The sequence below is a fragment of the Coffea arabica genome, chromosome 5e, assembly GCF_036785885.1.
Source record: "Coffea arabica cultivar ET-39 chromosome 5e, Coffea Arabica ET-39 HiFi, whole genome shotgun sequence".
In the NCBI taxonomy this organism is placed as follows: Eukaryota; Viridiplantae; Streptophyta; class Magnoliopsida; order Gentianales; family Rubiaceae; genus Coffea; species Coffea arabica.
Window position 1 is genome coordinate 1,723,033 of NC_092318.1, and position 72,089 is coordinate 1,795,121.

Sequence of the window (72,089 nt, forward strand, 5' to 3'; positions counted from 1 at the left end):
GGCTTGCTGCAATAGGTGATGAAATGGAGTCGTTGCACAAGAACAGCACTTGGGAATTGGTCAAACGGCCACCAGAGAGAAAGATTGTGACTTGTAAATGGGTCTTTAAAAGGAAGGAAGGAATTTCTCCAGTTGCGGGCATAAAGTATAAAGCACGTGTTGTTGCAAGAGGGTTCACTCAAAGAGAAGGAGTAGACTACACTGAGATTTTCTCACCAGTGGTCAGACACACTTCTATCAGGGTGCTACTAGCAATGGTTGCACATCAGGACTTAGAACTTGAGCAGCTAAACTTGAAGATAGCTTTCCTACATGGAGAGTTAGAGGAAGAGATTTATATGACTCAGCCAGATGGATTCCATGTTCCGGGAAAAGAAGATCATGTATGCAAGTTGAAGAAATCCTTGTATGGATTAAAGTAGTCTCCAAGGCAGTGATACCAAAGGCTTGACGGTTACATGATTGAGCTCGGCTACAACAGAAGTCAGTATAATTGTTGTATATATCACAACAAACTTGAAGATGGTTCGATGATCTACTTGATTCTGTATGTAGATGATATGTTCATAGCTGCGAGGAACAAAGCTGATATACAAAAGTTGAAAGGTCTTCTCAGTGCAGAGTTTGAGATGAAAGACTTAGGTGCAGCACAGAAAATTCTGGGAATGGAGATTTTCAGGGATAGAGCTCAGAAGAAGCTTTTCTTATCACAGAAGAGCTATATTGAGAAGGTACTGTCCAGATTTGACATGTCTACAGCAAAGCCCTTGAATACTCCGAATGCAACGAATACTCAACTATCTGTTACACTTGCACCACAATCAGAAGCAGAGATAGAGTATATGGCTAAGGTTCTTTATTCTAGTGCAGTGGGCAGTTTGATGTATGCCATGGTCTGCACTAGACCTGATCTGGCACATGCAGTTAGTGTTGTTAACAGATTTATGGCTAATCCTAGGAAGGAGCACTGGCTGGTCGTGAAGCGAATCTTCCGTTACCTGAGAGGTACGTTTGATGTTGGTCTCATCTATGGAGGTGATACAGAGTGTTTGGTTACAGACTATTCAGATTCTGATTATGCTGGAGATGTTGATGGTAGGAGGTCGATGACTGGTTATGTTTTCACTCTTGGGCATTCTGTAGTTAGTTGGAAAGCAACTCTACAACCTATAGTGACTCTGTCCACTACTGAAACAGAGTATATGGCACTAACGGAGGCTACTAAAGAGGGAATTTGGTTAAAGGGACTAGTTGGAGATCTTGGCCTACATCAGGATCAAACTAATATATATTGTGATAGTCTCAGTGCAATATGTCTAGCCAAGGATCAAATCCATCATGAGAGGACCAAACACATTGATGTCCGATTCCACTTCTTGAGATCTGAGACAAGGATTAAGATGAAGAAAATTGGCACTGCTGACAATCCTGCTGATATGTTCACCAAGCCGGTTCCTTACAGTAAGTTTAAACATTATTTGGACTTGCTAAATGTCCTGAGTTTCTGATGGCCCTTATGGGCATTTTGATGGTACTTAGAGATAGTTCGAATGGTAAAAGAAGACTCTGAGTACGCCTGGCACTTCATTAGTGCATCTGGTACATCTGTTTCCGAGAAGATTCAAGTCAAGGTGGAGATTTGTTGGGATACCTTGAATCAGGTCTTCGACCTTCGTTTTATTTTGGGTCTTGGTTTTGGACCTATTGTTGGGTCCAGTCCATTTGGTTGTATATATATATCTTATATTTAGTCTGTAAACTATTCTGATTTGAAACCTAATAAAATCTGATTTCCCCCAAAACTATTCTAGTGTCCTTGTTTGTTCTCTTGTTTTGTTGCATCTGTTATAACAGTGGTATTGGCGAAAGGTTTCTTATGAAGAGCTACTAGAAGCAACAGATTCCTTCAGCAGCAACAATCTGCTTGGAACTGGAAGTTTTGGTTCTGTATTTAAAGGGACACTTCGTGATGGATCCAAAGTCGCGGTCAAAGTTTTCCATTTGCAATTCATGTATGTAACCAAGAGCTTTGATGCAGAATGTGAGTATTAGCCAGCATACGTCACCGAAACTTAATAAAAATCCTCAGTTGCTGTGTAAATCGTGATTTTAGAGCTTTGGTGCTAGAGTATCTGCCAAATGGGAGCCTTGAGAAATGGTTGCATTCTGAAAATTGTTTCTTGGACGTGGTACAAAGGTTTAAGATTATTGTTGATGTGGCGTTGGCTTTAGAATATCTTCACCATGATCACGCACCAGATGTTGTTCATTGTGATTTGAAGCCAAGCAACATCCTGCTAGATGAAGATATGGTTGCACATGTCTGTGATTTCAGTATTTCCAAATCTTCGGCAATGGGGAAACTATGATTCAAACCAACACTTTGGCCACAATTGGTTATATGGCACCAGGTAATTTTTCTTCTCTTTTTCTAAACTACGATATTCTGAACTATTAATTGTTTCTAAAAGCTGCGCTAAATATTATGAAACACTTAATGCCAATTGTTGTTACAGAATATGGAGAGAAAGGAATAGTGTCTACAAGTGGTGATGCCTACAGTTTCGGCATAATTTTGCTTGAAACATTCACAGGGAAAAAACCAACTGATGATATCTTTGGGGAAGAATTGAACTTGAAGCAGTGGGTTAGCAAATCTATAGAGGCGAACTCAGTTATGACAGTTGTTGACAGAAACTTAATTAAGAAAGATCAGAACTTCTATCTGATGGAGCAGTGTTTGCTGTCAATTCTTCGTGTTGGGCTACTTTGTCTTAGCGATTTACAGCACGAGAGAATCAACATGAGGAACATTGTGGCCAGACTAGAAAATATTGAAATCCCACCAGTTAAATAAGTATGTAGTTTGATAAAATGGATGGCACTCGATGTTTTTTTTAATCCAAATGCTAATAAATTTTTGTATTATGATGTCTTCTATTAGAAGTGTAGTTATTAAACCCAGTCTCGACATCTTTTCAATTAGGCCACTCTACAACAATTTAATGATTCAACTGCAGGTTCTTCGGTTGAATTGAATGTGATGTCATGTTATACAATGAAATAATATTTTAAATTACTGAAATAATATGATTATTGAATTACTAGTTAAACCGGTGGTTAAACTTAGGGATGTAATCGAGCCAAGTCAAGCTCGAGTATACTCGAGCTCGACTCGACTCATATATACCTAGGCTCGAGCTTGACTCGAGCTCGACCGATTACAAAAAATCGGTACTCGAAACTTGACTCGAGAAACTCGCTTTAAACTCGAGACTCGACTCGATAAGGCTCGACCTTTAGTCAAGCCTTATCAAGTCGAACCTAATCAAGATTTTTGACTCGACTCGACCAATCTTCCCTTTTTTAGACATTTTTTTCTTTTTAGGTCTTTTTACAATTATGTTATTACTTTTTTGCCATTATGAAATTTTATTATAAAGAAGAATTTATTGTAAATTTCGTAAAACTTATACCCATAATGGTAATTTTATAATTATAATACATATATATTATTTAAATTATAAATATATTATTTAAATACCCCTGACTCGACGAGTAGCTCGACAAGTTTTGAGCCTCAAAATATTGGCTCGAAATTCGACTCGAATGACAATCGAGTAGCTCGAGACTTGGCTCGAACTCGGTCAACCCGAGTTCAAGCCAAGCCGTTAACCGAGCTACTCATGAGCTACTCGATTATGACTCGACTCGCTTACATCCCTAGTTAAACTCGTCAATTTTTGAGCATTTTATCAGCTGAACCATTGTGTTGTTGACTAGTCAACAGGCTTCTTTCTTAATTGTTCCAACTACAAACAAAACCCATATGGGTGGCCCATGCGTGTAGCCAATTATTGTTATCCGAAACCCGAAATCCAACCAACAAAGACTAAAGCAGGAGTGAGTTTATAGTTTAAGAATCCAAACTGAAATTTATCCAAAAATTTAAGAAATACCTAATCATTCAACAAAAAAAAAAGCAATTAACAATGAATGGTAACCCAATATTTATTTCAATAGTTACCTTGCTATAAAGCATTTAGAGAACACGTGTGGAATTTTGTACTTGATACTCACTTTTTCAAAAAATAAATAAATGGAAAAATATAGCTTCAATAAAAGCTTTTTGCACCATCAGTAGCCACTAGATCAAGTAAAATTCCAAAATTCATCTAGATTGTGGCTTTTTCCATGCGTTCCACTCAAAACTATTATTTACAAAATATGTGTGTAGTGTCGAAACATCTCGATCTTGGACCAATCAGTCAATGGCAAATCTACCTCCTTTGATTTAATGGCTATCTACCTCCAATCAGTCAACTGTTATTTTTAATTTGCCACTTGAGATTTGATTTAATGGCTATCTACCCCCTTTAGGATTAGAAATAAGGTATGTTAGCCATCTTTTAAGAATTTATCATTCAAAAAATTTAAATAAACTAAAAAAAGATAATTATCCTTTGATAATAACAATCTTATTCCAAATTTTGGTAATTTTAATTATTGCTAATTACTATGTAATCATCATTAGTCTAATAAGCCTAAAGTTATATGTGTGTGTGTGTGTGTGTGTATAACTTGAACATTATCCAATATAAATAAGACAAGAATTTAAGAAAAATTAATAAAAAGCAATTTTTTTTTGCTTTTTTCAATTTAATATTGTTGTATAGGTGATACCACTACAAGAAAATTGCGTTTCTGTGACAGGCAAAAGTCGTCACTAAAAATTCAGAAGTCGTCACAAAAAAAGTCAGTGACGACTTTTACTGCTGTCATAGAGCTGTCACTAGTTCTATGTCACAAAAGGGGGTCCATGTGACGACTGTTGAAAGTCGTCACAAACGATTTCGCTTTTGTGATGACTCTTGTCGTCACTCATTGTTGTACATTGTGTGACGACTTTTATTGTCACTAAGCTGGCTAAATTCTTGTCATAGTCAACCCTTGGAGTTGTCACATTATGCTTCCGTTCAGTGACGACTTTTGTTGTCATTGTTTTCCATCCATAAAAAGTGACGACTTTCTGGTGTCACTAGTGAAACTTGTTGGCAGTGACAACTTTTTTATTGTCATTTATTTTTTTGTAAAAAGCAATAATCTAATGTTAATTACGCAACATATCTGCCAACAATCACAAAACGTTCATTGAGTAGCAAGGAGAAAAAAAAAGCCAACATACGAAAAGAAAGCCAACATTCATTTCCAATAGAAGATCAACCCAAATACATATATATATAAATGTTGCCTCAAATGAGTCATAAACCATGCACCATCCAAAATAAGCCATTCAGTTACAATACTAGTGATTTCCCATCCACAATAGAGAGTAGTAAAGTTCTATACAAAAATATGAGCACGATTCTCATCTAGAACAAAACATGAGCACGATAGGCCTTGTAGTCTTCAATTCAAAAACCATCTTCACAGCAATGACTGGCTTCTTCTTCTTGGAAATCGTGTTAGAACCTACACGTTACCAAAATTGAAGCAATGAGCACTGGTGTTAAAACTGGAACTACACTTCTAGATAGGCACCATATTATAAAAACTAATGTCACTCTAATTTGAAATTATAGCAATCTAAGTAAATTGCTTAACACAAAAATAAAGTGAAATTATAGCAAATAAGACATTGAATGTATATTCTGTGAAATATAGAATAACAATACAAACACAATAAATATCTGCATGTTCACAAATATATATGCAATAACAATAACAATAACAGCAATAAAATCCTAAAATCATTGAGAGCCTAGATGACCGTGAACCACACAGTATATCAAGAAAAAAAATACACACACACACACACACAATCACAGGTGCCTCTTTTTCCTTAGCACAAAAAAGAAATTCTGATACAGAAAAATTTAGATGAGTTCGACAAAGAAAAAAGTGGAATACATCCCAACGTTCAAACACATTTGCTTTAAAAACACTAAAGTTTTGGTTGCAACATCCAGCACCTCAATGGCTGTAATTAAACATGAACAAGATTTCAAGCACCTAAATCAGCCCCAAGCAACTCAATTGCATTAAACAGGAATCAGATTTGGTGGAACCAGATTTCAAGTGCCATCAAGCAACTAAATTGACATCAAGCAACCCAATTGTATTAAAAATGAATCTCTATTTTGTAGAACCAGAATTCAAGTGCCTCAATTGTAATAACTATGAAGAGTAAACAATTTATTTATACCACAAAAGAAATTAGACATCCAGGCAAATGATGAAATACATTCCTAAGCACAATATGCCAAAGTAAAGACCATATTCATACCTCTTGAACCAGCAATAAACAAAGCAGACTGAACAAAGAAAATCATGTACCCAGGATACAATCCCTGCGACATAACAGATACATTTAATTATGTAATGAGGTGATATTCAGATTATTTATTATCTAAAAAAAGGGGGAAAATGAAAGGTCATATGGCTAGTGGACATGTTGCGTCTCAAGGGAAGGGAGAAGTATTATCACCAAAATTGGGGTAACAAAGATGCATTTGCTTTCAGATGGCAATAATACAAAGGATAATGCAATTAGGAAGAAAATGACCTGGGGACTATTATCAAAGAATATAAGCATCAAACGCAGGTCATCATAACAGCCCGACATCAGAGCATCAAAGATATAAAGGAATGTGGAAACACATAGTAAATACAAATATAAATTGAAAACATGCCTTCTTCTCTTTATTGCATTTGACAAAGTTTCCATGATGTTAAACATGGTGATAATCAGGAAGCCAAGAACACAACCAAGACTTTATCCTATTCAATCTCACCCTTGTACATCAGCCCTTTACTTCTATTCTACCCTTTTTTGGTCATGCTCTTCCATAAGCAGCAAGACCACATATTAATTAAATTACTAACATTCCACTGTGGTTTTAGTCCATCTTTTCCTCCAGCCTGCAATTGTCGTCCTATAACTCTTTCCAACATTGCAACTTTTGATTATATGGAAACATCCGGATTTCCATATCAATTTGTTAAGTTATCTTCCAAAGATAACAACTATATTCTTTTCTTATATCACAATAAAATCAGTAAATAGGACCAAATGGATGGCACCAAAATGTGCTCCATGCAGCTCAAGAAACAACAACATATTGCATCGACCAATATTCCTGATTCAGGAAAGCCAAGTATATAGCCAAATCATAGAAGATGGCCAACACAAGCAATCAAGTTTTATTTGCCAGTACCCTACAGAATCATGTTGTTGAAATTGTTAGCATGCACAGGTTATCAAAACTAATTAGACCATGCAAGAAAAATAAGCTGCCCTTGTTCGATTCAGCTTTTCTGAAGCTGATTAGAAAAGGTGATCATCCAAAAGGTGAACTCCAAAAATTTGGAATTACGTTTCACTTTTAAAATTTCTCCAACCTAAAAAGCTGTTTTCAAAACTAACTAGAAGACTGCTCCTCATAAATAGCCTTTCTGCATAAAATCGATTTTGTTACTCAGATGCTTTTAGCTTAAAAGAAACTATAATTAGCTGATTTTAAGAAACCAAGAAGAGAGAACCTGTATTTAGCTAATTAATATATATTTTACAATAAGGACCCATGCACCTGTTAGGAACATAAATGTTTAACTTCCATGAATACAACTACTACCAATTCCGATAGTGATATATGATCAGAAATATAATACTAAACTAATGAAACCATGTCTTCTCAAAAGAAAGGAAATGAAAGAAAAAAACTATAGCTCCCATTTTGTAGGGCAGAGCATGTCATACCCTTCGGGGAAAAAAAAAAGAAAAGAAAAGAATCAAGATGACGGGATAAGCTCAGGTTCCTATTACCATGTAGTATACGCTTTGTTTTACTGTAAAAAAAGAAGAAGATGGAAGGATCCTATTCCCTTACGCATTGTCACGGATATAAAAGGTAGCAGCCTCATGATTTTCCAGGTGTTCAGTATCAACCTGCTGGAATATTTCCGGCATTAAAAAAAAAAAGAAATTCGTCAAAACCATGTCCTTTTTCTACTGTTTTGTAACTAAATAAAGTCCAGTTGCCTACTTTGAATCTTTGCTTTATTCAAAGTGTTTTTTCGTATGATAAAATCGTGAGTTGAGTAAACTTGACCTATCATTTTCTGGAACAAAATAGCTTTTTTGGTTGCTGGAGTCTTTTTGAGTCAATAATATGGATAGGGAAATGCAGCAATGAGCATTGAACGAATGCCCTGTTACGGCCTGCTGTTAGACCACTTGGGCATTTCAACAAACAGTAAACGAACATGAAAAATTCCAGCAATTCTTTGCTCAAATGAAGCCACGGTTGGCCCCAAAATCATCAGAAGTACAAGGGATTTCAAATTCAATCATGATATAAACATGCGCATGCTAAAATTTGAACAATCAACGGGGCAATTGCAATAAACGAAGCCATGGCAGACATGCTTAGAGGACTTGGGAAGGAACTGAAATTCAAAGAAAAAGGGGCGACTTATAGTGCTCTTACTTGAGCGGTGGCGACGGCGATTATGACGAAGGTGAAGACGGTGAGTTGGAATTGGAAGATGACTAGGTCTGACTTCCTCCGAGAGCCTTCATCTAGTGATACAGAGAACGGCAGCAGCCCGGGAGGTTGTGCGCGGTGTTGGCGATGGCAGACAGCAGCAGAGCGGACGCGGACTGGTGGTGACCTGGTTCTTCCTCCTCTGTCCGTTGCCGCGTCTTTCTCTCCTGATCTTCCTATCAGCCGCCACTCTTCCTTCACTCTGTTTTTTTTCTTTTCACGCTCAAGGCCTCCCTTCCAAGAACCCTAGCTGCTTCTCTGCTCTTCTATTTCTCTTTTTCTCCTCTAAAACCTAGCCGCCCTTTCTCAGGCTTCCCCCTCAGCTTTTCTTGCTCACGGGAAGGAGGGTTAGTTCACCATAGGAAGGAAAGACTGAGAATGAAATTTGTCTAAGTGTTGGAAGAGAGAAGCGGCGAGACTTTTGTTTGTGTGTGAACAACCAAAACGACGTCGTTTTGTAGAGATTTCAGCCACCCACCTCGCGCCTCTTTCAGATTTCAGACTGGCGCTCTTTTTTTTTGGCATCTAAGCACGTCTTTGAGATTCCAGGATTCACGCCTTTAGCTTCATACATCTTTTTTCTTTTTTTTTTTAGCCAATTTTTTTTTTCAGGTTTCTTTTTTCATACTTAATCTCTTTTTTTTTCCTTAATCTCATCTATAAATATCAAATAAATTATTTGATATTGGTTTCTTTTTTGTGCATGTATATATATGTGTGCTTGTTTGTGTCTATATACATCTTTTTGGGTTTGGACAACTCAATATACAAATTATTTAAGAAATTACCTTACAATAAAACTTACACAATAAAACATGTTTCAAAAATTTAACATGCATAGAATCGCTTATATACAATATCACACTTCTTACTCATGCTTATCCTACTCTTTGTCTATTACCTAGTTTTTATAATAAATTAAAAGAAACATGTAATCAAATATTCTGTTAAATGTGTTACAACTCTCAATCTTATTGCACGACAGATATTTTACTGAATAATTTTAATTTCGTATATACCCATTCCATATGAAAATAATTATTACTTATGATGTATTACACGTTATACTAATCTTTCACAGTGCTAACATTAGACTACAAATTATATTCAATTACACTTTTTCAAATTATTTCAGTTATTGATTTTTGGGGGTTGTTATAAGGAATAATAAACAATTCGTGAAAACATTTTTATGCTCAGACATGTCTATTATGTCATCTTAGCAAAAATTACAAATATCTAAAAATAGTTTGTTATTATATCATTTGCATTTTGCTAATACATAATGAATAGGGGCTAAATTATAAAATTAGGGTGTCATATCTTCGGTGCTTTTGCTCATATAAAAGAATTGGGGGCTAAATAATAAAATTAGGGTGTCATAGTAGAATTAGTGAAATTTGATGAAAATACTATAGAATTGCTTATATACAGTATAGCACTTCTTACTCATGCTTATCCTACTCTTTGTCTATTACTTAATTTTTATAATAAATTAAAAGAAACATGTAATCAAATATTCTGTTAAATGTGTTAAAACTCTCAATCTTATTGCACGACAGATATTTTACTGAATAATTTTAATTTCGTATATACCCATTCCATATGAAAATAATTATTACTTATGATGTATTACATATTATACTAATCTTTCACAGTGCTAACATTAGACTACAAATTATATTCAATTACACTTTTTCAAATTATTTCAGTTATTGATTTTTGGAGGTTGTTATAAGGAATAATAAACAATTCGTGAAAACATTTTTATGCTCAGACATGTCTATTATGTCAACTTAGCAAAAATTACAAATATCTAAAAATAGTTTGTTATTATATCATTTGCATTTTGCTAATACGTAATGAATAGGGGCTAAATTATAAAATTAGGGTGTCATATCTTCGGTGCTTTTGCTCATATAAAAGAATTGGGGGCTAAATAATAAAATTAGGGTGCCATAGTAGAATTAGTGAAATTTGATGAAAATACTATAGAATTGCTTATATACAGTATAGCACTTCTTACTCATGCTTATCCTACTCTTTGTCTATTACTTAGTTTTTATAATAAATTAAAAGAAACATGTAATCAAATATTCTGTTAAATGTGTTACAACTCTCAATCTTATTACACGACAGATATTTTACTGAATAATTTTAATTTCGTATATACCCATTCCATATGAAAATAATTATTACTTATGATGTATTACACGTTATACTAATCTTTCACAGTGCTAACATTAGACTACAAATTATATTCAATTACACTTTTTCAAATTATTTCAGTTATTGATTTTTGGGGGTTGTTATAAGGAATAATAAACAATTCGTGAAAAAATTTTTATGCTCAGACATGTCTATTATGTCAACTTAGCAAAAATTACAAATATCTAAAAATAGTTTGTTATTATATCATTTGCATTTTGCTAATACGTAATGAATAGGGGCTAAATTATAAAATTAGGGTGTCATATCTTCGGTGCTTTTGCTAATATAAAAGAATTGGGGGCTAAAAAATAAAATTAGGGTGTCATAGTAGAATTAGTGAAAGTTGATGAAAATACTGTAGTATACAGTGATGCAAAAAGTTGTCACAAAATTGGAATCGGGTAGACTTTCAATGACAACAAGTTATGTTGTCACTGTAGAGAGAGCGTTTGTGACGACTTTACTTGAGTTGTCATAAATTCATTTCCCACGGCATCAAATGAGATGCGCGCCAACTATTTCGTGACGAGTTGAGAATGACAACTTCCAATGTTGTCACTGATTATGCTTGTGCTGTACTCATCTGTGATGACACCTAATGTCGTCACTGAATTAGGTTATCTGTGACAAGATTTTTGTTGTCACATAAATTTTTGTCACTGAAAAACATATTTCTTGTAGTGTACTATAGAGAGGATAAAAGAATTTGATAATAAAGGTTTGATAAAAAGTTAAAATACATAGATATTCCCATTTACTGTTTTGTATGCCTTTATTTTTACGTATATAGAGTATACATAGTTTAACCCTTTTCATTAAACTTGTCATTAGAACTTGAATAATTTGATTAGTCCCATAACATTAAGGATAATACACATTAAGGATAATGCACATGACAATAATTTAGAACACAATATACTTAAGGATTAATTTTTTCTATGTCAGCGTTATATGAATGACAACTATATAAAATTTAGATTTGAAATTCAATTTTTACACACATGTCATGAATCAAACGGTGATAATGTATATACCGTCGATGTATATAAGATTTACTCTATACTTAAATAAAACTTGTTGAAAGAGTTGCTTTATCATTTTTTGTTATTTGAACTAGGGAACGATTCGGTATCTACTCAGACCGCTAAAATGGGAAAATTGAGTAGTTCGTACAGTCAGGAAGTGCCAGATGAACATTAAACTAATTCTTGTGACGAAAATGAACATTGTCTTGATAGACATTTTTAAATAGTTAAATTAGTCAACTATTAAATACTTAACCAAACCTATTAAAAAAGAACTAATATGCCTCATTCTAAAACTTAGCGGAGAGAAAATGACTTTAGATCAAACCTTAGCAGGCAAAATAAAACTATTGGGTGAAGATTAAAAATAATAGTTAATCTTATATATACTGATAGTATATACATAATCACAGTTAGATACACAGTTAGATACATGACATATATACTGAGATCGTACTCTCTCACTCCTCTTCTCCAGTTTATTGCTTGTCATATTTCTTTCTTGATAGAAATATCATTGATGTGTCACTAAAAATTGTAGCTATTAATAAATGTAGATATTAAAACAATAAATGTAGACATTAATATAATAATATATACAAATAAAACAAATTTTAAGGGGAGAAAAAATTTGATATGCTTTTTACTTATTGTTTTAGTGTCTACAATTATTTTTTTTAGTATATACATTTATTCTCATGTTGTCTATACTGCACTATTAATTGTAGAGTTGGTATAAATTACTTTATCTTATAAGTTAGAACTCAGACATGACATAGGCTTAAGGACATCCTGTCATTGTTATGTCTAGACGGTGTGTTTTTAAGTCACAAACTCAATAACAAAGGGCTGCATGACATGGACGTGGAATTCCACTGCAAATTTATGTTAAGTTATATTTATTAATAACTATAAGTTGAACCAACAATCAGAGTGGCGCGACGGAAGCGTGGTGGGCCCATAACCCACAGGTCCCAGGATCGGAACCTGGCTCTGATATATTAGAATTGCTTCTGCCCATCATTTTCTAATTTTTAAGAACTTAAACATACTACTCTCTGATGCTAAGTCATCCTTTTCTTCATCTGTCTGAACTATACATAATGTGGAGGATGCGACACTTGGCTTACCAAGCAAGGCAGCAAATTTTTAAGAACTTAAACATACTACTCTCTGATGCTAAGTCATCCTTTTCTTCATCTGTCTGAACTATACATAATGTGGATGATGCGACACTTGGCTTACCAAGCAATGCATGCTGCCTTGCAGGATCTTGTAGGCTTTACAAGTATGTATTTTTTAGCAACTACAACGCACCCATTATCATTTACCAAAACAAATTTAACTTACAAAAAAATTGTACAAATAAAAGTGGAAAACATGAAATTGTGAAACTTGTACTCGAATAACTTGTTATACATGCTTGACAAAAGATTGCATATCAAAACATACTCAATGAAGTCATTTACCAATACAACGGATTATGTCCTAGATTGTTTTAGCTTTTTGGGGGAGGGAGGGCGGGGGATTATTGAACATATTATGGTAAAAAAAAATAGAGCAATTGATGAAATTTGGAGGGGGTCAATTCTTTAAATTGCAGTGACATAGTTTGGCAGATAGTTACTGAGTAAAAGCACATTAATAGAGTTTAGAAAAACTTTCATTTTTTTTGGGGGTTTTGCTTTTTACTAGTGCTACTCTGTGTTTTTAATTGAAGTAGAGGCATAAACAAGTTTAATTGAGTCGATGGATGTGATCGCGTGATCATGTTTTGTTAATTGATGAAACCCGGGTTTTGTTTGGGAGATAGTTGCCAAGGAAAAGCACATTAATGGAGCAGTGTTTGCTGTCTACTCTTCGTGTTGGGCTACTCTGTCTCAGCGATTTACCCCAGGAGAGAATCAACATGAGGAACATGTAAGACTTGCCTCTCTTTGAGGCAATTATGACCCACATGATTGATTCTAAAGTGATTGATATCATAATTAATTGATTGATATTTTGTCAATAATTAATTAGCATCTCCCATTATATAATGATTGGTGATTGACATCCTGATTAATTGATTGACATTTTGTCAATAATTAATTAGTATCTTCCATTTGTTAATGATTGGTTGATATCTACTGTTAATTGATGTCTTATTCAATCAATTAATCAATCAAATCAATCAATTAGTCAGAAAATATTATTTCAATTATGAATTTTGGCAAGATTTCCTTGATGGAAGGATACCCTAGGGATTTTTGTATTTGCCAATAAGGGTCCCTAACTTAGCCTATAAATAGCCTGTGGTATTCTATCAATTGAACACTTTTTTGGGTTAGGCATAGGCTAGAAGATCCTTACTCTAAATTTTTCTTCTACTTTTTCCTTCTTCTACATATTTTGTTTTTGTTAGAATAAACAAGAAGGAATAAAAGACACAAGAAGAGATCAACTTGTGCTTGACAACAATGGTTAGAGGTAAGTATATTTAAATTTCCGCTGCGTAGTACATTCACATGTACATAGTTAGTTTAACATGTGGTATCAGAGCCAACCTCTAACCATGTTGTTCAGCTTATAATTTCATGGTTTATTGGCAATCTGATAAAAGTTTTAGAGATTCGTATCAAGTTTGAACGAATCAAATTTAATTTGCCATGGGATCTATGGTCCATTTTCTCAATAATTGAGATTTATTGACTAATCCTATGTATATGTATCATTCATATGATATCTTATTTGGTTATGCAATTCACCCAGATTTTCTCCAATAATTTGGTATGATTGCAAATAATTTGAATGTTTCTTGGACTTACATATTTGTGATTGTAAGGGTTATATGTATTGATTGTTATTATCAATACAATATAACAATTCGAGAAACATACAAAGAGTTGTTATATTCAACAATCAAAAGATTAATATCATATTAATCTATGCAAGATAATTGGTTGACTTTATATGAATGGATCTGCAGGTTTATTGAATCTCTGCTACCTTATTATGAGATAAATATCTAAAGGCATGATTTCAATATGAATTTACCTCCACGTTCCTGTTGTTATTTGGAATTTTTTAGTATTTTGTGCACTACACTTATGTTCATTTATCTCATATTATAATGTCAACATTAGTATGGTTGATTATATTTAAATTTCAGAAAATTTCCTTTATAAAGTGTGTCTAGCATCTTAATTATTTGATGCATGAAGTATTTTAATCACATAAAGGCTGGTGGTTAAAAAAAATGAATATAAAAAAAAGGAAATTATGAAATTCTTTTGTCAAAATACAGATTTTTGACTATTTTGATATCCTTATAAAATCTAGCACACTTTATGTTTGAGAGTAGCCATAGCATCTCAAACATTAGTGTACTACAATTTTGATCACATATAGTTTAGTGATCAAAATCAAGGATTTTTAGTCAAGAAATTCACTACTTATTTTCTATGAATTTTCATTAGAAGTTTTCTTACATCGTATATTTGGGAGTAGCCACAGCATCTCAAATATACGGTGTAAATAATTTTAATCACATAAGATTAAGTGACTATAAAAGGAAAGGAAAATTCAATGAAATTCAGTCAATATAAAGTTTTTTGACTATTGACAAATAACAAGATGCCATGCTAAGAATTTCACTTTTACATTACTATTTGGGAGTAGCCACAGCAGCCCAAATATTTGATAAGAAAAGTTTTTCATCACATATAGTTTGGTGATTGAAATTATGAATTTTTAGTCAACATATTGACTAGTTGACAATTTTTCTTATAATGCCGTATACTTAGGAGTAGCCACAACATCTTAAGTATATTGGTGTTTGGAGAAATTTTGTATTTCTTTTTCACATATTGCTGAGTGATTAAAGAAATTTAAAAAAATGGCATCTATTTCAAGTTGCAATTAATTCATTAAGATAGTTATCCGGCCCCACAGGGAGGTAATTATTTTGGTGAGATTAATTGACATAAGATGGTTAGTTAGGCAGTGAATTAAGAGATATTTCTATGCCCACAGGTACGAATTATTTCTTTAATTCATTGTTCTAGATAACTAGTCTTATGATTAAGTAAAGTAAATTCTATGCATGTTTACAACCTTTTTCTATATAAAGGTTTGAATTTACTATTTGAATTGACATAAGGTTGATTCAAAATCAAGGTACAAATTTCATAGTTTTTTTTATGATATAGTTCTTGATTGTTAATTCAGTGTTTCATTCCAATGATTTTATGGTTCTTATTAGCTTGATTTTTAAATTCATTCTCTTTTGTTTTTGGTACAAGTTTTAAATTAGCACTTTCATGAGAATAAACAAACCATTCTCATAATGTGGATATATTTGCTAATATAGAGGTTGAGTACGAGAATTGAGAGCAATTTAATAGTTTGCTCATTTTGTCTCATATTCATATAAAATAGGGTTCAAACCCTAATTATTTATAGTTAAATCTTGCATGAAAGCCATAAAAGAAATTGTTGCGAGTTTTAACTAGCACCATTAGAAGGCTTTCTTTTGTGACACTTAAATATTGAAGTGTATTTTAGCTCATTTCTTAGAGTTGAGAATTTTGCTATATCATCAATTAAAGTCCCATCAAATTGAAATTGAGTTATTTCTATAGCATTTCATTTTTTCTTTCATGCAAAATTTCTTAACCATTCAAACCCTTATAATACACATAAAGATATATGGTTAATTACTTGTTTTAACCATGTGTATTAAGAAAGAATAAAGAGGTTAAGAAATAAGAGAAACTTAACCTTCATGAAAGAAAAAATGGAAAGAAAGGTAATTTTGTTCTCATTAAGTCAAACAGCAATAAAGACCAACATTGTTTGTAAGAGAATGATACTTAATACTTTACCTTGAGAGAAAGTAACTCAAAAGAAAATTTCAATTGTTGAGTGTTATAAATTGTGATATATTTGGTGAATTGGCTAGAAATGTCAATTTACGCCGCCAGTATAATAAGTTTCTGATTATATGAAAAGTGAACAAAAGTTTCTTTATAGAAACTAAAAAGTAAATGTTCACATAAAGATAAGTGATGTATTATTACTCATTTTAAGAAAATTTGTTATTTTTTCTAAAACATTATTTTCTTGCTACTTTAGAATTTCTATTTTCAAATTAATTACTATTGGGTATGATTATGAATCTCAATATCCAGTAGTAGATTTTGAAAATAGTAAAGTTATTACTACCCTTTGAATTGAGCAATATACTGCACTTGATCATAATAATTATATTGGCATCAAGTATGTTTATCACTGGGGAAACTCCTTAAATTTTAGCATAAGAGATTGAGATATATCTCTATAAGGAAATAAAGAGTTGATAAATCATAAATCTTTAAAGATTTTAGATTTATTGACTATAATATTTCAGGTAGACTGCATAAGTAAAACAGACTATTCAACCATTATAGATGCCATAAGAGTTTCATTATAACACTAAAATTTTGTGAATTATTTTCTATCCTTTTTGATTGGTGAGAGATATTTATCTCATTATTAGGTAACCATTCATCAAAAATAAAGTTCCTTTCTTATTTGATAAAGGATCAATATTTGATACCTTTATAAGTGTTCAAACGAGAAAGGAAATTTGAAATTTGAGGGATAGAAAATAAAATGAAAGCACATAAAATTAGGGGACTATCCTATATGTGCTCATTTTATAAATTCCTTAATTATGAAGCATTGCTAATGAGTAAAAGCAATGCTTGATTAGTTACATCCAAATGATGTACCTTAAGGAAATAATGAGATAGTTATGGATATGGCATTTTGACAATCTTTATATCTTGTGAGTAATGCCTTGAAATTGAAGTATATACTTAAACAATTTCCTCCAATGATGTTTAAACACCACTTTGATTATGGTATGGATGGAAATCAAGTTTAAAATATTATATTCAGTTTTGTGAGGGTAATCAACCTGCACATAAAGAAGCTGTACAAAGGAAACAAGACTATTTTACTTCAAGAAATTTAGATTCCTTTACATTTTAAGAATTATTAGAACTGGAGATTTAAATTTCTTAAGAACATGAAGTAAGTGGGAGTGTTTTTTACTCTAGAATGGAGTTTTGAAATGGTAAGGATTCATATTTGACTCCTTTGCATATGGAAAATTGATAGCTTTTCTCAAAATAATTATTTAATTATTTTAGATAAGCAATCATTGAAAAAACTCCTTGTCAAATAAACAAATAAAGATAAATCCACTTTGAACCTACTATTTGACTTATCTTTGAGACAGTGGGAGGCAAAATGTTCTCTATAGAGAATTGAAGTTCTCTGGTTACTATGTTGTATATCTACAACAGTTTAAGGATGAAATGGATAATGTTTTCATAAGGTGCAAATGGAGAAATCTCCATATTCAGGAATAATGTCACAAATTACCACAAAATCTCTACCAAATTTGAGAGATTTTATTTAGGGTAATTATGACACTAGTAACTCACTATTAGAGTTACATTAAATATGAAAACAAATATCCTTAACGTGACTCTTGATAATTAGGTGTACACATGTGTCACCATAATACATTTGTAGAGAATGTGGTGGGTGTCAAACCTCCAAAAATAAAATTAAAAATAACAGCCTAATTGCCAACCAGCACAATCTCCAATTTAATTTGTAATAGGGCAAGTAGGGCCGTCTCCTCAGGGAACAGGTAGGCAAATCACACAGGAAAATTGGGGGGATTTTTAGCAATAGTTCCAACTAATTAAAAAGGAATAAGAACCGAAATTCAAAGTTGAGTAAGATAGCAGGAACCAAATTACACAAATAACAATTAATTAAAACAACCTAGTCAAGGAATTAATTTTGGCACCGAAGCACACAACTGATCACGGATACAAGGGACAATTCATATACTCACGAATGAACTGGTTATAGTGGTCAAGCGACGCGCCCAACCACCAATCTTTTCTTAATTTTATGGTAGTCAAGAGACGCTCATAAACTACCCTCTTGTGACTAGACAACCCCAGAAACGCTCACAGGATTTAATGTAGCCACAGCATTAGGAATTAGAAAGACCCAATTCTAGATGACAAACACACATGCGGGTTTATTTAGGCTAGATTAATTATCCCCACGATCTAAATTAGACCGCTTGCGAGGCGGTGAAATTGTCTCGTTTGCCACTAATCAAAATGCTTAAAGGCGACGCACCAACATCCTAATTGGCTAACAATTATTTAGACAATCGAATAACAGGCCTAATTATCCAATAAATCTAAACAATAATAACTCAGGGAAAAATAGAGAATAATCAAATATCCATGAACATATAAATTAAAAATAAACAATTAAAACGATCTCACAGTTATGGTGCCCCGATCCTTGATTTATTCCTCAACTAGATAAAAGAAATTAGCCTTGCCACATAACGATGAAGCAATTTGGAGTTTTCATGGAGTTTTTGCTGAATGAAAAACGCAGTGAAAAGTTATGCGGCCGCTAGGCCACAGGAATGATAAAGCAAAAGCGGAGAAAAGAAAAAGTCCCAGACGAAGATCAATCCCTAGTCTATTGCTGTCTTCTTATTATTGTTTGCGCCACCGTTTCCTTTTTGCTAGCCGAAATAATAGGTGGGTTTCTTCGAACAATTTGCTTCCTTTTCCCCCTATTGGATTGTTACCAAAAGTCATCTTCGAATTCTATTTCCTAATCCCACGTAAGTTTAAAGTATGGCTCCAAGGAAAGGCGGTGGCTCCAGGAATAGGACCCGCAATCCGGCTTTTTCACGTAATTCTGCGTTGTCTGGCGTGAGCACGCCAGAGAAGGCGCAGTCTTCTGGAATTTGCCCTTTTTATCACTTTTAACACCAATTGCCTATAAGTAACACAAATACCCATTATGAGCAGAAATCCAATACTTTGCATAATAAACTGCCACAATTAAGACCAAATAACCACAAATAAAATGCATAATTATATCCCTATCAAATTCCCCCACACCAAGACAATGCTTGTCCTCAAGCATTTCAAACTTTAAATACACAACCCAGCGAGCAAACATTTTTGCAGCAGTTGAATTCAAAACAATGGCTATTAATCAAAGCAACTATTGCCAATGTATGATTTAGATAACTGTCAAGTACTGATGACAAATTTTACGAGATAACTCTCCAACTAGCTTTTAAAACCAATGACTCTTTCAAATCCAGACTAACTAATCTAAGAATAGAAAATATCCAACCAACATTCTTTAATAACTGGTCCAACTATTAAGCAAAATCTCAACATAAAGACTCATGGATCCGCAGGCAATACAATTATTCACATACTTTCATGCTCGTATACTTTTTTTTTTTTTCATCATTTTCATTTTTTTTTCTGTTTCTTTTTCCTTTTTTTTTTCTTGAAGGAAGTGCTTAGTCTTGAGCCATTCAAGTCTTTTGACGCGAACTCCGACATCTCTCCAATGAAGGAGTCCGGTTACTCAACTTTAACCGCTTAAAGACCACATAGTCATAGTTATCGCTGCTTTTTGACGCGAAAATCGACACTTTAGGTGAAGACCCCCAGTTACTAGTCAATGATAACCAGCGGAGTATAGCCGAATATTATTCACAAAAAAACACCCAAGTAAAATTAAAACCATGCAAGCCTGCTTCATTTCCTTAACATGGAGAACTAAGATTAATAGTTGAACCAATTCACACAAAAAATGTCAGAAAAATATTTACAATGCCTAGAAAAGTTAACCAAAAGAAATTGCAAGAGTCACAAAATCTCAAATATTTACCAGAGAGTCATCTTAAAATTTTACCATATCATACTTAACATATTATCATCTAAAACCGTAACAATAGTTAAATTTGAAAATTTAGCCATTGCTTATCAGGGCTAACCACAAAAATCCAAAAGGCATGGTAAAGGTTTCTTCTTTTTTTTTTTTTTTTGGCAGAAGGAAAAGCAGTAAGAAGGAAAAGCTAGACTACTCCCCCCACACCTAAAGTCTACATTGTCCTCAATGTAAGAACGAAAAGTTGAAGTCAAGTGAAGGGGGCAAAAAACTTCCCTGAATGAATAAAAACTGCAGCAAAACACCATGGTAGAGGAGGTGTCAGGGACTGGCAGCGTGGAACCTCCGACGGTAGTGTGGTGTAGCGTTGTTTCAGATGGAAGCGGAAGTCTTCAATCCAAGCCCGTGTCCCCAGAGTTGACTAGAGTTGCTGTAAGGAGTGACCACGCCTTATAAGGCAGAGTCTTCTGCCCAAACATTTCTACGGTGTTCAAGAGCATCACTTATAGGGCGTGGGCATGCCTTGTAAATCCAAGTCTCCTGCCCAACACCAAAAAAAACACTTGCAATGAAACAAAACAACCCAAAATCAACGAAAAATGAAAGAGAACTATAACAAAAAAATGGAGGCCTTGGGTTGCCTCCCAAGAAGCGCCTTTCTTTAACGTCTTTGGCTAGACGACTCCACAGTGAGCAATTAGGCATAGATAGGATCTATCAAGTGTACCTCTTCCAAAGTGCCAATGTCTGAAACATCAACAAACGGTTTTAAACGATGACCATTAACCGTAAAACTCTTATTAGTCTCTAAACTCTGGATTTCAACCACACCATTGGGAAAAACATTGACTACCACATATGGTCCAATCCAACGAGATTTTAACTTACTTGGCATGAATTTCAACTGTGAATTGAACAAGAGTACCTTTGGTCCTGGAGAAAAGTGTTTCGCACGCAATAGGCGGTCATGAAACTGCTTGGTACGCTCTTTGTACAAACGTGCATTATCATATGCTTCAAGACGAATTTCCTCCAACTCCTGGAGTTGGAGTTTTCTCTCTTTACCATATCTATCCGCATGCAAATTGCATTGCTTGACTGCCCAGAATGCACGATGCTCAATAGCCACAGGTAAATGACACATCTTACCAAACACCAACTTATATGGGGACATTCCAATGGGCGTTTTATACTCCGTTCGATATGCCCACAAAGCATCATCCAATCGCAAGCTCCAATCCTTACGGTTGGGGTTAACCGTTTTCTCCAATATGCTCTTGATCTCTCGATTGGAGATTTCAGCTTGCCCATTGGTCTGAGAATGATATGTTGTACTCACACGATGGTGCACTCCATATTTTCTCATGAGAGCTGCAATGGTGCGATTGCAGAAATGGGTACCTTGATCACTGATGATGGCTCTCGGCACCCCGAACCTACTAAAAATGTGGGATTTGAGAAATTCTACAACAATTTGAGAATCATTAGTCCGGGTAGCCTTTGCTTCTACCCATTTCGAGACATAGTCAACTGCTAACAGAATATACAAAAATCCAAAAGAGTTAGGAAAAGGTCCCATAAAGTCCATACCCCAAACGTCAAATACTTCACAAAATAACATAGATACTTGAGACATTTCATCCCTATGAGACAAACTTCCAAAATTTTGACATTTTTCACAGCTTTTACAAAATGCATAAGCATCACGAAACAATGTTTCCCAATAAAAGCCACAATCAAGGATTTTTCTAGCAGTTCTCTTAGGTCCAAAATGGCCACCACATGCAAAATTATGACAATGAGCAAGGATAGAAGGAATTTCACTTTCAGGTACACATCTACGAATAATTTGATCAGAGCCTATTTTCCATAGATATGGCTCGTCCCAAATGTAGTATCGAGTATCATGGACTATCTTATCCCTCTTACTCTTACTCATGCCAATAGGAAATTTATGACTGACCAAAAAGTTCACAATATCTGCATACCAAGGTTCCTTACATTTGAGATAGAAAAGATGTTCATCAGGAAATACCTCAGATATGGGAACTGCTTCCTCTTCTCTTATCAATCTACTCAAATGGTCAGCTACTGAATTATCCACCCCTCTCCGATCCTTGATCTCCCAGTCAAATTCTTGTAGTAAGAGCACCCAACGAATGAGTCTTGGCTTGGACTCCTTTTTTGACAGGAGATACTTCAAAACTGCATGATCAGAGTAAACCGTTACTTTTGACCCCAATAGATATGATCTAAATTTCTCAAAAACGAAAACAATAGCTAGAAGCTCTTTCTCCGTGGTGGTGTAGTTGCATTGAGTTGGTGTCAATGTTTTTGATGCATAGTATATCACGTGACTACACCTCCCACTCTGTTGTCCAAGCACAGCTCCTACGGCATACTGACTGGCGTCACACATGAGCTCAAAGGATAGCTTCCAGTCTAGGGGTTGGATGATTGGTGCCGTGGTCAACATTCCCTTGAGCGTGTCAAAGGACAATTTGCAATCATCTCCAAAGTTGAATGGCACCTCCTTTTGAAGCAGGCGAGACAATGGTTGAGCAATTTTTGAAAAATCTTTTATGAAACGCCTGTAAAAACCTACATGGCCTAGAAAACTACGAATATCCTTGACATTAATAGGGTAAGGTAGACTAGTGATCAAATCAATTTGAGCCTTATCTATCTCAATACCCCTTGATGAAACAACATGGCCCAAAACTATGCCTTCCTTAACCATGAAATGACATTTTTCATAATTAAGAACCAAGTTTGTTTCAATGCATCTTTTCAAAACTTTTGTTAAATGGTCTAGGCACTGATTAAAAGAATCACCATATACTGTAAAATCATCCATGAAAATTTCAATGCAATTATCAATCATATCAGAGAAAATACTCATCATGCATCTTTGAAATGTTCCAAAGCATTACACAAACCAAAAGGCATACGGCGATATGCAAAAGTTTCAAAAGGGCAAGTAAAAGTGATTTTATGTTGGTCCTCTTGAGCAACAATAATTTGATAATATCCAGAGTAACCATCTGAAAAGCAAAAGAAACACTTACCTGCCAACCTCTCAAGCATTTCATCAATAAATGGGAGTGGAAAGTGGTCTTTCCTAGTTGCGACATTTAACTTTCTAAAGTCAATGCACATTCTCCACCCATTTTGCAATCTCATTGGCACTAATTCATTCTTTTCATTTTTCACCAATGTGATTCCAGTCTTCTTGGGAACAACATGGACTGGACTTACCCACTGGCTGTCAGAGATAGGAAAAATAATTCCTAATTCTAAGAGTTTGAGAATCTCTTTCATCACCACCTCCTTCATTGCGGGATTGAGCTTGCGTTGATGCTCTCTCACGGGTTTTGCGTCCGACTCCAAAAGGATGTGATGCATGCAAATGGATGGATTGATGCCTTTGATGTCTGCTAATGTCCATCCAATTGCTGGTTTAAATTCCCGTAAGACCCGTAAGAGCCTCTCTTCTTGCAACGCAGTTAAATCATTAGCAATGATTACAGGCAAAGTCTTGTTATCTCCCAAGTAAGTATATTTCAAATGCTCGGGCAGTTCTTTCAATTCCACATTAGGTGCCTGTTGAACAGAAGGTAGAATTCTTTCATTAGAAGTGGGTAATGGTAGAAAAGAATTTTCAAACCTGCCTGGAAGCGGATGTAGTGAATGTAAGGACATGATAGCTTCTTTGACCTCCTCCTCCTCCATGTCGTCCACTTCCAAATTGGTCTTGCCTTGTTGTAAGACAAAGTCCAACTTGTCCCCCATGAAATTCTATTCAAAATTCTCTTTCACAATGGTGTTAGTCATGCCAACAAAATTTACAGACTCAGTATCCACAGGATGCTTCATTGCATCAAAAATATTGAAAGTGACCTTCTCTCCATCAAATTCCACAGATAAAGTTCCTTCATGTACATCTATTTTAATCCTTGTTGTACTCATGAAGGGTCTACCCAAAAGAATCACTGCTGAATTAGTAGAGTATTCATCATTCATATCAACAATGTAAAAATCCACAGGAAAAATGAATTCATTGACCTTTACTAGAACATCTTCAACTAGGCCCTCAGGGTAGACATTAGACCTATCTGCTAGTTGAATGATTACCCTAGTTTCTTTGAGGGGTCTCAAATTCAAAACTTTAAAAATTGAAAGAGGCATGACATTTATTGAAGCACCTAAGTCAAGCATGCTTTTTTCAATTCTTTGATTGCCAATTATGCATGGTAAAGTAAACATACCTGGATCCTTGCATTTCTGGGGCAACTTCCTTTGAAACATCACTGAGACATTCTCCCCCACCTTCACCTTGTCATCCAGACTCAACTTATTACGATTAGTGCATAAGCCCTTCAAAAATTTAGCATATTTAGGCAATTGCCTAATAGCATCCAGCAGAGGAATATTGATCTCCACTTTCCTGAAGGTGTCCAAAATCTCTTTCTCAGATTCTTCCTTTTTAGCTTTTGTAAGACTGCTAGGAAAAGGAGGAGGAATATCAACTTTCTTTGAGATTTCAGAGGATTGTTTCTCTTCTTCCTCTTCCACCTTCCTGGGCACTTCTTCTTCTCTGGCGTGGGCACGCCTAGGAGACTGTACCTCCTTGCCACTCCGTAATTGCATTGCACTGGCATTCTCCATGGGATTAGGAATTACTTGAGGTGGTAACTTCCCTCTATTGCTATTTTTCAGGTTGCTCATGGAAATTGCCAATTGGGACATTTGTGCTTCCAAATTCCTAATGCTAGCACGAGTCTCTTGTTGAAATCTGTGAGACTCTTGTTGAGATCTTTGAGCCTCTTGCTGTAATTAACTCGTGCTTTGGGCCAGTGACTTCACCATATCTTCAAGAGACATGTTTGAATTGGAAGTGGACGATTGTTGCACTGGTGGCCGTGGTTGGAAATGTTGTTGAAAACTAGGGGATTTTGAAGCATAGCTAAAGTTAGGATGATTTCGCCACCCTGAGTTGTAATTGGGTGCAAAATGATCATTCCTTCGTGGAGGTGGTCCATAAAAATCTCCCACTATGTTGGCTTGTTCTGGTGAATCCTCCTGGAGAGTTGGGCACATGTCAGTCATGTGTCCGAAAGCAGCACAGATACCACAAGTCTTCACAGATTGTAATTGCCCCCTTGCCATTTGACGCACCAGAGAGGTAAGCTCAGATAGTTTACCCTCTAAGTCAGAGTGATTCACTTCATTGACCCTTCTTATTGCCCCATCAGCTCTCACTCCAAATTGTTGGGAATTTTCAACCATGGTGGAGATCAATAATGTGGCTTCGTCTGTGGTCTTGTTCACCAGAGCACCGCCACTGGCTGCATCTAACATGCTCCTATCCATGGGTGATAATCCCTCGTAGAAATATTGTATTAAGAGTTGGTCCGGGATTTGATGATATGGGCAACTGGCACACAGTTGTTTAAAGTGCTCCCTGTACTCATATAGAGTTTCCCCATTCGCTTGCCTAACTCCACATATTTCTTTCCTTATATTGGTGGCTCTAGAGGCAGGGAAAATTTCTCGAGGAATCTTCTCTTCAATTCTTCCCACGTAGTGATGGATCCTGATGGCAGGTAAAATAACCAATCTTTAGCCTTATCTGCCAAAAAGAAAGGGAAGGCTCTTAACTTGATGTGGTCCTCAGTGACTCCTTGAGGTCTCATTGTGGAGCACACCACATGAAATTCTTTAAAGTGTTTATGTGGGTTTTCACCTGCAATACCACGAAAAGTAGGAAGTAAGTGAATAAGACCAGACTTAAGCTCAAATGCCTCTTCCGTGTTAGGAAATGTAATGCATAATGGCTGTTGGTTCAAGTTAGGAGTTGCCAACTCCCTCAAAGTTTTTGGGGCTGCCATTGCTACTCGGAGAATATGCACTTTGTTTTCTTCAGATTCACTTGATGAATCACTGGAAATAAACTCTTGCTCAGATTCTGAAGGTGACGTTGAATCTTGTTGCTTACGCAACTTTGCCTCCTTAGTCAACCTTCTTGCAGTCTTCTCGATCTCTGGATCAAATTCTAATTCTCCTGTACGAGAAGATCGAGGCATAAAATAAAAAAGAAAAAATAAATAAAAATAAAAACTAAAACCTGTGCAATAAGTCACTTAAAACACCGGTTCCCCGGCAACGGCGCCAAAATTTGGTGGGTGTCAAACCTCCAAAAATAAAATTAAAAATAACAACCTAATTGCCAACCAGCACAATCTCCAATTTAATTTGTAATAGGACAAGTAGGGTCGTCTCCTCAGGGAATAGGTAGGCAAATCACACAGGAAAATTGGGGGGATTTTTAGCAATAGTTCCAACTAATTAAAAAGGAATAAGAACCGAAATTCAAAGTTGAGTAAGATAGCAGGAACCAAATTACACAAATAACAATTAATTAAAACAACCTAGTCAAGGAATTAATCTTGGCACCGAAGCACACAACTGATCACGGATACAAGGGACAATTCATATACTCACGAATAAACTGGTTATAGTGGTCAAGCGACGCGCCCAACCACCAATCTTTTCTTAATTTTATGGTAGTCAAGAGGCGCTCATAAACTACCCTCTTGTGACTAGACAACCCCAGAAACGCTCACAGGATTTAATGTAGCCACAGGATTAAGAATTAGAAAGACCCAATTCTAGATGACAAACACACATGCGGGTTTATTTAGGCTAGATTAATTATCCCCACGATCCAAATTAGACCGCTTGCGAGGCGGTGAAATTGTCTCGTTTGCCACTAATCAAGATGCTTAAAGGCGACGCGCCAACATCCTAATTGGCTAACAATTATTTAGACAATCGAATAACAGGCCTAATTATCCAATAAATCTAAATAATAATAACTCAGGGAAAAATAGAGAATAATCAAATATCCATGAACATATAAATTAAAAATAAATAATTAAAACGATCTCACAGTTATGGTGCCCCGATCCTTGATTTATTCCTCAACTAGATAAAAGAAATTAGCCTTGCCACATAACGATGAAGCAATTTGGAGTTTTCATGGAGTTTTTGCTGAATGAAAAACACAGTGAAAAGTTATGCGGCCGCTAGGCCATAGGAATGATAAAGCAAAAGCGGAGAAAAGAAAAAGTCCCAGACGAAGATCAATCCCTAGTCTATTGCTGTCTTCTTATTATTGTTTGCGCCGCCGTTTCCTTTTGGCTAGCCGAAATAATAGGTGGGTTTCTTCGAACAATTTGCTTCCTTTTCCCCCATTGAATTGTTACCAAAAGTCATCTTCGAATTCTATTTCCTAATCCCACGTAAGTTTAAAGTATGGCTCCAAGGAAAGATGGTGGCCCCAGGAATAGGACCCGCAATCCGGCTTTTTCACGCAACTCTGCGTTGTCTGGCGTTGGCACGCCAGAGAAGGCGCAGTCTTCTGGAATTTGCCCTTTTTTATCACTTTTAACACCAATTGCCTATAAGTAACACAAATACCCATTATGAGCAGAAATCCAATACTTTGCATAATAAACTGCCACAATTAAGACCAAATAACCACAAATAAAATGCATAATTATATCCCTATCAGAATGCAATTTAAATTATTTCTTCCCAATAGTATATTAATTTATTCTTCATTTGATCTTAGAAGAATTTTTTCTAGTAAATTAATATACATTAAGGTTTGTGGGAGTAATACTATGAAAGTTTTTCTCAATCATGATATTTGTGAAACCGTTCTATCATTGATATTCACAAAATAGAATGTAAAAGATAGTTAATCTATCTTAAAACCTTCATGCAAGAATTCTTTGATTACTTTTAAGTAATAATAGTGAACAATTGCATAATGTTCACATCATGCATTGGAATGAATATAAATTCACCAAGGATGCTATGAAGTTATACCACAGGTATCTACTATTTGGCATAAAGTTTGTCGATATTGTATTGTAGCCATTATACATATTTGATTTGACTATACCCTTTCATTATGTATACATGAAAGAGTGGGAGTCAAAATAGGCAAGTCGACATAAGGTATTCTATCGCGCCCCATTTTTAAATAATAAAAGTATAATAAGTGAGTGAAGTATGGTTTAAAAAATGGTGATATGTGTGAAAATGAAAAGAAAGGCCATGGGACTTTGAAATGCGACGTTTTGGCCAAAAATAGTAATCTAAAAAGGTTTCGGTAAAATGTAGGAGTCATCACTTGGTATTGAGTTAGGATGTACCAAGTCACCCAAAAAATGTGGATTTAAATGCAAAACCTTTTTAGATTGACTCCAAAATCTACGATAAATCAGAGAAAAAATGGTTCGGGGGTCACAGTTGAAGAGAGGGAAGGCAAAGACAATGTCTAAGGCACCCTCTCAACCTAACCTAAGTTAGTTGCATGATTTAGTCATGATTTTCCTAATTCCTAACCAAAAGATGTATCGCATTTGGATGTAACTAATATGAATGCAATCCTAAACTTAATGAGGAATCGAAAGGGACAAATATCTCTTAGAGACTCGATCGGACTAAATCACATGAGTTGTGATAGCCATGGATAAGCCTTCCAAGAGGTCACGAGTAATGCTAATGACGAAAAAATGAATGAAATGAATGTATGCAATGTGAAAACATGAGCTTGTGTGAAGTGAAAAAAATAATAATAAAAATAATAGCGTGTAAGTGGGAGTGTGCAAATGGGGGTGCAAGGTGAGGTATGTAAAGTGATAGTGTGAAGTGCATGTGTGCTCAGTGGTAGTATGTAAAGTGCTAGTAGTAGAGTGAGAATGTGTAAGATAAGAGTCATGTGAAGTGAACATGTGGAAAAAGTAATAGTATATGAAGTGAGAGTGCAAAGTGATAATGAGTAAATGAAATGCATGAACCCTAGAGGAATGCAAGCAAGACGGGTACGGAGAGACCCTAAATCGTGACTTTTGCTTTTCCTTTTGGTTAGAAAAAGAATGAGCGTGCTAAGGCTATGTGTAGCCAAACTCGTCCATCCCCCTTACCAAAAGAGTAACTCCCTAACCTAATCAGGCAAATGACCCTAATGATTAGAGTGAAATGCAAAATCCTAAAGATCATATTTTGAATGTGGGAAAAGGGTAAAGGATCATGCAAAAATGTAAAAAAAAACTAAGAAAAATGCATGAAAATGTAGTGAAGGCATGCGAGTATGTACTAGCGAGAGACGGCCCTATTGGGTCTAGCATTGGACTAGCGCTTTACTAACGCTCTCTCACAAGCATTGGACTTGTGAGCGATCGGGAATAAGTAACCATGACTAGCATTGGACTAGCCACGGTTATATCGTACATTTGCATTCACCATATACACAAGTAAATGGGCATAGTTAAAGCAAGTAGGCATGTGAGCACGTAATTTACATAACACATAAGCATGCATATCTAGATGCTAGATCCTAGGAAAACGGTAACACATAGCAAGTAAGCATGCAAATCACGCAAGGCAAATAAAGCAAAGGAAGCCCTATCTATTACATTAGGGAGGCCCTACAACAATCTAAGGGAGGAAGGAATAACTAAATAAAATAATAACCTAACTATTACAACTTTGGCATTTAATTGTCTTCCCAAATAATCAAAATTGAACTAAAATGAATATACAAAATTAAAACAAATAAAGAAAATAAATAAATAAAATGAAAACATTCAAAAAGCTTGCAATTAAGCACATAAAGTCACATAGGGCACATATGATCAAATAAATTCAAAATAAGGGACAGAGTGTACCTCCCTTGAGTTGGGGTCCTAGTGAAAGAAATTTACTTATTTACCCTCCAAAATCAAAGAAAAGGTTAGGGTACCAATTTATTTGAAAAAATTAAAGAAAATATGCAAACACAAACTCAGTTGGTCATAAAGCCCTTAACATTATGAATTAAATGCAATTTAAACAAAGCATGGTGGTTAATTGAAGCAAACAAGCAATGAAGTTGCAAAATTAAAGCTGTCAAGGACTAAATTGCAAATATCAGAAAGTTTTTAGGGTCTAATCTCAATTTCCAGAATTTTGGGGCAAAAATTGAAGGAAAGATAAAACTCAAGGACCAATTTGCAAATTGTAACAGGGACCCAATTGAAAGCCTTTATAAAAGTCTTGGGGTCAAAATTATGGAGTCCCAAAAACTCTGGGGTTAAATTACAAACAAAATGAAAATGGAGGGACTGAAATTACAGAACTATACAAATAATCATCCTCTCCAAACGGCTCAAACATCAGACTGTTTTTTCATCTTGCTTTGCCTACGGATGAACACCAGAAAATTCAATTCTGACAAATCCCCGAAATACAATTCACACAAACTCCCTCTTATACAATTTCAGGACATTAATCCAAGTTCATACAAAAGAAAGGATAAGAAAAAGAACAGAAAAGGAGCAAGAACAAACATATCGGAATCCCTCAAAATTCTCACTTCTGCCCTGACAAAAAACTTGGACTGGCCTAATACATGCAAGACAGAAATCAATCATTCTTCAAACATAATTTTAAGTTGGGCATTTTGTCAAACAATAAGCAGGCATGACAAATTTCGGCAATTCTTGCTTAATTGAAACTGTAATTAACCCCCAAAATTTGTCAAAATACAAGAAACTCCAGTCCGATCAATATACAAAGCATACAATCTAAAATCGTGAGCAATCAACATGAAATTGGCGCTGAACAAGTACACGGCAAACATGTTTTGAGATTTTTCAATGTTCATGCTAAAATGGAAAACTGAAATTCAAAGAGGGCAGACTGATAGGCTACAATTTTATTGTTTATTTTATTATTAATTTTCCCTATTACCTGAGTTGATGTGGATTAATTGCTGGATTCTACTCACTTTTGGTATTTTGCATTTATTTCTGGGAGTAGAACGGAAATATGATAGCAAGTATCAATTGAGCAGAAAAGGAGCCCAAACAACAAAGATTATCCGAAGAGGCATTTCTGGAAAAGAAACAAACTCATGGTCATTTTGGTAAATTGCTACGAAGACAGCGGAGGGAGCTCCCTCTTTTCTTTTGGCCGCCGCACCAGAGGGAGAGGGGAGTGAGAGATTAGATAGAATAGAGAATGCAGAGAACGAGTACTATGGTTCTTTCCTTTTTCCTTTAGCTTTGACTTTTCTTCCTTAGCTTGTGATTGTGGGATTCATCTACGGATGTCAGGAGCAAAATTGGAAAAAGCTTGACTTTTCATCATCTGAACTATTGGCAATTGCTTTTGCTTTTTGCGTATGTCACCCGAAGTGAAACAGAGGGCTACCTCTTGCAACTTCGCTATCTTTTCTCAATTGATGGCCGCTGCTTCCTTTACAATTTCCTGTGGGTTTTGTTCATCAAACATGAACTAATTTTTCCACTCTAGTTAAGGGACAACGGAGGCTTTGGTTCGCCTAAAATTGTGATATCTATTTAATTTAATCTTTTCCTCTTATTTATTGGTATTCGCATATTCCTTGATTGCTATGCTTATGGTTATTTAATTAATTGATTGTCGTGGATCTAGATAATTAATTGATTTGGTAATCTCTTGTCAATTAGGGCATTAAATCCGTAATTATTTAATTATCCTGAAATAGTGACAACTGACACGATTAGATTCGTGTCAGGGGGATACGCGAGCTAATCTGAAATAACCCTGATAGTGCGTTATTTGGTTAGAATAGGGCTCCTCTAATACGTAAGGCAATTGAAAAATTAAATCTTACGGGCGTACCTAGAATTATTTCCTAATTAGAGCAGTGATTAACGGGCGTACCTTAATCACCGACACAGTAAGGAGGGGTTGACTGCCATCGCTTGTTTGGTAGTTATAACCTATTTATTGATAAATAATTGGAATTGCCTTTGCATCGATGATCAATTAGGTGAACCATTGCTGAAGTTATTTCTTGGCTAGAACTTTAATTAATATTACCTTGATTTTGGTGAATTGCCATTTGACTTTTAGTTGCCTACTTTATTTTATTTTTAATTATTTTCTTTTTTTAATTGATTTAGACATTTAATTATTGTTACTCTAAATTCAGAGAATTGTTGTTTAATTTCTAATTAGTTATTTATTTTTACTTTCTTATTTGAATTTATTTGATTGTCGTCGTTCCTACAAAATCACCCCCATGTGTTACTTTGAATTTCTCAAGAAACAAATATACCCAATCCCTGTGGATACGACCCTACTTGCCCTGTCTACAAATTCATAATTATTTGTGAAAAAAATAACCATCCCATTCGGGTATATCGGATCAAGCAAACTCTTCGGGAATAGGGTGAATCAAGTAACCCATTGCACACCTAGAGTCCCTGCTCCAGTACTTGGAATTGGGTTTTGGTCATTTTAACTGGCAATTAGGTTTAATTTTATTATTGTGCAGGTTTCGACAACATGTCAATTTTTGGCGCCGTTGCCGGGGACTGGCGTTATTATTTGTTTCTTTTTAAATTCATTTTTTATCTAACTTTCTGGTGCTTTTCAAGTGTATGCCTCGTTCTTCTCGTACAGGTGAATTAATTTTTGACCCCGAGGTAGAGAAGACTGCGCGTAGGACAAGAAAAGAGACTAGACAGCTCCGAGTGGAGCACTCCAGTGCTACATCTCAGAGACCTGAGCCAGAAGTGGAACCAACAGATTCTTTTGGAGACACTTCGAGTGACTCTGACCAAGAGGAAGGAACCATGGCTAATGCACGAACATTGAGGGAGTTGGCTGCTCCTGATTTAAATCAGCAGCCTTTATGCATTACCTTCCCCACCCTAAATGATAACACTCTATTTGAACTAAAATCTGAACTGATTCATCTTTTACCCTCTTTCCATGGTTTACCAGGTGAAGAGCCGTATAAGCATCTGCAGGAGTTTGACGTCGTGTGCAATAGTATGAAACCCCCGGAAATCACAGAAGAGCAAATAAAAATGAGGGCATTTCCCTTTTCCTTGAAGGATTCTGCAAAGGACTGGCTGTACTACCTGCCACCAGGTAGCATCACCACGTGGGACCAATTGAAGAAAAAATTTTTAGATAAATATTTTCCTGCGTCCAGGGCTGCAAGTCTAAGGAAAGAAATTTGTGAGATCAAGCAACACCCAGGGGAGTCACTCTATGAGTATTGGGAGAGGTTCAAAAAGTTGTGCAACAAGTGCCCCCAGCACCAAATAAGTGAGCAGTTGCTCATACAGTATTTTTATGAGGGGCTCCTTTTCAGAGACAGGAGCATAATTGATGCTGCAAGTAGAGGGGCGCTGGTGAACAAAACCTCTCGGGAAGCATGGGAGTTAATAGAGGGGATGGCAGAGAATTCACAACAGTTCGGTACGAGGGAGGATGTCCTAATACGCAAGGTGAATGAGGTTGAGACATCCTCTATCCAGCAGCAGCTAACTGAGTTGACCTCGTTTGTTAGGCAACTAGCTGTAAGAAATGCATCTCAGGCCAAGATGTGCGGAATTTGCACTGGTATGGGTCATTCCACAGACATGTGCCCAGCGATTCAGGAAGAAAGTGCAGAGCAAGTGAACATGGCTGGTCACGCGTCCGCGTCAAGAAGGCCCTATGACCCGTACTCGAATACGTACAATTCCGGATGGAAGGACCACCCGAATTTCAGTTATGGAGGAAATAGGCAGCCCAATTTTACACCGAACAGGCAGTCTAATTTCGTGCCAAATAAGCAACCAGGGTTCCAGCAGCAATACCAACCCCGACCACCTCCGCCCCCGAGCTCTGGTCCATCTTTGGAGGAGATGATGAAACAACTGTGGCAACCATTACGCAAAATCAGCAAAGGACGGACTCTAAAATGCAGGACATAAGAAATCAGATGAGTCAAATGGCCACAACAATCAACCGTTTGGAGTCCCAAACCCAAGGTAAATTGCCGTCTCAGCCTGAATTAAATCCGAAGAATGTGAGCGCAATGACTCTAAGGAGCGGGAAGGAAATTCTAGGGCCTGAGCCTGTGATCCCTAAGGACAAGGATGAGGAAAAGATCGAAAATGAGCTTGAGAGGGAGGGCAGCAATGGTGCAGATCCAAAGGTACTTCCAGACCCAGTAATTACGGTTAAAACTAACCCGCCTCCTTTTCCTAGCAGGTTGGAAAAATCGAAGAAGCAGGATAAGGAGAAGGAGATCTTGGAGGTGTTTCGCAAGGTTGAGATAAATATCCCCCTCTTAGACGCAATCAAACAAGCACCAAAATATGCCAAGTTCCTAAGGGACTTGTGTGTCAACCGAAGGCGATTGAGGAGAGATGAAAGGGTCATTGTTGGGGAAAATGTGCCAGCGGTCCTGCAGAGAAAGCTTCCATCAAAGTGCGGGGATCCAGGTATGTTCACTATTCCCTGTAGAATAGGCAGCACTGTGATTAGAAGGGCCATGTTGGATCTGGGGGCATCAATTAATATCATGCCTAAATCTATCACGCTTCTCTAAAACTAGGTCCATTAAAAGAAATTGGGATAATCATCCAATTAGCGAACCGAACTAATGCATACCCTGATAGGTTGGTTGAAAATGTGTTGGTAAAAGTTAATGATTTGGTGTTTCCAGTTGATTTTTATATACTTGACATGGATGATGATCACTCCCCCGATCCCTCACCTTTGTTATTATGTAGACCCTTTTTTAGCACAGCACAAATAAAAATTGATGTTAATAAGGGTACCTTGTCCATGGAGTTTGATGGGAAAATTATGCATTTTAATATTTTTGATACTATGAAATAGCCCTCAAATTCCAACTTTAGCTCTGTTTTCTCTGTGAGTACTATTGACCCTGCGGTGCAGGAAGTGTTTGAAACTGTTGGCAGGAATGAGTTGGAGGTTGTTTTAACCAAGCACCTCGAGTTGGAGACAACTCCTGAGGTGGAGTGGAGTGAAAATTTAAAATGCACGATAGGGGCATTACACTCATTGCCAACCTCCACAAAAAGGTACGAAGTTTCACCTATATTCATTCCCGAACCTCACCAAAGGGTATTGCCATCGGTGGTGCAGGCGCCGGTTTTGGAGTTGAAACCCTTACCAGAGCACCTGAAGTATGCATATTTGGGTGACAACGAAACACTCCCGGTGATTATCTCATCGGCACTGTCAAAAATTCAGGAGGAGAAACTGATCCGGGTCCTTAGAGAGCATAAAGAGGCGATAGGTTGGACAATCGCAGATATTAAGGGGATCAGTCCGGCCATCTGTATGTACCGGATTAGACTAGAAGAGAATGTTAAACCTGTTCGGCAGGCTCAAAGGAGGCTCAACCCCCTCATGATGAAAGTTGTAAAGAAAGAAATTTTAAAATTGTTAGATGTGGGGATCATTTTTGCAATATCAGATAGCCCTTGGGTGAGTCCGGTCCAGGTAGTCCCAAAGAAGGCAGGAGTGACGGTGGAAGCCAACCAAACGGGTGAACTCGTGCCAGTGCGCAAACCCACTGGATGGAGGCAGTGTATTGACTACCGTAGGCTAAACGCCGTCACCAAAAAGGACCATTTCCCTCTCCCTTTCATTGACCAAATGGTTGAACGATTGGATTGTAGAGATTACTATTGCTTTTTGGATGGATTTTCAGGATATTTTCAGATAGCAATTGCACCAGATGACCAAGAGAAGACGACTTTCACGTGCCCGTTCGGGACCTTTGCCTATAGACGAATGCCATTCGGGTTGTGCAATGCACCTGCAACATTCCAGAGGTGTATGGTAAGTATTTTTTCTGAATATGTGAAGAAAATAATTGAAGTTTTCATGGATGATTTCAGTGTGTATGGTGATAGTTTTGATACATGTCTAGATAACCTGAAATTGATCCTGATAAGGTGTATAGAGACTAATCTTGTGCTTAATTGGGAAAAATGTCATTTTATGGTTGACCACGGGATAGTCTTAGGTCATGTTGTGTCGTCTAAGGGGATTGAAGTTGACAGGGCGAAAATTGATATTATATCTGTTTTGCCTTACCCCGCGAGTGTGCGGGAGGTGCGCTCTTTTCTTGGACATGCAGGTTTCTATCGAAGGTTCATCAAGGATTTTTCAAAAATTGGAGCCCCGTTGTTCCGACTCTTACAAAAAGAGGTGACCTTCGAATTCGATGACAAATGTGAGAAAGCCTTCGATAAGTTGAAAGAATTGTTGACCTCACCCCCAATCATCAAGCCCCCTGACTGGAGTCTACCATTTGAGATCTTGTGCGATGCTAGTGATCATGTTGTAGGGGCTGTATTGGGGCAAAGAATGGGAAAGACAGCCCACGTCATCTACTATGCGTCCCGAGCATTGAATGGAGCTCAATTGAATTACTCCACTACTGAGAAGGAGATTCTTGCAGTAATTTTTGCTTTAGAAAAATTCAGGTCATATTTGTTAGGTGCTAAAGTTATTGTATTCTCTGACCATGCAGCGTGAAGGTACCTAATGACCAAGAAAGATGCAAAATCGAGACTCATCAGGTGGATATTGCTACTACAGGAATTTGACCTGGAGATAAGGGATAAAAATGGCTCAGAGAATCTAGTAGCCAACCATTTGAGTCGCATACCGGTTGGGGGGGAGAACGAGCCATTGAAGGATGCATTCCCTGAAGAGCATTTATTTTCTCTAAATTCTCAATTGCCTTGGTATGCCGATTTAGTCAATTATCTAGTAACAGGTAATTTTCTTGTAGGTTGGCCAAAATCGAAGAGAGATAAATTGAAAAACGATGCCAAGTACTTCATCTGGGATGACCCGTACCTGTGGAAGAGATGTACAGATCAAGTGATGAGACGATGTGTAAGTGAAGTTGAATTTCAATCAATTTTAACCTTTTGTCATACTTTTGCATGTGGGGGTCATTTTGGACCCAAGAGAACTGCTCATAAGGTATTAGAAAGTGGATTTTATTGGCTTTCATTGTTTAAGGATGCTTATGTATTTTGTAAGTCATGTGATCGCTGTCAAAGGGTAGGTAATATAGCCCGTAGAGATCATATGCCCCAAATCCCGTTGATTTTTGTCAAAATTTTTGATGTTTGGGGTTTAGATTTCATGGGGTCTTTTCCTATTTCATTTGGTTTTATATATATTTTCCTGGCAGTTGATTATGTGTCTAAATGGGTGGAGGCTAAGGCCACTCGGACTAATGACTCGAAAGTAGTTGCAGATTTTATCAGGTCTAATATTTTTGTGCGATTTGGAATGCCAAAAGCTATTGTCAGTGATAGGGGAACGCATTTCTGCAACGAAATCATAGCTGCGTTATTTCGGAAGTATGGAGTACTCCACAGGGTCTCAACGTCATACCACCCCCAGACCAATGGTCAAGCGGAGGTATCGAATCGGAAAATCAAATCCATCTTGGAAAAAATGGTGCGCCCTGATAGAAAAGATTGGAGTCAACGGTTGGAAGATGCATTCTGGGCCTATCGAACGGCGTACAAGACCCCTATAGGGATGTCACCGTACAGGTTGGTATTTGGAAAGCCGTGTCATCTTCCAGTGGTATTCGAGCACAAGATTTTTTGGGCGATTAAGCTATAAAACATGAATTTAGAAGAGGCCGGTGCCCAACGGAAATTGGATTTGCAAGAATTGGAGGAGATCCGGAACGAACCCTACGACAATGCACTAATCTACAAGGAGAGGAGTCGGGCATTTCATGACCAACAAATCTCTAGAAAAACCTTTTAAATTGGTCAGAAGGTCCTCCTGTACCAATCCAGGCTCAATCTATTCTCAGGTAAGCTACGTTTCCGTTGGATTGGACCTTTATTGTTACTCACGTGTTTCCATATGGTGCAATTGAAATCCTGAGTGCTAAGACAGACAACAAGTTTGTGGTGAACGGACACCGTCTCAAGTATTATTACGAAGGTTTTTCAAGTGGAGAGGTGGAGACAATAAGTCTTGACGCACCACCGTGTCCTAATCAGTGACACTTTACCATGTCTAGCCGAAAACATTAGAGAAAGGTGCTCATTGGGAGACAACCCAATTGTTTCTTTTAATTGTTTGTTTGATGTTGTGTGATAGTTTAAATATGTTTTTCTTGAATTTGACTGATTTCGGGTCTCAATTTTCGTTTTTGATGATTTGAAGGTGTCCTTCTGTCATGATGCGCCCGCGTCATGATGTGAGGAGAGCTCACGGTCATAATCGTCAGAAAGAGTTATTGCCCCCATGACGCGCCCGCGTCATGATGTAAGGAGAGCTCACGATCAGAATCTTCCGAAGGGGTTCTTGCCATCATGACGTGCCCGCGTCATGACTCATGAAGAGCTCAAGGTCAGAGAGCTCCCCCGTTCTCATTCCGTGCCTTCGTCAGAGAACTAAATGTTGAGTTTTGCAATTGTTGTAAAAAAAAAAAAATCATTAAAAAAATTTTTTAAAAAAATTTTCCTTTTCACCGTAACTTAAATTTACAAAAAAAAAAGAAAAAAAAATCTTTTTCTTTTTCCTTCTTTTCTTTCTTTTTCTTTCTTTCTTCTTCTTCTTTCTTTCTTCTCTCTTCTTCCAGCTGCCTCTGTTCGCCCTCTCCTTCTTTTGTTCCACACGCCGCTACACTTCAAATCCACCATCCACCTCGCGCTGTGCTCCCCAACCGCGCGCCTCCTGCTCCACCTACACCGCGGGCCACCGTCTTCCTTGATCTCACAGCCGCGCGCCGCCGTCGCACGCTGCACGGAAGCCGCAGCAGTGCCGCCGTTCCTCCTTGGCCGCAACCCATCGGCCCTCGCGTGAGCTCGCCTCTTCCTCCCGCAGCGACGTGAGCCGCCAGCGCCTCCACTCCCGCACGTCATGACGTGCGCTGCCCACGACTTCGCACAAAGGCCAGGCGAGCACGGCCCGCAGCCCCTCGCCGCCACTGAGCACCTCTGCTCTCCGTCTCCCTCTCGTTGCCGCAGCAGGCCAGCTCTCTTGCGCACGGCGAGCCAACCAGCTGCTGCCCATGGCTTGCTCTCACGCCGCGAACCTCCCTGTCCTCTTCCTTAGCGCCGCCAACCCATCAGACAGGTTTGGAATCAACTGGGCTCCCACCTGTTGCTTTAATTAGTGCATCAATTCGAGTAATTTGTTGGGAATTGTTTGGGTTCCGGTGACCCAGGATTTCTGTGGCAAAGTTGGACTATTTCTGTGGTTGTTGGTTGAATTGGGTGGCCTTTGTGCCATTTGAGTTGCTTGTTAAAATTGGGCAAATTTATTTCAATTGTTTGGGGTGTTCTGTCCATCGATTCCAGTCCTGCTTTCACGGGGGTCTATTTCAATTGCCTGTTGATTTAAATCATTGATTTGGAAAAAGCTTTATCTATGATTTTGGGTCTAATTAATTGTGCAAGCCTCTGCCTCCTATCCGGATTGATTTGTTCCCTGGATTGATTGTTGACTTCGGTTAACTGAGTTTCCACCTAAGGCTCCTTTACTTGCTTTGTTCCTTGGAATTTTAGTCCTCTGTTGCCTTTCTTTGGAAGTTTCGAATCTTTCTTGTGACGGGGTTATACTTGGGGCTACTGCTTTATTACTATTTTGCTTTGCTCTGGCAATTGGTGAAATTTCTGGGGACATTTGTTGAAACTCTAGTTGGACTGAGTTTACTTTCGACTGTGAGTTGGGGTTGTTATTACTTTGGGTCAGCCGTTGGAATTGCTTCATTAGTAGCTTTTACTCGATTGTTGAGACCATCTTGGTTGCTGTTTCAAATTGCTGACTTAGGGGGAGACGCTGTCTGTGCTTTTGATCTACTAAATTGTGCAAGTAGCTGCCCTGCTTCACCTTCTGCTGGCCATTGAGTCTTTTAATTTGCTGTTGGTTGGATATATATTTGGGGGCTATTGTTTTACTGTTGTTCTACCTTTGCTGCTTGCTCAGTGTGTGGGCGACTCTATATTTGGGTCTTCTATTTGGTGGAATTTCTATATCTTGTGGGTGAGTTGACTGTGGTAGCAATGGTGAGACCAAAGTCATCCTCTAAGTCTAGGACCTCTCAGTCTCAACCTCCTCCACAAGCCTCCATTCCTGCGAATACACCTACCAACCTACCCTCTTCTTCTAGTGTCCGAACCCGCTTGGGTAGGGGTAGGGGGGCTCAGGTAGATACTCCAGCTCACTTTGGGAGGCATTTGACCTTCACCAGACCCGCCGATCAGCAGAGATGCGCTAAGATCTATGAGAGGCGTATCATATCCTGTAAATCTTGTGATAGACTCTCTCTGACTGCCCTTGGTATACGGGGGGAGGTTGAGCAGATGTTCACTGCCATTGGGTGGCGCCCGTATTTTCATATTTCTTGCCCTGCTTTTGTTGAGCTGATTCGGGAGTTTTACTCAACCTTTGAGTTCGAGTTGCCTACGAGATACACCGTTGAAACACCGAATGTCATTCATTTCCGTCTAATGGGTCGGGAGTTCAACTTCTCCATTACCCAGTTCAATCTGGCATTTGGATTTATTACTAGAGAGTATGCTGAGACTAGGGAGTATGCAGAGAGTGCCTGTGATTACATAGAGCCATTTCTCTCCCACTACCATGATGTGTGGGAGGACATGTCAGTCGATCGGCACCGCTACGACCCTTCTAGGTCTAGGAGCTCCTTTCTTAAGGATCCTGGTGCCCGATATGTTCAGCGATTCTTAGCCTACAGCTACTCAGGGCGCAAGGACAGCTCCGGTGTACTCTCTCGACCTGAGTTTTTCTTCCTCTGGAGTATGAAGAACAATATCAAGGTCAACTTAGGGTGTTGGTTGGCAGCACAGTTCAAGACTGTTTTGACCAAAAAGAACAAACCTCTGATTCTTGGGTCCTACATCACCCACTTGGCGACCCAGTTGGGAGTTCTTAATCTGGATGACCACGACCTACATTTGGCATTCGAGATGGAGCGCCTGGACATGGACTGCTTAGAGAAAATGGGGGTCGTCGAGCGCCTGCCCAATGGTTTCCACCAGTTTACCCCTCCGGGACCAGTTCGGGCTCCTAGTACGCAGCTTTCGACACAGGCGGGGCCCTCTTCATTCCCTGGGTCGGCTGAGGACACTGCTGGACCGTCTACCTCCGCCCCACCACCTCCACCACCTGGGGCTCCTGAATGGCAACAACTCCGGGAGCAGGTTCAGAATTTGGAGGCTCGGATACTCAACGTCGACCTCAATGTAGCTGGCTTAGCGCAGAATTTGGCGCAATTTTTGCATCATGCAGGTTTTTCTCCTCCATTTTCTCCTCGCCCACCACTTTGACCGGACTTCAAGGAAGTTTTGCTATCATTTCTCCCACTTTTGTTGCTTATTTTTCACATTGAGGACACTGTGTCTTATAGGTGTGGGGGGTCCAATGGGGTGCCTGTGTTTCTTCTTTTAGTTTTTAGTTTCTAGTAGTTTTTAGTTTTTAGTTTTATTTCTAGTTCGTGCCTTGTCTATCTTTTCTTTTAGTAGTTTTTAGTTTTTAGTTTTTCCTTTCATTTTCCTCCTTTCTTTTAGATGCTTATCCCTCATGTGAACACCAGGATTTGGTGTTGGGGTATTGCCTCTAAATCTACTTTTGCCTAGTTTTTAAAATAAAAGTGTACCGAATTAGTGTGGTTGAGTCCAAGACATCTCTTTGGTGAATATCGGACTGTTTGACTCTTTTGATTTCTTTGTTAACGTTTCTAGGCATAAGGAATGACTGTTGGCGTTTTAATGTGAATTGGTCCAATATTGACTCTAGCTCTCCATGTTTGGCAATAATGAGGCGAGCTGCTCCTCTTTTCGGTTTTTAGTGTGTTGTTTTGCGTTTTACATTATTTGGCTGTGAATAAGCTTGACTGTACTCCGCTATTAGTTACTACTGAGTAACCGGGGATCTGCACCTAAAAGTGTCGATTCTCGCGTCAAAAAAGTAGTACTTTCTATGAGTACGTGGTCGGATAGCGATAGGAGCTGAGTAACCGGGCTCCTTCATCTAGAAATGTTGGAGTTCGCGTCAAAAGGCTCTAATGGCTAGAGACTAAGTCTTTTTGTGTTATTATTATTAAAAAAAAAGGGAAGAGAATGAAAAATTGAAAAAAAAACGAAACAAAGGAAAAAAGAATGAATAATAGAAATGTGAAAAAAAGAGCAGAAAAAATAGTACAAGTTGTGTTAGTGTGTTAGAGGTCAGCTTGCCGTTTTATGGACTTAATATGGAGACTTTGGTTAATATTTGGACTGTTTGCTGATAAATGTTGTGCGCCATTCCTTTTTCTTAGATTAGTTAATTTGGAATTGGAGGAGTTTGGAATCTCGAGGCCAACTGGGGGGATGTTTCTCGAATTTTAATCACTAGTGCTCGATATATGATTTTTCTTGATATCTTGGCAATTCGGTAGATAGAGCAATGACCATTGTCAAATTTTGGTATCTGTGTACTTTTCTTATACTTGAGGGCAAGCATGGTTTAGGTGTGGGGGGAATTGATATGTTGCAATTTTATCATTTATTTTATTATTAATTTCCCCTATTACCTGAGTTGATGTGGATTAATTGCTAGATTTTACTCACTTTTGGTATTTTGCATGTATTTCAGGGAGTAGAACGGAAATATGATAGCAAGTATCAATTTAGCAGAAAAAGAGCCCAAGCAACAGAGATTATCCTAGGGGGCATTTCTGGAAAAGAAACAAACTCATGGCCATTTTGGTAAATTGCTGCGAAGACAGCGGAGGGAGCTCCCTCTTTTCTTTTGGCCGCCGCACCAGAGGGAGAGGGGAGTGAGAGATTATATAGAATAGAGAATGCAGAGAACGAGTACTATGGTTCTTTCCTTTTTCCTTTAGCTTTGACTTTTCTTCCTTAGCTTGTGATAGTGGGATTCATCTACGGATGTCAGGAGCAAAATTGGAAAAAGCTTGACTTTTCTTCATCTGAACTATTGGCAATTGCTTTTGCTTTTTGCGTATGTCATCCGAAGTGAAACAGAGGGCTACCTCTTGCAACTTCGCTATCTTTTCTCAATTGATGGCCGCTGCTTCCTTTACAATTTCCTGTGGGTTTTGTTCATCAAACATGAACTAATTTTTCCGCTCTAGTCAAGGGACAACGGAGGCTTTGGTTCGCCTAAAATTGTGAGATCGATTTAATTTAATCTTTTTCTCTTATTTATTGGTATTCGCATATTCCTTGATTGCTATACTTATGGTTATTTAATTAATTGATTGTCATGGATCCAGATAATTAATTGATTTTGTAATCTCTTGTCAATTAGGGCATTAAATCCATAATTGTTTAATTGTCCTGAAATAGTGACAACTGGCACGATAAGATTCGTGTCAGGGGGATACGCGGGCTAATCTGAAATAACTCTAGTAGTGCGTTATTTGGTTAGAATAGGGTTGATAGGGTGTTAATTGTTAGTAATTTTATTGTTAATTTTCCTTTTTATCAACGGTCGTACCTTGGTTATCAATAAATTAAGGAAAAGCTGGTCGTTAGAGCTTATCGGCGACTATAACTAACCTGTTAATAAAATTAAGTGAACCTTCTTTGCATCAATGATCGGATGAATGGACTGTGTCTGCGTAGTTGTATCCTTGGCTATAATTTATTTATTATTTATTTAATTGCTATTTACATTCGTATTAATTAATTAATTATTTTTGGTTAAATTGTTTAATTATTTTTAGTTTATTTCTGATAAAAATCCCCCGTGTCCCGAACTTGAAAAGAATCGAATTTTTTCCAGTCCCTGTGGATTCGACCCTACTCACTACTATACACAGAAAATTTATTTTTCTTGAATAGGTATTTATTATTGCACAGACTCGACACCTATCAATTTTTGGCGCCGTTGCCGGGGACTGGCGTTAATCATTTGTTTCTTTTTAAGTTCATTTTTTTTAATTATTTTTCTGATATTTTTCTAGTTTATGCCTCGCTCTTCTCGTACAGGCGAATTCATTTTCGACCCTGAAGTAGAGAAGACCGCGCGTAGAACGAGGAAAGAAACCAGGCGGCTCAGGGAGGAGCAATACGGTATTGCACCTCAGGAACTTGATCCAGAGGTTGAGCCGACAAATTTGTCTGGTGACAATTCAAGTGATTCAGACCAAGAGAAAGTCACTATGGCAAATGCACGAACACTAAGGGAGTTGGCTGCTCCTGATTTAAATCAGCAGCCCTTGTGCATTACTTTTCCGCATTTAAATGATGACACTCCATTTGAACTAAAATCTGGTCTAATTCATCTCTTACCATCTTTCCATGGTCTACCAGATGAGGAGCCCTACAAGCACTTGCAAGAGTTCGACGTCGTTTGCAATAGTATGAAGCCTCCGGGAATTACCGAAGAGCAAATAAAGATGAGGGCCTTCCCCTTCTCTTTGAAGGACTCCGCAAAAGACTGGCTCTACTACCTACCACCTGGTAGTATCACCACGTGGAACCAACTGAAGAAAAAATTCTTGGACAAATACTTTCCGGCGTCTCGAGCTGCAAGCCTAAGGAAGGAGATATGTGGCATCAAACAACACCCAGGCGAGTCACTCTATGAGTACTGGAAGAGGTTTAAGAAACTGTGCACCAAATGCCCTCAGCATCAGATAAGTGAGCAACTGCTCATTCAATATTTCTATGAAGGGTTGCTTTTCAGGGACAGAAACATAATCGATACTGCAAGTGAAGGGGCGTTGGTGAACAAAACCCCTCGAGGAGCATGGGAGTTGATTGAAGGGATGGTTGAGAACTCACAGTAGTTTGGTTCAAGAGAGGACATCCCTACGCGTAGGGTGAATGAGGTAGAAACATCCTCTATTCAACAGCAACTCTCCGAATTGACGTCTTTTGTGCGACAACTAGCTGTGGGCAATGTCTCGCAAGCCAAAGTGTGTGGGGTATGCACTGCCGTAGGTCATCCTACAGAAATGTGTCCACTGGTTCAGGAAGAGACTGCAGAACAGATGAACATGGCTAGCCACGCGCCCGCGCCAAGAAAGCAATACGACCCATATTCAAGTACCTACAATCCTGGTTGGAGAGATCACCCCAATCTTAGCTATGGAAGGAATAGACAGTCTAATTTTGTGCCAAATAGACCACAAGGGCACCAATAGCAGTATCATCCTCGCCCACCACCACCACCACCCCCTTCAAATTCAAATCCGTCCATGGAAGAGATGATGAAGCAATTACTTGCTAATCAACAAAAGACGGATTCAGACCTGCAAAGCATGAGGAATCAAATGGGGCAGATGCAATCATTGCAAAATCAAATAAATCAAATGGCCATAACGATCAACCGTTTGGAGTCCCAAATTCAAGGTAAGTTGCCATCTCAACGTGAGGTGAATCCAAAGAATGTAAGTGCAATGACCTTGAGGAGTGACAAGGAAGTCCAAGGACCCAAACCTGTGATCCCTAAAGATAAGGACGAGGAATGGATTGAGAAAGAGTTGGAAGAGGAGGGCAGAGATAACAAAAATGCAAAGGTGCTCCCGAAATCAATTCCTACAGCTAAAACTAATCCACCTCCCTTTCCTAGCAGGTTTGAGAACCCAAAGAAGCAAGACAAGGAGAAAGAAGTCATGGAGATCTTCCACAAGGTACAAATCAATATTCCCCTATTAGGCACCATCAAACAAGTGCCGAAGTATGCAAAATTTTTGAGGGACCTATGTGTCAATCGAAGGCGGTTGAGGGGAGATGAAAAGGTCATTGTGGGAGAGAACGTGTCAGCAGTTCTCCAAAGGAAGCTTCCACCGAAGTGCGGGGATCCAGGTAGGTTTACTGTCCCATGTAGAATAGGTAATACTTTGATTAGAAATACCATGCTGGACTTAGGAGCATCGATCAACGTAATGCCTAAATCTATGTATGCTTCTCTGAACTTAGGTCCATTAAAAGAAACTGAGATAATAATCCAATTAACTGACCGAACAAATGTATACCCTGATGGGTTGGTCGAGAATGTGTTGGTCAAGATTAATGATTTGGTATTCCCAGCTGACTTTTATGTACTTGACATGGATGATGATCACTCTTCCGATCCCTCGCCTTTGTTATTAGGTAAACCGTTTTTTAGCACAACCCAGACAAAAATTGATGTTCATAAGGGTACTTTGTCCATGGAATTTGATGGAAAAATGGTCCACTTTAATATTTTTGATACAATGAAACATCCTGTTAACTCTCACTCTGTATTTGCAATTCATGCTATTGATCCTTCTGTGCAAGAATTTTCTGAGTTTGCTTCTAGGAATAAATTCAAAATTGCTGCGAACAAATATCATGGGATGAAAGCAATTCATGAGGTGAAAAAGAGAAGAAAATTAAGGAAAAAGATTGCACTCAATGGCTATTTGGATCTCGGAGGAGGACTACTGATTACAAGGAAAATTGGATTACACCCAAATTGAAGAGTTGTGTTTAACGTCTGGCCAAAGACGTTAAAGAGAGGCGCTTTTGGGAGGCAACCCAAATTTTTTTTTATTTTGTTTTTGTTGTTCAATTAGTTAAATATGTCGTTTCTCACGTGGGTATTGCTTAAATTTGATATTTTCTCTACTATGACCAGGACAGGTGATCATGGCGTGCCCTCCTTGCGTGGGCACGCATTAATCTTACAAGTTTCAACTTCAAGGTCAGAGAATGTTTCTAAAACATGGCGTGCCCACGCCATGTTGGTAAAATCTCAACATTTCGAAGTGGAATCTTGGCGTGCCCACGAGGAGAGGGCACGCGTTAATGTTCCAAAACTGATTCTCAAGGTCAGAGAATGTTTTCTAATCTTGGCGTGTCCACGCCATATTTGACGCACTAAAACAAAGAAAAATTTTTTTATTATATTTTATTATTAATTTTGAAAAAAAATTCTTTACAAATAAAATTAATTCAGCCTTAATGTTTAACAAAAATTAAAAAGAAAATTTAAAATTTTGAAAAAATAAAAATAAAAATAAAAAATTTTCTTTTTAGCCTTAATTTTGTTTTAAAAAAAAATTCAAATTTTTGCACAAAAAAAAAAAAAACAAAAAAAAACACAAAAACAAAATACAATTACTTTCCTTCTTAATATGCGGTTTAGTTTTTCAGCAATTCAATTTCTGAATTTTTTTTTAAAAAAAATGTAAGACCAAAAATATTTTTTTTCCTTTCTTTTTCTCTTTTCTTCTTTTTCTTTCTTTCTTTTTCTTTTCTTTCTTTCCTTTCTTCTTCCCCGCTGCCCGCTTCTTCTTCTTCCTCGCACACTCCGCCTTGCTCTCTCCTCCTTGCGCGATATCCACCTGCGCGAGTCACAAGCTCCTCTCCCGACTGCCATCGCCGCCACCCCAGCTCGCCGCAGCTCATCCTGAGCTCCCGCGCTACCAGCAGCCCACGCCGCCTCCTGCTTGCTATCTACCTCTCTCCTGGCCGTCTCTCTCTCTCGACCAACCGCGAGCTGCCGTCTCTCTCCGCCTCGCTCCCACCACCATCGTAAGCTCAACCTTTGACCACTGCACAGCCGGAGACCAACGCATCCACCTCTGCATGCAGCCGCCGCTGCCTGCTGCTTCCTCCATCGCGAGCCACTAGCTCGCAAATACAAGCTCTTGCCCACGACTGTGAGCTCGCGCAGCCACTGCACCTCCACCCTCGGTCTCGCTCCTCCCCACCTAGCTCGCCTCACCTACTGCCGCCGTCACTACCCACAACCAGCTCAGCTCCACCGTCCGCCAGCTTGAGCTAGCTCGCGCTAGCTAGAGCGCCTCCACCTGCGCGCACCACACCAACCGCAACTGAAGCTGCCGCCTCCCTCGCGCAAGCTTCACCACCTCTTGTCGCTGCTGCACCGTCTCTTCTCCCTCTCCTTGCGCGACTACCACACTCCACCTACACAGATAGCCAGCAAACACTACCTGCCAATTTTTGACAGGTGAAGGTATTGCTATTTCTCCATCGATTAGTACTGTCCAGGATCTTAAATTGCTGGAATTTGCATTTTTTTTCTCTTGGGTCTTCTGATTGATAAAGGCAGGAGGTGACTTGGGGATTTTCTGGGGTTAATTTTGGGTCTTCTGAATAGTGTTTGGACTACTTGAGGTTTTTATTTCATCTGTGGGGATTAAATTTGACGTCTCTTGTGCCAGTTCATTTGTTTGAGAATTGTTGGGGTTGATTTGAGAGTTACTTGTTACTTGGGTCCCATTTTAATTTCTGTTATTTTGTGGTCTTGATTGGTGTGTTTTGATTTATCAGCGCTTTGGGTTGGTCATTTGAGTTGTTTCTTATTTGTGGGTAGCTCCTTCCTGCATTTGTTTGTTGATTTGAATGGTTATTGGGGTTGGTTGAGTGTGTAATTAACTGTCCAATTGGAGACAGTTATTGAGATTTTGAGTGGTATTGTGTCTAATTGCTGAAATTTGATGATTCATTTAGACATTAACACTGCTCATAGTTTGTTCGAGTGAAATTAGTTGGATGTCCTTTGCCCGTTAAATTTAATTGTTGCATTGTTTGGGATTGTTTTCGGGCATTAATTGGGTCTCAAATTGACTAATAGAGAGGCCACAGTGATTATTACAATTGTTATTGCTTTGAATTTGTTGGTTCTAAATTTTGTTGAGAATTGTTGTCTGTTGTTGATTTGAGTGACATTTGGAGAAATGGTGAAACCCAAATCTTCTTCTAAGTCTAGAACACCCCGGCCCTTCGACCTCCGCTCCACCTCCTCCAACCCCAAGGGCTGATGACTGGCACCAACTCCAGATGCGAGTTCAAAAACTGGAGGCTCAGGTAACAAATATTGATGTTAATGTGCATAGCATGGCACAGAATTTAGCGGCGTTTATGCACCACGTGGGTTTTGAACCTCAACTTCCGCCTAACCCGCCGCTGTTTTGACAACTTCAGGGGAGTTTCGTTGCCCTTCTTCTTACTTTTACTGTTTAATTGTCACATTGAGGGCAATGTGTGCTTTAAGTGTGGGGGGAGATTTGGATTTGACGGGAGTTTCTTTAAATTGTTGCTTATCTTACTATTGTCTTGATGAATAAATGTGGCATCTCACTCGTCTATTGCTGGTTATGATTTATTCTATGAATTTAGTTTAAGTGGCAAGTAAAAGCATGTTATCTTGGTGAATATCATGAGTTTAATGACTTGGTGCAAATTGTGGTCAACTTGTTTAGGCAATATAAATATTTTACTAGCAATTGTTGTGTGGATTGGGCGATTGTTGATCTTAGTTCTCCATGTTAGGAGATGACGTAGGCTATGATCTTTAATTATCTGATATTCTGGTGCTTTAATTGTGATTAATAAATGACTCTATTCCGCTAGTATCGTCACCTAGTAACCGGAGTTTTCACCATAAGTGTCGACTTTCGCGTCAAAAAGTGGCGATATCTATGAGTAGTTAGTCCTGAAGCTGTGAAAAGTTGAGTAACTGGGCTCTTTCATCTAAAAATGTCAGAGTTCGCGTCAAAAGATTTGAATAGCTTGGGACTGAGCATTTATCGAAATAAAAACAAAAAGAATTCTCAAAAAAAATATAAATAAATAAAAAAATAAAAAATGTGTAAGCTTATGATCATGTTGGCCTGCCGATCCTTGTTCTTTAATGTTGAGATTTTGGTTGTCAATTGATCCAATTGCTAACTTTTGCTAGTTTAATATTTTGATTTCCTAAATGAGTTAGCTATGAATTGGACGAGTTTATGATTTCAGGAGCTAGCCGGGAGAATTATGTCTTGATACTTAGCCACTAAAACTTGATTTTGGTGTAAGCGCAGCTTGGCAATAGATGATATGAGGGTTGACCATTGTTGAGTTTAGTTGTTCTCATGCTTGAGGACAAGCATGATTTAAGTGTGGGGGGAATTGATAGGGTGTTAATTGTTAGTAATTTTATTGTTAATTTTCCTTTTTATCCTTGCCAAATATTGCTTTAATTTGCTTTAATTGTCAATATATATTTATATTTGGTATTTGGATATAATTTCAGAAAGTGAAGCAGAAACCTTGTGAGAAGATTATTGTGAAGCTTTACACAATTCCGGTGCAAACCAACGAATAAGAATAGAATTGCATTTGGGAATTCAATTTGGCTAGACAACATATCAAAGTTGGTGGGGACCGCAAATAAGTTGTATTGTCTAAAGTTTGCTTTCTTTGCACATTTGTGGTTTTGCTTTCTTGTTCGTGAACGTGTGCTCTTGGTCAAAAAGAAAACCGACAATTGCTTTTGTTTTGAGTGGAGTGAAATTGATTATGTAGAGAAATGATGACCTCTTTGGTGGACGTGGGGTGATGTCTCCATTTGACTGGTTTTTTATGTATGAAGACATGAGACGTGAAAGGGAGCTATTAGACTAGTTTTGAGTTTTCTCTCCAAATAAGCTCCGTTGGAGGATAGAGGTAGTTTTTGGTTTTCAGAGGAGGAGTTCTTCCTTCTCTTGTTGTGTGGTGTGCAACTTTTCTTCAAAGAGTCTACGGAGACTCAAGTTTCTTTCTAAATTCTTAGTTAGTTATTTATGTATTTGATTCCAATTAAATTGCGTGGAAATTTTATTATGAGGCGTGGCTAATTTTCTCATCTAGTCAAGGATCAACGCGAAGACGCAGTCCCAAATATCTGTGAGATCTAATTAATTTTACGTGTTCTTTAATTTGTTAATATTTGCATGTTTTCTATTTTAATTTCCATGGAATTATTTTGTTAATTGGATATCAAGGGCCCGATGTGCAATTTGATTTATTAATCTCCTGTCAAATTAATCAATTAAATCCGTAATTGTTTAATTGGTTAATATTAGTGGCAACTAATATTTTCACATACTAGGGGAACATGCAATCTGATTTAAATAACCCTCGTAGCGTGTTATTAATTTGGGTTAGGCTTTTCTAGTTTTTAATGCAATTAGGAAATTAATTCCTACTGTCGTACCTAAGAGTATTTCCTGGTTAGGGGTAATCAACGGTCGTACCTTGGTTATCAATAAATTAAGGAAAAGCTGGTCGTTAGAGCTTATCGGCGACTATAACTAACCTGTTAATAAAATTAAGTGAACCTTTTTTGCATCAATGATCGGATGAATGGACTGTGTCTGCGTTGTTGTATCCTTGGCTAGAATTTATTTATTATTTATTTAATTGCTATTTACATTCGTATTAATTAATTAATTATTTTTGGTTAAATTGTTTAATTATTTTTAGTTTATTTCTGATAAAAATCCCCCGTATCCCGAACTTGAAAAGAATCGAATTTTTTCCAATCCCTGTGGATTCGACCCTACTCACTACTATACACAGAAAATTTATTTTTCTCGAGTAGGTATTTATTATTGCACAGACTCGATACCTGTCAAGGGCTCCTCTAATACGTAAGGCAATTGGGGAATTAAATCTTACGGGCGTACCTAGAATTATTTCCTAATTAGAGCAGTGATTAACGGGCGTACCTTAATCACCGACACAGTAAGGAGAGGTTGACTGCCATCGCTTGTTTGGTAGTTATAACCTATTTATTGATAAATAATTGGAATTGCCTTTGCATCGATGATCAATTAGGTGAACCATTGCTGAAGTTATTTCTTAGCTAGAACTTTAATTAATATTACCTTGATTTTGGTGAATTGCCATTTGACTTTTAGTTGCCTACTTTATTTTATTTTTAATTATTTTCTTGTTTTAATTGATTTAGGGCTTTAATTATTGTTACTCTAAATTCAGTGAATTGTTGTTTAATTTCTAGTTAGTTATTTATTTTTATTTTCTTATTTGAATTTATTTGATTGTCGTCGTTCCTACAAAATCACCCCCTGTATTACTTTGGATTTCTCAAGAAACAAATATACCCAATCCCTGTGGATACGACCCTACTTGCCCTGTGTACAAATTCATAATTATTTGTGAAAAAAATAACCATCCCATTCGAGTATATCGGATCAAGCAAACTCTTCGGGAACATGGTGAATCAAGTAACCCATTGCACACCTATAGTCCCTGCTTCAGTACTTGGAATTGGGTTTTGGTCATTTTAACTGGCAATTAGGTTTAATTTTATTATTGTGTAGGCTTCGACAACCTGTCACAGACAGCTTACAGCGTTTGCTTGGCGAAATTTGCAGGCGATGGTGATGGATTGACGGTGAGGTGGTAGTAGAAGCCTCTGCTGCTTCGACGGCTGCGGTGGCAGAGGCGGCAGCGGAGGTTGAAAGGTGGCGGCAGAGGTGGATAGCAGCAGCGGCAGATGAGGACTGGTGGTGGCTTGGGCTGACGGCGTTGATTTCTTCGGAAACGGCAACGGCCAGAGGTTGTTTAAGCTTTTCGAACTCATCGATGGCGGCGGTGATGTAGGGTTTAGAACGGAGGATTTCTTCTTGCTCTTTATTGAGGGTTTTGCCCAGGGAAAGGGATTCTTTTATTTGGAGAATGCGGTTTGTGCTGCTTGCGGAGAGCGCGGAGGCATTTGTTGATCAAACTGAGGACTAGGCCATCGGTGGCGTCAGAAAAGGAGGAGGCGACAGTGGCTGTTGCCATATTTGACCGTGATTTGTGAGGCGGCGGTGGAGGGGATTTTAGAGAGGTTTTTTTCTTTTGGAAAACTACTGAGACCGAAGGAGTAAAGCCCCCTCCCCCCCCCCCCAAGAGAGAGCCTCCTATCAATTTTCTTGCTCTGTTTTTTCGCCTTCCTCCGTTCTCACGAAGCTCCCCCCTCTGTTTTTTCTTTTGTTTCCTTCTTTTTCCTTGTTCATCAGACCAAACCTCCTCTAATTGCCTCCATCCTTCTTTTTATTTCCTTTTTTTTTCCCTTTGATTTTTCTACTGCCGAAGCCTCTTTCAATTTTCCAGCTTCTCATTTCTTTTGCTCCGTTCTTTTCCTTTCCTTTGCTCTCAGATGAAACGCTCCTCTTTTTTTTTCTTTCAGCCGAGAGCCCTCCGTCAGCCGTCCCTATTCTTACTTCCCCTTTTGCCCTTGCCATGTTTTTCTCCCTCGCCCAAGCCTCCCTCTCAAAGCTCTTACTTTCTCCCTCTTTTGCTCCCCTCTCTCGGCCCTCAACTCTTTCCCCCAAACCCTTCTTTTCCACTGTTTTTTCTATTCCTTTTGCCCCTTACGAAGCTCCATCCTTATTCCATTCTTTCGCTTCATTTCTTGCCTCTAAAACCCTAGCCGCCCTCAGAACTCTCTTTTAGCTCCTCCGTCCACCGCCCTCTGTTTTTTCCTCTTTTCTATCTGCTCCTTTTCTTGTTGTTCCGCCGTCTCTTTTTGTTTTTTTGCTTCCTCTAGTTTTCCTCTCAGCCTCTCAAGCTTCCTCAGTCGTGGCTCTCCCTTTTTCCCTTTTCCTCTGCCGGCCCATCCAATCTTTCCTTTTTGATTCCCTCATTTTTGTTCCCCCAAAATTTCTTAAGCCACCAAGTGTCTAGACACCTAATCCCTTAGGTGTTGTGTTGTCCAAAATACAAAGGGACACTTGTCCCAATGCATGCCCCCCACTTGCCATTTTTATTGTTTTTTCTTTCTTTTCTTTTTCTATTTTCTTTTTCTCTTTTCCTGAAATTTAGTAGATAAAAAAAAATGCTTTTAACCTTAAATAAAATAAAATAAAATAAAATAAAACCTAAAATTGAACGAATAAAGCTAAAATTAATTAAATAAATAAAGTTTAAAATAAAAAATTTGGTGTCCACATATTCAATAGTTATTTGAAAAGCAAAAGGTAGCAATTGAGTATACAATAAGGAGTTATTATTGTTGATCAAACAGCTAAAGGTTGTCGGCTAAGTTGTTAATGATCAAATAACTCACATGGAACTCAGTAGTTCATTTAGCATTTTGCTATTATTCTCAAACTATTGTTATTGTCTAGGCACTCGAGATATTTATATTTACATGATTTTGTGCACATTGATGTTCATGTATAAAGCAAGGATCATGTGATCCATAAAGTTGGATCCTGAATAACTTATATGAAGTTATTCATAAAGTTCTTTTAAAGCACTTGATTAGGAAGTATAATACATTGTAATACATGGAAGGAAGTGTTTGCCATGAGAGCATAACCGCCATGATTCGTGTATTATTATTTTCTAATTAAGCAACTGTTACATAACTGCTGAATTTGATGAGTGACAAACAAGGTTTATGGCCATTTTTTACTAGTTAGTCACTCATAAGTTATCTGACTATTTCATGTGGGTCAAGTGGGAGAATGTAAAACTTGCCTCTCTTTGAGGCAATTATGACCTACATGATTGATTCTAAAGTGATTGATATCATAATTAATTGATTGACATTTTGTCAATAATTAATTAGCATCTCCCATTATATAATGATTGGTGATTGACATCTTGATTAATTGATTGACATTTTGTCAATAATTAATTAGTATCTTCCATTTGTTAATAATTGGTTGATATCTACTGTTAATTGATGTCTTATTCAATCAGTTAATCAATCAAATCAATCAATTAGTCAGAAAATATTATTTCAGTTATGAATTTTGGCAAGATTTCCTTGGTGGAAGGAAACCTTAGGGATTTTTGTATTTGCCAATAAGGGTCCCTAGCCTAGACTATAAATAGCCTGTGGTATTCCATCAATTGAACACTTTTTGGGTTAGGCATAAGCTAGGAGATCCTTACTCTAAATTTTCCTTCTACTTTTTCCTTCTTCTACATATTTTGTTTTTGTTAGAATAAACAAGAAGGAATAAAAAACATAAGAAGAGATCAACTTGTGTTTGACAACAATAATTAGAGGTAAGTATATTTAAATTTCCGCTGCGTAGTGCATTCACATGTACATAGTTAGTTTAACAGAACATTGTGGCCAGACTAGAAAATATTGAAGTCTCACTAGTTAAATAAGTATAGAGTTTGATAAAATGGATGGCACTAGATGTTTTTTTTAATCCAGTGCTAATAAATTTTTGTATTGTGATGTCTTCTATTAGAAGTATAGTTATTAAATCCAGTCTTAACATCTTTTCAACTAGGCCACTCTTCAACGGTAGGTCCAGCGGTTGAATTGAAAGTGGCGGTCATATCATATAATGAAATAATATTTTAAATTACTAAATAATACGATTATTGAATTGCCAGTTAAACTCGTCAATTTTTGAGCATTTTATCAATTGAATTGCCGATTATTGTTGTGGACTTTCAACAAGTTCTTTCCTTAACTGTTCCAACAACAAGCACGACCCACTTGAGTGGTTTATGAGTATAGCCAATTATTGTTACCCGAAGCCCCAAATCCAATGCAACAACAAATAAAACCCATATTGTACACAGCACAAAAATCCAAAGTTTGAAAGTTTAAAGACCAAAGCAGGAATAAGTTAATGGTTTAAGAATTCAAAGTGAAATTTAGCCAAAAATTTAAGGAAATACCTAATCATTCAAAAAAAAAAAAAAACCAATTAACAATGAATGATGACCGAATATTTATTTCCCTAGTTAAGCATTTAGAGAACACAAGTGGAATTTTGTACTTGCCACTAATTTTTACTACTTGTTCAAAAAATAATAAATAGAAAAATAAAACAAGAAAAAAATATAGCTTCAATAAAAGCTTTTTGGACCATCAGCAGCCATAGATCAAGTAAAATTCCAAGACCCATCTGGATTGTTGCTTTTCCCATGCGTTCCACTCAAAACTGGTTATTTATCTACAAAATAAGTGTGTGGTGGAAAGTGTCAAAACATCTCCATCTTGGACCAATCAGTCAATGGCAAATCATAATTGCAGAAAACTACCTAGCATGAAATGGTGGACTTTGAGTTTTCCTTCAATAAATGAAATCTTGGACCCTTTCATCGCTTATGAGCCTCGAAGGGCCAGAAATTGTACGTTTTTCCTCAGCCGACACAGGTTCCGTTCAAAGGGCACTTGAGAATTTGTCCTTTTTGTGAATTTCAAGTTCTATTATGCACATCTCTTCCCAAATTAATGTATCAAATTGCAAGATTGACCAATATAACTAATAATCTATTCAGAAGCAATGCTCCCTTATAACGTTATTTCACTTAAAAATTCCTTGTTGAAAACCAAAGAATGGAAAAGAAAAGAAAAAGAAACAACTGGGTAAAACCGGCGTCTAGCTACAATAAATACAAAAGACCATTGCCAGCTCTGAGGTTCCTTTATATGTACATATTTGCTAGGATTTGCATCAAAGTTTTTATTTCCTACTCAAAATGGTGAAAATTCATGTCCTCATTGCTTCTTTATTGATGGCAAATTATTTTGTGCTTCACCAAGCAATTATATCACCCCAAAATCTCACCACAGATCTATCTGCTCTTCTTGAATTCAAAAGCCATATTCTTTAGACCCTTTTGGCTCCTTGGACAATTGGTCTTCCACAACCTTTGTCTGCAACTGGACTGGGATTTCTTGTGCTTTCAAGAACCAAAGGGTTACAGCTCTGAATCTTTCTAATTGGAGCCTTAGAGGGATAATTCCTCCTCATTTAGGAAATCTCACATTCTTGACTTCACTGGATTTCAGCCACAACAATTTCAGTGGCTTCATCCCTCATCAGTTAGCTAATCTGATAAGTTTGAAACAGATGAATGTTGGATACAACAATTTGTCTGGAGAAATCCCTTCATGGTTTGGAAACTTGCAAGAACTTCGATTTCTTCTTCTCAACAACAACACCTTCTCAGGTGCGATCCCGCTTTCTTTAGGGAATATCTCAAATCTGGAGAAACTGAATCTGGGGTACAATTTATTGGAAGGAAATATTCCAAAAGGGATTGGAAATCTTTCCAACTTGAGGACATTAACTTTAAGAGGTAACCAGCTTACCGGGTCCATACCATCTGGCATCTTCAATATATCCTTGGAAGAAATCGACTTTGCAGAGAATAGCTTATCTGGTAGTCTCCCATTAGATATCTGCAACCATCAGTTGAAACAGATCAAAGGACTGAACCTTTCAGTCAATCAGCTTCAAGGTTCAATTCCATCTAAGTTATATAATTGCAGAGACCTTGAGCATTTGTCACTGTCCTACAATCAGTTCAATGGTCAGATTCCAAGAACACTTGGATACTTGGTCAAGCTCAAGGATTTATCTCTTGGGGGAAACATTTTTACAGGTGTGAACTCCATTTCCACTCCAAACTTATGTTCATATTTAAGTGCTGTGAGAAAATTTGCTAATTCCGTATTTGTCCATTTGCAATCTTATTCTAGCCATACCAAATTGTATTGTTAACTTATGCTACATGAAAATATTATGTGATGTTTTGTTATCAATATTTTCTCCAGGGTAAAATACAGAAAAATCTCCTGTGGTTAAGCTAAACTACAAAAAACTCCTTTGAAACTAATTTGAAACAGTAGCGGAAATCATCAAAACTAACGGAGGCGGAAGAATTGATTCAATTACACTAATATATATGTATGTATATGCATAAAAGACCATCCAACAACTATTCTAGTTAAGCAAACTTACGAAAAATTTTTCTATAGTTAAGTCAACCTACGGAAGAGCCCCCTATGTTTACCTATCAGTGCAATCACCATTCTCCACGTTCTACCACCACTCTCCCCTATATCAAACCCCTATCCCTCTCCTTTTTCCTCCTCTCTCTTCCCCCTCTGTCTTCCTCCTCTTTCCCCTCCACTGCACCCCCACTTCCCTTCCATTGCAACCCGTTTTCTGCATCTCCTCACCTCCTTCTTGTAACTAGAGGAGGGTGGTGATAGATGGAAGGATGGTGGTGGAAAGTGTAGAGTGGTGGTGGCAAGAGGTAGGAGTGGTGGTGGAGGAAGTGATGAGAGTAGTGTTTTATTTTTATTTATTTATTTTGTGTCTAGAAATAAGGTGACTTTATTTAGAAACTTTTATTTATTTATTTATTTTGTGTATATAAATATTTTCATTTATTTATTTTATGTATAGAAATAAGGTGAGTTGTATTTGGAAGTTTGGGTTGTTTTTTAGAATTTTATGAGCTCTAAGGGGTTTATTAGGTAGATTAGCTAAAAATTTGATTTAAAAATTATTTTCCAAGTCAAGCACCCTCAAACTCATTAATTTAAATGATTTTTGTCAATTTTCACACTAGTTCAAACCATGAGATATCCGATTATATTATTTGAAACTATAGGGAGCTTTTTCTATAAACTTGCTTAACTACAAGAAGCTTTTCTGTATTATAAATCTAAAAGTATAATAGGTATATCAATTGAAAATTTATTTGTTTCCAGTACAAATACAAGCAAAAAGAGGTACGTGTATTTCAAACCCATTAAGTCAGACTATTTTCATAACTTTTTTAAATTAGTTCAAATCACAAAATAATGAAGTGTATGTTTTGAAATTATAAGGGGATTTTCTATAGGTTCATTTAACCGCACAAGACTTTTCTATATTTTATCCTTTCTTCCGTGAAAAAGTAAGATTAGTCTTTCTTTCTAACAATTTGGTAGATGTATCGGGCTCGTTAGATAGTTGGCGGGAAAAATGATAGTCCTATATATTTTTTTCATATATATTTTCCAATGCAGTGGCTTCTTCAGTAGCTACTCAAGTAAGGGTGTCAATGGGTCGGGTTCGGACCAAAATTGAAAATTCTAGATCTAGACTCATTTTTATGTAGTAGATTCAGACCCAATCCGTATACCCAACGGGTCTAGACCTAAGAGTCCCGGAATCGGGTTCGAAGGGTCGCCAGTCGGATCTGAATCTACCCAAAAAGAAAATGTCCAAATTTAAACATCTCAAAACTAAATCCAAAATCAATTACAAATCCAATATCTAAACTTAAATAAATCAAATTACAAAACTAAATCACAAATAACTCGCAATAGTTAATCTAAAACTAACCAAAAATCAATCTAGAAAGTCATTACTAAATTGTTAATTTAATAAAAGAATATATTTAGAAATATTTATATTTTATAATTATTAATATATTGTTTGAGTTCGGATCGGAATCCTATATTCCGTATCTGGCCTTTTTTTTGTTAGAGTAAACAAATCCGAATCCAGATATTGAAATTATTTTTCAACACAAACCCGAAAAATTTTATCAAATTTGGATTAGACCCGGATCTAAACCCGACCCGTTGACACCCTATACTCAAGTCAAGAAAATGGACAAGTAAAATCATCCCCACCAACCAACAAAAGATAAGACATGGCCCACTAATAAAGGGTAACACTTGTTTTGTATGGCTACAATAATTGCCCTTATTTGTTTGCTTGACGGGCACTAAAATGACAATGGCTGTAAATTCGTTTCCAATGGTTTTTTTGTTTTGGCAAATTGCCATATTTTTTGGTAAGTTTGCCATATTGCTGGAAATTAATCCAACCATAGAATTAATATAAACTTCATATCATCCTAGCTACGTTAAAGCCATCAATTACAAATAATATTTTTAAATTCGAACTAGTTGACCGGTTCAATCAGTTGAATTGCAAAGCAATTAAGTCTTCGATTAAATTATTACAAAAACTTGGTCTAAAACCTGATCAGACTAAAAACTGGTAAAATCAGAAAAAAAGACTGGGTTTTTTTTATGTGTGACAATAGAAAAGAAGTAATCAAAACATTAAAAATAAGGTTAGGAAGAATATAGAGCATGAGTACTGTTTTAGCGAGGAACTAAGCTCCGAAGTCGACAAAAAGAAGTCTCAGACTATCAGTCAATGTTCGAGTATGTGAAAAGAAGAAAAATAAAAGGGTAAATTGCTAATAACCCCCTATGTTTATAAAAAAAAAAATAACCCCCATGTGATTTTATTTATTATCACATAACCCTCTAATATTTCAAAATATTCATTTCACTCCCCTATGGTTTCATGTAAAATAGAAATTTAATGGAAAATAGTTTATGTAATGTCATTAGTTGAAATACCAGCAGTACCCTAACTTAAATACTAAATCAAATAATGACTTAACCACCTTGTATAGGGGAATTACATTTATATAAAAATCACAGGGGAATAAAGTGATTATTTATACAAAATATAGGGTGTTAAGTGGATATTATAATTTGATTATATGCACTTTTAAAACATTCCGTCCATTTTCCACATTATATAAAACTATAGAGGAGTTATGTGGCTACTTGAAACCTTAGGGAATCATCTGGCATTATGTAAAATTACGAATGCGTAGAAATTTATAATATTATGTGTTTGAGCAACTATAAAGGCTCCCACGAACTTTTCCTAATATGAAATTAACAGCCTTTGTTTTAAATTTTTTCCAATATGTCTTTGTATTGAGTTCTAGAGTCATCAATTAACACTGGAAAGTCGAACATTAAATATCAAATTTTAATACAATTTTAAGAGTTTGAAAGGTAGGAACCGGTGGGGAATTAAAAAGAGAAACAAAAGGCATATTTAATAATTATATATATAGTATTTTTGCATACATTATGATCACATTATTAGGTTCTTAGTATCGGTTTGAATGATCGAACCATTGACCCCCAATCTCTTTGCTGTGACACTTGAGAGACTAGAAAAAAAATACTCTTCCATTTACCAATCCACCAATATTTTGTTGCACTAATTTGCCACTGTACATGTTATTTTCTTTTCTTTTCTTTTTTTTCTTTAACTTTTTCTTCATTTTCCAATCCACATGCTTGTACTTAGCGAATGAAACTTCAAACAGTAATACCTGTATTTTCTCATTACGCCTTAATGGGAACGTTAAGAGATCGGATATTTGAAATCTTCTCAAAATTATTTGTTAATATACATGGAAGTCCAACTGAAGAGGCAAATAATAAAAGAATCATTGTGAAATAATAGCACAATCCACTCAATTTGGTTAACCTTTTCTCATGAGCATGACTAAGATTGGCCATGAAGCAGATTACGAAGGGCATTTATCACCCGTAAAGTGTAAATCCATATATTTTATAGATAAACGAGATCCTAGCCTGTTTTCCAAATTTCAAGATAGCCATTTATTTGCTTTGGTTGATATACTTAATGAATGAATTTTTCATATTTCATGCAGGCGGAATTCCAATGGAAATTGGAAATCTTAGCAGCATGCAGATACTAAACCTGCAGAGTTGCTTTCTGACAGGGAGAATTCCATGGCCTGTCTTCAATATATCCTCTTTGAGAGTAATGGATTTGTCTAACAACAGCCTCACAGGAAGCTTACCGTTAGACAAGTTTTACAACCTTCCAGCACTCAAAGAGCTACATCTTTCAACCAATCAGCTGATTGGCTCGATTCCCTCGTTCATATGGGAATGCAAGACCCTTGAAACTTTAGATTTATCAAAAAACAACTTCACGGGTGGCATATCAAAGAGGGTTGGGAACCTAACATCGCTCCAAAACCTTCTTCTAGATCATAACATGCTGACAGGTATGTACTTTACCTCCATATGTTTAACGTGCCTACATTGTTGTTCGATAGAGTTTAGTCTGGATACATACATGCAACAAATTCCATTTTATAGGTATACCCCTGATTTATTACCATTCTCATTTTGGACACATTGCACCATAACTTTCATATTCCTCTCAATTTGACCTTTCCTTTCACTGGGTTAAGAAAATCAATGGATTTTCATGAGTGCCGTCAAACAGTTAGTCAACCGGTCAAATTTTACTTAGCACAAGTGTATTACCCATTGGCACTCAAATTTTTCATGCTATTTATTTTACATGTTCACTCATATCTTTTGTATATTCAATTCTAAAACAATTATCACGACTATATTTAGATACATACATACATATACATATACGTATACATATATATATACACGTGCACACACATATTTGAAAACACATGAGAAAATAAAAATACTGAAAATAAACATATGAAAAAATTTCTTTATATGATGATGAGGTGTGCCATATATTGGATAAAAGTTTTTGTATGCCTATGCACATAGAGAAAAAAGTTTGCAACAATAGATTAAAACAAAGCTAGAAAGCTTGATATCTCCAAATATTAGAGTTTATGGATTCAAAATGCAACTCCTAATTAGGGGTGCAAAGCAAGATTTAACCAGTGTTTTGAATCTTGGACTGGGCAGTGACTAGGTAGAGGTTGGGGGTTATGGGTCAATGGATTCAATCGGATCGGATTGGTATTAAGAATCAGATGAAGTTAGTATTATGTTATAAATATATTAATTAAAAAATTTATTATATTATATGCTAGAGTACATAAAAGTATATTGTTAACAAGAATAAAAATATCCATTTAATTTCTCAAATTTTATTTCCAAACATTTTATAATTCAATACCCTTTAAACCTAACTCAAATATGATGTTTGGAAGCTTTAAATACGAATTGATCAGCGTAGTACTAAATTTCTATGACCTCTTTGCAAAAAATAAAGAAATTAAAGCTAAAAATGAAATTTTAGAAAAGCTCATAGGCATAATTATAGTTATCTAATATTTAGGGGCCAATTTTAAATAATGAAAAAGCTATAAATGATCGTTGAATATTTATTTACTTGTTTGAAGAGGTTCCCAACTTTCTATATAGCTCGTTTCCCTTTCCTTCTTCGCCTTTCTTCCTCTTCTCCTCCCTTCTTCTTATGTTTTGTTTTCCTCTTTTTTTTTTTTTTTTTTTTTTAAAAAAACTTTTAAACCTTTGCCTTGTTTACATCCTTTGCCAAAACAAAACATCATATCATCTTTTGTTTACATTTTTTTCCTCTTCTTTTGCTTTTAAGTTTCAATTACAAAGCTTAAATAAATTAGATTTTCTATTCCTTCCTAATTCTTTCCCTTTCTTGCTTATTTCCTTTTGATTGATTTGCTTATTAACAGAGGTGTGGTATGCATGCACAAAATAGTTGTTAATTCTGTTAACACCTTTAACTCAAATGAGACGAATATGAAAGTTTAGGGTTTAATATATCCAAAATAATTCAAAGTGCAAGCATGCTATTTAAGGATAAATAAAACAACTAGAGGAAGATCCAGACCACAAACTGTTTGGTCAAATACACAATGAAATTACGACCGCTGAAATCCTAATCTGTCCTGTAAAGCTGAGAGGATAAAAATTAAAACAATGTAGTGTCCATTTACGTCGAAAACCGTATAGAAGTATTTTGCAAAGGGTCAATGCCCAACTCTGTCCCTTATACTTTCAAAGTATTTATTTTGTACCCTACAATAAATATGATTCAAAATCATATCTGGCATTATGAAAATATACACTTTCGTCCAAAACTATATTCCAATGTACTTTCTGGCTAAGAGTTGCACACTCCAATGACTTGCATATCATATTTAGGTTGTTAAATAAGAAGGTAAAATTCTTTCCCTCCAGAACATACGGGGAAAATGACCAATTTTATCTCTCTAATTTGGAAAAAAAATTCATTCCCTACATTCAAAGGATGCAAAATCATCCTCCACATTTTGAAATGGTATAAATTTCATCCCATAATCCCAATTCCCATCAACTCTCTGACCAGGAATAGCACACCTAGACATGCCAATGGTAAGGTGTGAGTTGGACTTTTTTTATTCAGATCTAGATCCACTAAATTTAGTTAGATCTAAATCAAGGATCAAACCCTTATGGATTTGGAAAAATAAACCTAGATCTAGACTCTCATGGACTTGGGTATCCAATGAATATATGTGAGTATTTTTTTGAACATATAGTGAAGAAATAAAGTGAAAATTTTTAAAAAATATATCAAGTTCAAAAATAACATAAATATCATAAAAACATAAATACCATACATTTTTGTTTTTAAATAATAAAATTAACATTCAAGAAATTGAATGTGATGTCATGAACTCAAAGGAAGAATTATTGTCAATTACTTTTATTTATTTTCAAAGTTTCATGTGCATTTAAACATCTAATCTTTCATTTGTTTGCTTTTTTTTCTCTTTCCTTGAAAAAAGTTTGTACCAATCGTAATGACAACTATTATTAGTTTGAAAAAGAAAACAATCATAACATATATAAATATTTAGCCTTATTAATATATATATGGGTTCGAGTAGGGTCTGGTTTGGATCTGAATTTGGGTATAAATCATAATGAATCAGACTCTACCCAGACTCGTGACTGTCATAGAGAGTCTGGATCTTAGTAGGGTTTAGGTATGAGAAATTAAGTTCAAACCTTACCCAAGTATACCGGGTTTGAATTGGATTTGGATAAGATTATATCCATTGACATGCTTAAGCACACCCTAGCACATGTGTATACATGCAGGGGCTATTTGTCAACCAAATGACTAGAATAGAAGTAAACAGCAAATTAAACTTCATTTTTTCACTGATAAATGCATCCTTTTAAACGTGAGCACGAAAAATATAGTTTAAAAATTATGAGGCATGAAATTGGTGATTTTCTCATTTGATGTAAGGTAGAAACAATTTTATCTTTCCATTTAGGCTCTGAAGTCCTACGCGTGCATCCGACTCAATTTTAAAGTTAATCTAAATTGGTTTTGAGATGACACTGGTACCTCTTCATAATGTGGTCGATAATGTTATGTTTGGTCCTAGGAAATTGATCAACAAGAACAATAGAGTTCTTGGCAACCCAATAAAAATAATAACAAATTAAATAAATCAAATAGAGAAACCTAGAATTTTTACATGATTCAGCTGAATTGACCTACATCCACGGGTAAAGGGGTAGCAGATTTATTATAACAGAAATAGAGTACAAAACCCAAGAAATAATTCCAATGCCCAAAAGGCACCTAAAACTAAAAATACAAAAGACACTAAATATTTAACAGCCCAAAGACCCATAACTTGCTCTTTTGGTTTGATGCCTAACCAAAATCTCTCTTAGACTGGGATGTGAGCCCGCTAAAACTCTCTTGAACTGGTACATACGGTACTTGAGCTGATGCCCTTAACACAATTAAATTCAATCAAACCCACTATATTTATAAGTACCCAGAGGAGAGATTTCTTTATCAAACTCCCGATATGGGATACAAAGACAAATTCAACAGATGATCTTGAATTGTTTTAAATGTGATTGATGAAAATAAATTTTTTTTCAACTTTGAAGGAATGAAACTGGTCATTTTCCCTTTTGAAAATTTTTGCATTCAGATTATTCTTAGTATCTAAATGTCAACAACAAAAAAAAGGGCTAATAAAAGGGTCAATTTGTTAGTTCTAGACGTTAACTCAAATTAGATTAATTTATCCAATATTTTCATAGCCATTTATATAAACAGGTAACTAATAAACAAGACTGTGAATTTCCAGTTACATTTTCCCCCTGATTTCGTCCATCCCCATTCTTCTCTACTTTGTTTCATTGTGTAAAACAAAGAAATGAGAGAAGTAGAACTTAATAGGCATCTTAAGAGTTCTACTATTTTAAAGATGCTAAATTTTCTGCAGGTGAATTACCAAGTGAGATTGGTAACCCCAAACTGGAAACGCTTTATCTTGGAAGTAATAACCTAGCAGGCCGTGTTCACCCAGAGGTATTCAATATGTCATCACTAATTAGGATGAGCTTGGATGAGAACAACTTCAATGGCTCTCTCCCTTTTAGCATGTGGACTACACTTCCTAATCTTCAAGTGCTTAATCTAGACAACAACAAATTCACGGGGATGATCTCAAGCTCTATAGCCAATGCATCTAAGCTCACCTTCCTTTCCTTAAACTTTAACTCTTTTACTGGCCCTTTACCAACTACCCTTGGTAAATTAAGATTCCTCAAAAGACTTTTTGTCGGAGCAAACAATTTCACCAGAGAATCGTCAACCCCAGAACTAAAGTTCATCTCTTCTTTGACAAATTGCAGAGAGTTGGAGACAATGGAACTATCACTGAATCAATTCAATGGTTTCCTTCCAACTTCGATTGGGAATTTCTCAAAAACTGTTACTATGTTCAATGCCTTTGGAAGCCATATTAAGGGCACCATTCCAAGTGAAATTGGAAACATAAGCAGCTTGGAATCCATAAACATGGATAGCAACGAATTCACAGGATCCATCCCCTCCACAATTGGAAAACTAGCTCGTTTGGATCGTATATATCTAGAACACAATGGGCTTCAAGGTTCCATCCCAGCTGAGCTTTGCCAACTGAAAATGCTTGGTGACTTGTATCTGAATGAAAACATGCTCACTGGTCCAATACCAGATTGCTTAGGGGAACTCAAATCCTTGAGAAGAGTCTTCTTGCACCTCAACAATTTGACATCTACAATTCCATTGAGTTTTTGGAACCTTAACGATCTCTTAAGTCTGAACCTGTCTTCGAACTCTTTAAGTGGTGATATTCCCTCGCAGATTCAGAATCTTAAGGTCATAAGAGAATTAGACTTATCATGGAATCAATTATCAGGTGATATTCTAAGTTCATTCAGCAGTGCTCAATCACTTGTTTTTTTGTCCTTAGCACACAATACTTTTCGAGGGCGCATTCCTCAATCTATGGGAAATTTGATAAGCATGGCGTATTTGGATTTGTCTCACAATGATTTTTCTGGAACAATTCCGCAGTCCATGGTGAAGCTTGGAGACCTAAATTACTTCAATGTGTCTTTCAATAAACTGGAAGGGGAAGTTCCAACAGATGGACCATTTGCCAACTTTACTGCTCAATCCTTTGTGCAAAATTATGCATTATGTGGCTTAGCTAGGTTAAATTTGCCACCTTGCAGAACAAATTCCCCTTCCCATTCATGGTCAAGAAACATTTTGAAGTACATTCTACCTCCAATCGTGTTTGCTATCCTAATTGTTGCAATCATCACATTTTTGTTGGCAATAAAAAGACGAAGCAGGGAAATATCAAGTGAGATATCACCGGGTGAAGGATCATTACTTCAACAGTTTTATTGGCGAAGGCTTTCCTACGAAGAGCTACTAGAAGCGACAGATTCCTTCAGCACGAACTATCTACTTGGAACTGGAAGTTTTGGTTCTGTATATAAAGGGACACTCCTCGATGGATCCGAAGTCGCAATAAAAGTTTTCCATCTGCAATCTAGGGAAGTAACCAAGAACTTTGACGCAGAATGTGAAGTATTGGCCAGCATCCGTCACCGAAACTTGATAAGAATCCACAGTTGCTGTGTTAATCGTGATTTTAGAGCCGTGGTACTGGAGTATATGCCAAATGGGAGCCTTGAAAAATGGTTGCATTCTGAAAATTATTTCTTGGACATGCTACAAAGGTATAAAATCATGATTGATGTAGGGTTGGCTTTAGAATACCTTCACTTCAATCACGCACCAGCTGTTGTTCATTGTGATCTGAAGCCTGGCAACATCCTGCTAGATGAAGATATGGTTGCACACGTCTGTGATTTTGGTATCTCCAAAATCTTTGGCAATGGGGAAACTATGGTTCAAACCAAAACTTTAGCCACAGTTGGTTATATGGCACCAGGTAATCTAATTTCCTTTTTCTAAACTATGATACTCTTGTTAACTATTCTAAATGTTAATAAACACTTAATGCCAATTATTGTTACAGAATATGGAGAGAAAGGAATAGTGTCTACAAGTGGTGATGTCTACAGTTTTGGCATAATTTTGCTGGAAACATTCACAGGGAAAAAGCCAACTGATGATAGCTTTGGTGAAGAATTGAACTTGAAGCAATGGGTTAGCAAATCTGTTGAGGCAAACTCAGTAATAGAAGTTGTTGACAGAAACTTAATTCACGAAGAAGATCAGAACTTCTGCCTGATGGAGCAGTGTTTGTTGTCTATTCTTCATGTTGGGCTACTCTGTCTAAGCGATTCACCTCACAAGAGAATCAACATGAGGAACGTTGTGACCAGACTAGAAAATATTGAAGTCCCACTAGTTAAAAAATTATAGAGTTTTATAAAATGAATGGCACAAAGCGTTTCTTTAATGCGAATACTACTAATTTTTTGTATTGTGACGTCTTCTTTAATAGTTAAAAACATAGTTATTAAATTCAATCCAAACATCAATTAGGCCGTGTTGATGTGAGTTGGTTATAATTAGAGATAATTTCAGAAACCTTCCTTAAGGTTTCTAGCACTTTCACTATTTTAAAAATTACACTGACCTCTCCTGTCAGATTTTTGGAAACTTTGCTTACGTCATTAGGGCTAAAATAACTTATTTGTCCAAAGACATTGGGTTTATTACTAACATTTATTTGGAAAAAAGTATCCCATGATTTAATTAAAAGAAATAACCATGATTAAGAGGAATATTTATTTTTTTGATGTGTAATTAATAACAATAATTGCAATTACCGTCATTCTCACTAGACTATTTTTTGATGTGTAATTAACAATAATAATTGCAATTGCCTCACTAAATTGCCATCTCCTTTTCTACTATTAACTTCTTCTTTCACTGAATTGTTGTATCCTCTTCGACTGCTAACTTCTTCTTCTTTACCTTTATCGCACCATTTGAAGTACCTGCACCTTGCACAACATAAATATAACTTGTCTGGACTCTTTTTGCTCTCAAATATCTTCATTATAGTCTTGTGATTGCAGCCGAAATATTTGTTCTTAATGATGAAAGCTGTGGATGAATTCTATGATTCCTCACTATGGTTTGAAGAGGCAATAATTTCTATTCCAAAACTTTCACTATCAACTTGCAATATAGCACAACAGAATCACTTCTTTTCACCTCAAATATTGAAGTTCATATCCCAAATAGAGATAGTTGTGGAGTTTATATTGCATAAAAATGAGAAAAATGAGAAAAAACTAGCATAAACTGCACAAGAATGAGAAAAATTGCTATTGCATAAAACTAGCCGGTGGTGTTGTTGCTAAAACATGGTTTTAGGTTATTGCAAAAAGGGCATTTGTAGAATAGAAATATCATCTCACTCAAGAAAATACTATTTTAATGGTGCTTGAATTGAATTGCCACCAAAAATATAAAAGTAAGGGAGGTTAGTGTAATTTTTGAAATATCATGATAGGTCACTAAAAGTGTCAAAAATCTCAAAGGAGGTTTCTGAATTATCCCTTATAATTATCTTCTCTTTTAAATTAAAACTGTATAGCAATTAGGGATTAGATAAGGATAGAATAGATTAGTTACCATTTTGAATATTTGTCTAGATTCATTGTACCTTATCCTATTGTCAGCCTATATAGGTCTCATATTATCGTAATATTTGTGTAAAATACATGAGATATTCGGCCAAAACTCTTTCTTCTTAACATGTTACAAGAGCAGGGATTTTAGGGTCTTTGCTCAATTGCTACTCTGATATAATTTTAAATCAAGAACCATGGCAGAATTATTTGAAGTGGTGAAATATGGTGAAATTACCTCCATGCTAGAAGACTTGACTGTGCGAATGGAAGAAGTCTTGATCAGGAGCTAGAAGGCTACCCGAAGCAGTGATCCATCGATGACGAATATTGGCATCGAGTTGGATGGCACCAACTATGCCTTGTGGTCCCAAGTTGTTGAGATGTATATCTCGAGCAAGAATAAATTGGGATATATTAGCAAAAATCCTCAATCTTTACCGACAAATCCTACATACTGACAATGGCTGACTGAAGATTCAATCATGAAGAGATGCCTCATAAACAACATGGATCCATTCCTGATCTATAACTTCATCCATTTCCTTAATACAAAAGTGGTATGGGATGTAATTGTCACAACATATTTCGATGGAGCTGATACGTTCGAACTGCAAGATTTGCGGCGAAAAGTGACTAGGATGAGACAAGTGGGAGGGCCAATTGAGAAGTATTATAACAATTTGTAAGACTTATGGATAGAGATCGATTTTTGTTGGCCAAACCCAATGGAGCATGTGGTAGATATCTGTACCATAACTCTCTCATATAGGAACAGAGGGTGTACATTTTTCTCAATGGGCTAGATGACTGATTGAATAAGATTTGCAGTGATATACTACAAATGAAACCGTTCCCAATAGTGAAAGAGGCATATGCCTATGTTTGATGTAAGGACCCCAGGTAATCGATAATGTTGATGGGGGAAGAAAATACAATCGGCTCTATGATGGCATCTAAGGGAGCAAAAAGTGGGCCAATTAGGTTGCATCAAACCAAAGTGCCAAATGAAGGGGACAGCTATACCCATGTGCATTTCAAACTGCAAGGTATCCAACAAGGTGGAAAATGTGAAAAGGACAAAATTGATGAGCTGATCAATCGAATGTTACTGATCAAAATGAAAGCACTGGAAGAGTGGCAACTTTGGCTACCAATTCAGTGGAATCAGCCACTACCCTTAACATTGCATAGGTGCATTTTGTTCCTCTTGTTGATGTCTTGAAGACTTGTCAGCATCAAGGCTTGTGCAGCCTTAATCAACGTGATAGTGGCCGGATTGTAGATTTAGCGCCACTGATCATATGATCATATGATATATGATCCAAATGATTTTTCATCTGTTATTTAGTGGAGACAATTAATGACTTCTAAGGCCAAAGGTGTTCAATATCCAGTTACAGTGGATGTGGCTGTTTTTTTTATCATTATTCTTTATTTACTTGATACCTTATTAATTCCCTCATTATCAAATAAGCTATTATCTATGAGTCAAATAACAGTCGATCTTAATTGTGTAGTACTCATATATCCAACCTTTTGTCTTCTTCAGGATATTCTCAAAAAGGAAATAGTTGATTGTGGTACTAGCTAGTAGAGGTGTTTATACTACATAAATGATTTCAGCCCAGGTAGAGCAAATCAGATGAGAAACACCGATAATACTAAAGAGTGAGAGATCCAGTAATGGCATCGGCGATTAGGTCATCCCTCTTTTGGATACATGAAGCACGTATTTCTGGATTTGTTTTCTAAATTAATATTGCCAATATGAAATGTGAGATTTGTACTTTGGCCAAAAATCATAGAACCCATATCCTATTAGTCTTAATAAGTGCAATACTTCTTTTGGTTTGATGCATTTTGATGTTTAAGGACTTTCATTGATTACTTCATCTGCTAGTATTCGTTGATTTGTAACCTTTGTAGATGACTGTAATTTGATGACTTGGTTGTATCTATTGAAGCATAAAAATAAAGTGCTATATATTTTTAAATCATTTTTTTAATGATTGACGCATAGTTTTAAACTACAATCAAGGTTCTCTAGTCAGATTATGGTGGCTAATATGACAATCAACTGTTACAAGATTTCTTCATTACTAATAGTCTCATAAATGAAATTTCATGTACTCAAACCCTGCAGCTAAATAGAGTGGCAGAGAGGAAAAATTGGCATATATTAAAAATGATTCATGCCATACTGATTGGTATGAATGTTCCATATCAATATTCGCTTGATGCAATTGCTACAGCAGTTCACTTGCTAAATGGGTTGCTTTTAAAAGCTGTTGATTTTCAGACTCCGCTACAGGATCTCTTGCAATATTTTACTCTACCATCAGTGCTAATGGTTCCTAATAAGTGACTATTTTGTACTGTATTTGGATGACATTTTATGTTACTTTTAATTACTTTTTCAATATTATAAGAAAAAAATGGTTCATTTTGGCTAGAATTGGTTTTAAATGCGACTTAGTGCTTAAATGAGATTTTTGTCTCCTTTACTTGCATTTTTTTATTGTTTTTGTAGGAGTTGAAAATGGACTTCACTTGGGGCAAGAAACAATTTTATATTATGTTGATTGAAATCCTAAAATTTGCAAGGATG

At 36.7% G+C, this 72,089-nt stretch overlaps 5 protein-coding genes, 1 long non-coding RNA gene and 1 other non-coding gene across 7 annotated transcripts; 5 read left to right on the forward strand and 2 right to left on the reverse strand.

Annotated features, from left to right (window-relative positions):
• Positions 1-2,365: 2,365 nt before the first annotated feature.
• Positions 2,366-2,857, forward strand: LOC140006370 (putative receptor-like protein kinase At3g47110). The gene is made up of 2 exons (XM_072048181.1): positions 2,366-2,411; positions 2,517-2,857. Exons 1-2 carry the CDS (start codon positions 2,366-2,368, stop codon positions 2,855-2,857), a joined length of 387 nt encoding a protein of 128 aa, XP_071904282.1.
• Positions 2,858-24,349: 21,492 nt separating this feature from the next.
• LOC140006371 (uncharacterized) lies at positions 24,350-25,300 on the reverse strand. The gene has a single exon (XM_072048182.1). The coding sequence runs from the start codon at positions 25,298-25,300 to the stop codon at positions 24,350-24,352; it is 951 nt and encodes a 316-aa protein (XP_071904283.1).
• Positions 25,301-34,382: 9,082 nt separating this feature from the next.
• On the forward strand, positions 34,383-36,952 carry LOC140006372 (uncharacterized). The gene is made up of 4 exons (XM_072048183.1): positions 34,383-34,878; positions 34,992-35,074; positions 35,339-36,250; positions 36,458-36,952. The coding sequence occupies exons 1-4, from the start codon at positions 34,383-34,385 to the stop codon at positions 36,950-36,952; spliced, it is 1,986 nt and encodes a 661-aa protein (XP_071904284.1).
• An 8,014-nt stretch (positions 36,953-44,966) lies between these two features.
• LOC113722771 (small nucleolar RNA R71) lies at positions 44,967-45,073 on the reverse strand. The gene has a single exon (XR_003456821.1). It is a non-coding gene; the product is annotated as a small nucleolar RNA R71 (small nucleolar RNA).
• Positions 45,074-45,635: 562 nt separating this feature from the next.
• LOC140006373 (uncharacterized) lies at positions 45,636-46,883 on the forward strand. The gene has a single exon (XM_072048184.1). It carries the CDS (start codon positions 45,636-45,638, stop codon positions 46,881-46,883), a length of 1,248 nt encoding a protein of 415 aa, XP_071904285.1.
• Positions 46,884-47,622: 739 nt separating this feature from the next.
• On the forward strand, positions 47,623-51,040 carry LOC140006415 (uncharacterized). The gene is made up of 2 exons (XR_011814014.1): positions 47,623-48,385; positions 49,142-51,040. It is a non-coding gene; the product is annotated as an uncharacterized lncRNA (long non-coding RNA).
• Positions 51,041-57,020: 5,980 nt separating this feature from the next.
• Positions 57,021-68,386, forward strand: LOC113722693 (uncharacterized). The gene is made up of 4 exons (XM_072048258.1): positions 57,021-57,555; positions 61,450-61,812; positions 65,812-67,821; positions 67,909-68,386. Exons 1-4 carry the CDS (start codon positions 57,021-57,023, stop codon positions 68,256-68,258), a joined length of 3,258 nt encoding a protein of 1,085 aa, XP_071904359.1. The 3' UTR covers positions 68,259-68,386.
• Positions 68,387-72,089: the final 3,703 nt, after the last annotated feature.

Excerpts from the sequence above, each read along its gene's own strand:
- LOC140006372 (XM_072048183.1), top strand. The coding sequence starts at position 34,383 with ATGGCCACAACAATCAACCGTTTGGAGTCCCAAACCCAAGGTAAATTG. Across the intron at positions 34,879-34,991 it reads ATCAAAGTGCGGGGATCCAG|GTCCATTAAAAGAAATTGGG; the intron begins GTATGTTCACTA and ends CTCTAAAACTAG. Across the intron at positions 36,251-36,457 it reads CAACATTCCAGAGGTGTATG|GGGATTGAAGTTGACAGGGC; the intron begins GTAAGTATTTTT and ends GTGTCGTCTAAG.
- LOC140006370 (XM_072048181.1), top strand. The coding sequence starts at position 2,366 with ATGATTCAAACCAACACTTTGGCCACAATTGGTTATATGGCACCAG. Across the intron at positions 2,412-2,516 it reads AATTGGTTATATGGCACCAG|AATATGGAGAGAAAGGAATA; the intron begins GTAATTTTTCTT and ends TTGTTGTTACAG.
- LOC113722693 (XM_072048258.1), top strand. The coding sequence starts at position 57,021 with ATGAATGTTGGATACAACAATTTGTCTGGAGAAATCCCTTCATGGTTT. Across the intron at positions 61,813-65,811 it reads AGATCATAACATGCTGACAG|GTGAATTACCAAGTGAGATT; the intron begins GTATGTACTTTA and ends AATTTTCTGCAG. Across the intron at positions 67,822-67,908 it reads AGTTGGTTATATGGCACCAG|AATATGGAGAGAAAGGAATA; the intron begins GTAATCTAATTT and ends TTATTGTTACAG.
- LOC140006373 (XM_072048184.1), top strand. The coding sequence starts at position 45,636 with ATGGAAGAGATGATGAAGCAATTACTTGCTAATCAACAAAAGACGGAT.
- LOC140006371 (XM_072048182.1), bottom strand. The coding sequence starts at position 25,300 with ATGTCCCAATTGGCAATTTCCATGAGCAACCTGAAAAATAGCAATAGA.